Raw genomic sequence first — 72,089 nt, forward strand, 5'->3', positions numbered from 1 at the left:
ACCACCGGCATCTGTGCTTATTTTTGAAATACTTAATAATAGATAAAATACATTTTAATATATAATAATATAAAATATATATTATATAATATAATTTTATTTATATGAATTTTATTGCGTATTTATTTTAAAATATGCAAATATGCCTCAATTATTAGTGACAAAGGACAAGGAAGCCCGGGTCAAAAACATATTCACACGTCGTCCACGATAAACACATTTTAAATTTAAAACAAAACATAGTAATTATTGTAATTTTGAATTGGTATAGGTCACATCTTTAAAATATAAGTTTCCTAATAATTATCTTCTAATGATCATGAATTATTATTAAAATAAAATATACATGTCACATGTCGCCCTGCCAAACTAAACTTTATGAAAGGAGCTTTGCGTTGCGTGTGTAAACTCTCCAGAGTCAGGAGAGTTAGCCTGCTAAACTTTACATTGGAAGAATAGGGATGGAGCTTTGCGTCCGCAAACTCTCCAGAGTCACGAGAGAGTTAGCCTGCTAAACTTTACATTGGGAGAATAGGAAATAGAGCTTTGCGTCCGCAAACTCTCCGGAGTCACGAGAGAGAGTTAGCCTGCTAAACTTTACCGGAAGAAAGGCGATTGTTTCGCCTGAACGGTTTTCTATTCAAAGCATACAGGCAAGCATTGCACTGGTAGGTGGGGGGAAGACAACAGATAGAACAGCATTCGTGTTCTAAGATCTTGGCTCTTTAAGGAAATTAAATATACTTTTCTTACTTTCAAAATACGTTATATTTGATGGATTTTTACAAATCAAGGATAAATTTGTATGTTTTAAATACTTCTAAACACATTTATCTTGTTTAAAGTGATGAAATATGTTTCTGAAAAAAGTTAGGATATGCTGTAAAAACTTGTAGTAGGCCTACACATGTTATCAGGGATGGGTTCAACAGACTGTGAAAGTTCAGTAATAGTAGGTTCAACAATAGGTTCAATAATGGGTTCAATATTAGGTTCAATAATAGGAGTATCATTAGGTAAATCAATAATGGGACTTGGAAGAATCTCGGTATCTTCAAAACAAAGTTGAGAAACAGACACAGGCTCAGGGCAAGGTTGGAGGGATCATGGTGCGGAATCTAAACAAGATTGCGGGATGAGTAGAGGTTCAGAACAAGATTGCGGGATGAGTAGAGGTTCAGCACAAGCCACAGGAGAATCAAGAATAGTGACAGAAAGTTTAGGACTGGGTACAGATGATACTGGGGAGTCAACTACAGCTGGCTCTACATCTGTTGCAACTTCACTTGCTTCTTTAACATCAAACTCACAAAAACTGACGTGACTACAGACTCGATGCTCTCGTCAAAGAACGCATTTACAGGACTACTATCAGTGGAAACATTTCCAGCACTAATATGAGATATATAGCAGGAGTAGTTTCATGGACAAATTCTTGGGCATCTACATTCAGCGGAAAATGGGGTGAAATGGACGAAACTGTAAACGTTTCTACAGGGAGTGTGACTGAGAAGTCTAATGAGACTAGCATTGTAACCTCCTTCTCACTGGATTCACCACTGTCATCATGCTCGCTCTCAGTGACATGAACTTTTGCCTTAGACCGCGTGTAATAGGGCGGTTTATCTTCTGTTTAGTAGGTTTTGCTGGTGGATCTTCTTTGTTTAAATAGTCGATGGGCAGAAGTATGTTTCGATGTAGTGTTCGTAGGCCTACTCGACCACTATTTGATTCTGGCTTCACACGGAGTCCCACTGGTCAGCGAGTTTGTGTTTACCCTGTAGTCCCAGATTTCGAATCAACACTCGATCACCTGGATGAAGATCATTGACTCGTACTTTCAAATCATGTCGAACTTTGTTCTTGCGTGCTGACTTCGCTGCCTCTTCAGATGCCATTTGATAGGCAAGCGATAGTTGGTCTCTCAGATCGTTGACGTACTTTATGGGGTCAGCGTTACCAAATCCATCTGGGCTAATTCCAAGCCGTAAGTCAACAGGAAGTCTCGCCTCTCGTCCGAACATCAGAAAATAAGGTGAGAAACCTGTACTGTCATGCTTCATACAGTTGTAAGCATGAACCAAAGCACTGATATAGCGACTCCAGCTTTCCTTCTTTTCGCCTTCGAGTGTATACCTAACATATTCATTAAAGTTCGATTAAAGCGTTCAGGTTGTGCTAGATTAAACTCACTCACTCTCTTAACTATCTTTTAACTTCCCAGAGACGAGAAGTGTTTACACCTACTTGTTCATTCCTTGCAAGACATGCTTCCTGATGATGTCATCATCATGTCAACCCAATCACGTGTGTCCTCCGCAAGTAAAAACGCACTTGATGAACTAGAAAAGGAAATAACTACAAAACTTAAAATTCTAACCGCTCACAAATTTGATTACAAAGTGGAAAAAGTGAAAGATGATAAAGAAAAAAAAAACAAAATCTGTAGAAGAGTGGAGGAAAGAGTTTAGACAAGACAAGAATATTTCTTACAAAAAACGCTGCTTGCTTATTTTTATTGCTAAGGTCAAGTCTGGGGGGTCACTTCATCAAGCCTAGATACTTATCCTTTTACAAAAAAAAACTTCAATGGACTGTTTTGATAATAATTCAATGATTATCTGACAGTGAATTATAGTACCCATGTAATATCATGGGACTCATAAATACCAGAAATGCTTTGGGATTTGTTATTAGACTCTTTTCCCAGCCGTTTTTTTGGATTCAATACCTATAAATTATAGTCGAGTTTCCATTTTAACAAAAATGTCAAAGTGTAGTATTATACTGCTGCTTGATTTCATCTAATGAATGAGTTATCTCGTATGACGTAGCGGGCTAGAGCAGCAGCGTGAAAAAACTTAAAGAAGTGGAATCTTAATAAAAGTGATTGTTGCAAAAAGTGTTGTATAGAAATAGAAAGTGAAAAACATATGTTGTACACCTGTAACAGCATTCAATCAGATTTGAGGAAGTTCCGTAAACTGATCGGTTAAATGTATTCCGACTAATGAAACATTACGGTCAGGTTTCCCCGAGTGGTAAGACATAATTATAGGAACTCAGAACACGCTTGTTAATGAACTCATCTCTTTATTTACATTTAGTATTTACAAATCTTGCATTATTTATAAAACAAGCAAACGGATTATCACTTGGAATTTATTTAAGATAGAACTATTTAAAAAAATTTAATTAATAAAAGCAATATTATGTTCAAAATGTAAAACTATACAATTTTATAAAAGTACCCAAACAAAACATAATCTTATAATGCAATATACCATTTTATCATATTTATTTATATTATATCGAAACTCTTTTTAATACTGAATATCAATCTTTATATCGTTTTAGCTCTGTAATATAAATTTTCTCTGTATACATGTTTGTTTTATCTAGACTTCAACACAATTTCAAAATATTTTACATAATCTTCCTCTGTCTGCGTAATATCACTTAAATATTCATTGATAAATAGATAGATAGACAGACATATATACTGTAACCTTCACCATATTGTTGTTTATCATTGCAATAAAAGTGGGTTGCCCCCACAAAAGAGAAAAAAAATATATATTGCTGAAATTAAGCCTCAATAAATAATATTGTTGAGAAGAGGAACACATTTATACAGTATATAATTATATCCCATTTTCATGCATAAAGCAATAGTATCTGCCTCTGAAGCACCACCAACAAGATATTATTTTTTTAAAATATATCCCATGTATAAGCAATATTATTATCTATCTGCCTCCGACGTCTCCAAGCACCATGAACAAGCATTTTGGAACATCTTCATCCACGGTGACGCTTGTAATGTCTCCCGCCAATCTTGCGGCATCCATGGCCATTGCCACGTCAAAGTTGTACGCTCTGGATGAGGCATGATCGCCAGATGACGGCCATCTGCGGAGCAAATTGCCGCTACGCCATTGGGTGAGCCATTGGGGTTCAACGGGTATTCAGTTGTCACTTCTCCTTTGTCATCGACAAAGCGCACTGGTGCAAGATTTTCAGACAGAACTGTGTCTTTTGTTTCTTTGTTAGAAAACTTCATGTGCCCTAGAGAGAAACAATTTGAGTTGAGTAAATTTAATAACATTTTTAGTTAAATTAAAATATAAGTTTGTACTAAGCATCCATCATTATCAAGAGGTATCAATATCTAACCTTCTCCATGCTGTGTCCAGACACCAAGCACAGAGCCTTCCATTCCTTTCAGCATTAAAGCAGGGCTTTCATTAATCTTTACAGCAACAAAACGAGACTCAAAACGCTCGGAAAGATTATGAGCAAGATGGACTCCTTGCTGAGCTGATGCTGCGTCTAAAAGACAATAACAAATAATTCATAATAAACAGTCTGTCAACAAATGGATATCAAAAAGTAGTTCATATTTTCTTTTTACTTGTCAAAGAGGCATTACATGCTTTACACCGGTGTCCTACTACCACTACACTACTTACTAAATATACCTCATGATACCTTACCTGTAGTAAGCTCCTTGGTGACATCTGGAGCAACCCAGCCTAGCAGGCCCATTAGTTGGCAGCCATTGCATACACCCAGTGAGAAAGTGTCTTTCCTTGCTCTAAATGCATCAAACTGAGCACGCACAGCTGGGTTGAACAAAATAGTTGCTGCCCAACCTAAAATGATTAATAAACATTATTTAAATAAACTAGAATAAATATTTATTTAGGTTACTATCTGTCTAATACTAGTATAATACTTGGTTACTGCTCCCGCATGTATTTTTGCTATGCTACAAAAAGTGCAATCAGAAAAGTATACCTTTTGCAGAACCACAAACGTCTGCAAAACTGAAGCCACCAACAAAAACTACTCCACGGAATTGATCGAGGGTGACTTTCCCGCAAGCTAAATCTTGCATATTGACGTCCCATGTTTCAAAGCCAGCCATGTGTAGTGTTGAACTCATCTCTCGATCTCCATTACTGCCTTCCTCACGGATCACAGCAACCTTTGGTTTCATTCCATCTATGGAAGGCCAATTATGATTATGTATATGGTAACTAATGAGCCAAATTTAACTCGTATTACTTTAACAAATTAAAATTCAGAACAAGATAATCAATATTCCAAAATTGGTTCTAACCTTTAGAGCATCCCTTTTTAACAGAATTCAAATTTGTTGCAACAGGGTCAAAGGTTAATTTAAATGGTGGTGCTGTTCTATTTGCTAAATTGCGTTGCTCCACTTCAACACACTCTGGATTTGCTTGTAGTTTTTCCAGTTGAAAACTAGTCTCTTCCCACACGTCTCTAAGAACAGTCATCTTTTCATTCAAGACTTCTTTCTCATTTACCGAGATGACAACCTATAATTTACATGTAAAATATTCAGATTCATTCTAAAAACCATCATAAATGATAAATGATCGTAAATAAATGTTCAAATATTGCTTCCATTTAAAAAAAACAAAAACTTACCATTGACCCTTGACCTGATCCACTAGAGTGACCAATTAGAGAACAAAGGACATTATTGTCACTGAACTGTCTACAAATGTCCTCACTAGCATTAGCTGTTACTTCTAACACCAGCCCTACTTCTTCAGCAAACAGAATATCAATTGCAGTTACTGAAAATAAATATATAAAGTCTTACAATGTATTATTGCTTACCAGAGGTTCTGGAACTATATGAAAGATTAAAATGACACTTTACAGATCCATTCGAGGCATTTATAGAGATAGCATAATGCTTACCATCAGGTTCGGAAAGTTTGACGTCAATACCACAATTCCCAGAAAACGCCATTTCTAATAATGTTGTTACAATACCGCCATCACTAATATCATGACCAGCTGATATTTTTCTATCTACAAAAGGATACAAAAGACAAAGTTGAATTCATATCTCTAAAGCTCTGTCTACACTATCAAACTTTATGTGATGTGATATGTCCATATATGGACATGATATCATATCACTACCATTTTTGGGAATTTCACTACCCTATTTAGGCGCATCACATTTTTTTGTCAAACTAGTTTGATAGTGTAGACAGCGCTTTATATTATAACTACAAGTAAATGAATTTATTGTAAACGTCTAATTAATAAGTCTATGAAAATGACTACCTTTGATAAGATTTTGCGTTGTGTTGAAAGCCCTTACAAACGTTTCCGGTTCATCGAGATCAGGCGAGGATTGTCCGAGTTGATTATAGCACTGAGCGAGGGCACTACCACCTAACCGGTTATGCCTTTTACCAAATGAAACCCAGAGCAAAGTCCCTGAAATAGAATATGTAAAGTCTTGTTTATAAATATATTATATTTTTTGTTTGTTTAGGTAGTTAATTTAATTGTACCTAACAAAATGTGCAATGTTATATTCACTTTACCTTTACTGTCTGGACATTTAAGGTCAGGGGTCACAGTTGCAGTAATATCTGGGCATGCCACATACACAGACACAACCAATGCACCTAAAAAATTGTAATTGATATTTCATTATTAGTAAGTAAATGGAGTAAAGAAGTGTATTAGTGTATTCAAGCTTAACTTATTAAAATAATTCACAATATTGTACATCAGACTCTATACTAGTTATTAACAAGCATGAAATGTCTAACCTGGAGCTTTGATCGTTTCAGAGCCTATCCTGGCAGCCATACTCAAAGAGTCCTTCCCACCATCCACAGCAACACCCAACTTGCCCATCACCTCGCACATAGCCTCGCATGCATCATACAATGCAGCACCCTCACCAGGAAGCTTCGCTGGCCACATCCAGTTACCGCTACATTTGACATCTTTAAGATCGGAGACCCTAGCAAACACAAGATTGGTAAGGGCTTCTCCTACAGACATCCTGGCACCACAGCCAGGATCGACTAACCCTTTAATAGGCTGCTCTCCAATGGCTGTAGCTGAGCCTACAGTTTCAAAGTGGGAGAGTGCGATAACAGCAACATCAGCGAGTGGTGTGTGCAGGGGGCCTACACATTGCTGCTGGGCTATCAGGCCCGTGACAGCACGATCAACCTAACAGAAACAATATATCCTGGTTATACACTTTCCATATTCCTTCACACAAATAAATTATGCAATATTAAAGATAAACAGATCTTTACCTTATTAGTCAAAAATCTTTTACTGGCTACTGAAGGTAGACGCAGAACACGGTCGAGTGCACATCGGACAGTCAACCCATCAGGTAGTGTTAACTGCTTAAGTTTTGGTTTACATCGATCATACTTGAAAACCTGAGAGAAAAAAAAATATAATTCTATATAATTTTACAGACAGAAAGAGACACTATTATTATAACACATAATTATTTTCAATGGTTATTTATGATGAAATCTGTGAGATTGAGAAAAGGTGACCTCAGCTGAGATTTGAACCTGGAATCTTCTGCTTGATATGCAGACATACTACCATTACACCACTGATGCATTCATGGTATGGTTCAAACTTATTACCGACACTACTCTACTATCAAGTCTCCATCATACCTTTTGCGGCATCTTCCCAAGAACCCATTCAAGTTGGAGATCAACTGGATAAGTAAGTGCTGTTCTTTTTATGCTTGGAGGTTCTGCATCACCCTTACCAGCTTCCACTTTCTTTTCCACCTCAAGACGAATCTGAAACAAAACAAAATATTTTTGTATTGCAAAACTCTTATGCACTCTATCTGTGCATGAAAAGGCATTCTTCAAAATTAGTAACACTGTAGTATTTAAATGCGTTTTTTCATACTTATCCCACAGTAAGCACAAACTTGCCAATTACAGGATGGATAAAATATTTTATAGTTTATCGTGCTTATAAACTAAGTTTTATTTCAGGCTTAGGGAGTGAAGTTGAAAGAGTCGTGAGTTACAACCCTTGACCTTGATTGAACCCTTGACCTTGGAATTGGAAGGCAAGCATGTTAAACCACCAAGCAACAGCTCCACTAAAAAAATTTAGAATAAAGTAGGTAAAAAAAATCATCCAAATATTACCTTCCCATCACCTGTAATGTCACCAACAAAAACAGCTGGACATTTCTCTCTGTCACAAATATCTTGAAGTTTTTCTTGATCCTCAGATCGTATTAGTATGGCATTGGACTCCTGGTATTCTGCACCCCATAGTTCTAAGGTGTTGATGGTTGGATCACCTAGTTGGAATTCCTTAGCTTTTATTAGAGCACCTGCAGGTTCACATATCTCCTTTAAAACATTACCTGTACACAAAAAAATGATTTAATTGGTCAGATGTTAGCCATAGTTTGACATAAAAATAAGTACATTTGTCTGACAAAGTGTCCCCTTAATAGGGATGTCCCAAATGAGGGGTGCTACTGTACTTAGTAAAATAATAAAAATAAGCACATTGCATGCAAACTCACCATTGCCTCCAGCTCCTTGATCATGTATACTACATATAGGGTTTGTATCAACCATCTCAATGCACGCCCTTATAACTCGGTTTAGTTTCTGTTCCATCTCCGCATCACCGCGCTGCACGGCTTCGAAGTCCAGTTTTTCTGTATTGTCACCTTGAACTTGAATGGAAGATGCAGCGCCCCCACCGACTCCGATGCGATAGATTGGTCCACCAAGTTTTACAATTTTCATTCCTGCATGGTAAAAAATTATTCATCAGTCAATAATTAGTTTTCAATGGAGAAATAAAAACAAAATATTTTATCAGGTTACTATAATATTATTTTATATGACAGACATATAATATCTATGTGGAGACAACAATAATAAGAAGTACAGTATTTTTTATGGTGTTGTATTTAGTTTGTTTAACAAACCTTTTTCTGCTTCGTCTTTAGTCGCATGCATACTCTCAAGCATCCCAATACCCCCGCTGAACATAATGGGCTTGACCCACTCTCTTCTGTCGCTCTCAGTAAGCATCATGCCAAATGAACGAGAGAAACCGGTTAGAACGGGTTCACCAAACTTGTTGCCGTAGTCAGATGCACCGTTGCTGGCCTCTACAGCAACCGACAGAGCAGGCGCCATGTTGCTAGGATAAACCATATTTTTGTCCTCCCATGGAAGGTCATACCCTGTTTAAACAAATGTTCAATCAATGATAATAAATAATTAATTACACTGAATATATAACATTTATAAAAAGCAAAATTATGTAATTAAGCAAGCAATTATGCCTGTTCACTGCATGCGTTACTTAATATCTTTCATCCCATACTCTATTTATACATATAAGTGCCAGTAAATGAATATCTTTTAATTGTTGTTACTTTGCAAATCTTTGATAAGGTTTATCCTTTATATTTGTATATTTGTTATGTTTTATTTTCTGTTATATTTGTATTTATTTTGATTTTTGAGCGAGTAAAGTCTGACATCAATTTTCATAAGGACTACAAAATCTAATTTTTAGATTTATATAATTTACCTGGAATGTTCAAATTTCCAAAACAGTAGCCTGCAGTGCCAGCCACTACATGTGCCCCCTTCCCTGCAGCCTGAACATCACGTATCCTACCCCCAGTACCAGTTGTAGCCCCTGGGAAAGGTGCAACCCCAGTTGGAAAGTTATGGGTCTCTGCTGTGAAGATGATATGCCTGAGTGGTTCAGATTCCTCCATCACACTTGCTGACCCGGGATTGGCTGGTTTGAGAACTTTGACCTTATGGCCTTTGATTGCACTGAAAATCAAGTAAAGTCATCAAAGTGAGAAAAAACAGTATAGGTTCATTGACAACATTTAAAGCTCTGTCTGTCCCCAAATATGGTAGTGATATGACATCATCATATCCATATATGGGCACATCACATTTTTTTACATAAAAGTTGATAGTGTAGACAGAGCTTTAGGCAATACTTTGTGGTTCAACAAAATGTGAATAAATATCATTTACGATGGAAATTATGCCTGTAGTATTTTATGGGCTATTTCATGACACCCTCTAGAACTAATAATTTCAGGTATAATGCCTAATTCTGTCCAGCACAACAAGATTTATACAAGAGTCATAGACACCATTCCAGTGAACTATATCGTGATTCGATTCGGAAAATATGGATATAAATATAAAAGCCACGTAAAATGTTAAGATACCTGCTGTTATCCGAGAATTTAATGACGTTGTTATCATTGCTGGTAGCTTGCGTTGACATCACCATCTTGAATAAAGAATGATCTTTTTCTTCTCCATCGATTACCATCTTACCCTTAAAAAACCAATGACGACTATGCTCACTAGAAAGAAGACAGAAAGCAAGAAAAAACCATTTGTGGGAATATTTTCAGGAATTTCTAAATACAGTAATGAAAGCTGAGAAATGTTGCATAGATGAAAAGAATTTAAGTAAAGAATGGTCTATGTCTTAGGATTATCCATGGTTACAAATACTATTTTACTTTATTTTAGGCTAGAAGGCAAATAGACAATGCCACAATTGTTTTTCACCTGTTTTTTTTTTCAGGTATATATTGAGGCAGATGGTATCTTTGTTCTTTTTGACTGTTTTACTTCATTTACTTTATTTTTACCTCATTTTGATTTAGCTATTTAGCATATTCTATTTATATCTCTATCCAATCACTGATAAACTCACAGCATTGCAATATTGTATTTTCAATAATTTAGGTTTGTATTAAATAAAGATATTACTTTTACAAGACAGTAAAGAATGTAAATAAATATTCATGACCATCATTCACAGATGGTAAAACTTCATGCGACTAAAACTAAAGTGCTTTGTACCTGTTAGACTGAGCCAAGTCAAAGAGTTCAACACTTGTTGGATTCCGTTTAACCTTTTCAATAAACATGTTGGTGTAAAAGTCTATGTCCCACGTATCAAAGGCAAGTCCTGCAGTAAGAATAATACAAAATGTTTATAATGCAATATTAATAATAGAAATCTTCATCAACCATTTATTGGTCATGATAAGCTTTGGTTTATAAATTCAATAACAATGAATTCTTAAATGAACAATGTATCCACAGACCGATTAAATAATTACTGTACAGTAATATTAACTGGTTACTAGAACACACTTAAAAGAATATGAAATCATGTTGGATGTTAAGCTAAATGTAATGTTAAAGACCTATTCCCTACAATTTTTGCCTTGTCTTTTCTGTTTTATGGTAAATTATGATAAAAAGAAAGAAACAATACACATGCACAATGCATGTTATGATTTATAGAAAGTCTCTAAATGATTAGAATCAATTTATTTTTCAAATTTTTAACAGTTTTAAAGACGAAAAAGTTATCGCATACATATTTATTTTTACATTAAATGTAGTTTGTGACCTATAATTAGATCTAAAAACGTAGGAAATGGGACTTTAATCATAATATAATGATATACAGTATCAACACAAAGTTACCTATATTAATTTTAAAGTTAAGTTAATAATAGAAAAAACTGAAATAGAATTAAAAAACACAGGAGTTTAACACAGTTCAAAGTTCATCTATACTTGGGGAACATGATTGAGAGTACTACAATCACCTAATTCTTTGTTTGCCTTTTCCAGAGCAACTTTCCCTTCACCTATAACATCAATTTCAAAGACTTCTTCTGGTTTAGCTTTAATTTCAAAGCTGCTGATTGGTTCGTGGTAGTGACATTCCGTCATACGATCGTGAAGTACGGCTACCAGTAGCTTCTCTTCCTCGGGGCTGATAGACGCAGCAATGCCATGATCGTCGGCTACGTTTATAAGATAGCGAATAGAACGCTCAATACGAGTCACATGGTTGATTCCAGCCGATTGGCAGATTGAGACAGCATTTGTTGACCAGGCCGTAGAGAAGTTCAACCTGTGTGTATAAAAATTAAACTTATTATATCATATACAGTAGATAGTGTAATGTAATGCCCATGATATTAAATATACAGTCAACATATTCTGCCATGCATGTTTATGCCCACCTTTCTTAATTTATGCCTATTACCTTGTTGAACAACAAAAATTATGACTTTTACTTTTTCAGATATTACCTACCGAATAACAAAACATACAGTATTATTTATTAATACTTATTCTCAACTGAAACCGACACTAACACTGTACGACTAGACAAGAAGGGTAATTTGTTAATTAAAAAACATTTTCTGACCTAGGCCCAATTTCAATCAGAAGTCCATCAGGTTCTTGATCATCTTCAACTATGATTGACTTGGTCAGCAGGCTAAATTCTTCAAAAGGGGTACCTAAGATCCATTGTATTTTCTTCTGTTCTTCACCACTGAGGCAATCTATGAAAATAATACACAGTTTAATTGACATTTTCAAAATAATATTAGTTTGGCAAAACAATTTATTAAAATTTAAATTAGAAAGGAAGAGTACCTACCTCCGTTTACTTCCACATTAAAACAAATTTCCGTTTTTAAATCTTGCAATTTAGAATTTTCCAACTGCTTTGCTAATTTCTTCCACAAAACATTTGAAGCCCCTGGGAGTAATGCCGGACTTTTATAAAACCGAGTAATGATAGTCATATTCTTTAAAAAAATAAATTATTAAATATTAGATCTATATTATTTTATATATTATTATTTATTATTATTGATGTTTACACTAAAAAAGTATAACTATAAAGTATATGACTTATAATAATAATAATAATAAGCTTTATTTAATCACGGATACTTAACTTCAACTGAAAGTTGTTTTTCAGTAAGACCGTGTTTAAAGGAAAACACCAACAAAAATAAATGTAAAAAGACCTTAATTACTATCAAAAGAGAAAAAAAAAAAAAAAAACAATTACAATGAAATAAAATGAAACAAGGGTACACTTACTAACTATAAAATTAAATAATACACTACAGTACATTTAAATAAAGCTACATGAAATTAGCAGTTAACAGTTTCTTAAAAAGAGAGACAGTGTTCACATTTTTAATATCTTCATTTAGCTCATTCCAAACAATTACAATGAAATAAAATAAAACAAGCGTACACTTACTAACTATAAAATTAAATAATACACTACATTTAAATAAAGCTACATGAAATTAGCAGTTAACAGTTTCTTAAAAAGAGAGACACTGTTCACATTTTTAATATCTTCATTTAGCTCATTCCTAACCTTGGCACCTCTATATGATAAGCTACGTTTTTGGTTTTGGTACTATTAAATTTGGCTTAGTTCTAATATTATAGTAATTGTTTTTGATATTGAATTTATTTTTATTAAATATGGAGGTGCAAGGTTGTTCATAATCTTAAACATAACAATAGCTTCATTTACATATAATATTTCATCTAAGTTCATCCAATTTAGACTTTGTAGAGCTTGAGTACTAGAGTGATCTGTAATTCGCGTAGCTTCAGAGTCGATGTGGCAAGGTTAGATGGTGGTTGTTGTACGGTATCACCAAGCACATCAAACGTGTTACTTGAGATTGTGCTAATGCCATTTTATTTACAGTATAGAATAGGTTTAGATACAAACTTTTTGGGTATTGCTTTTTTTGTTGTTTGCGCTGTGAAATCAATAATTTTCCCAAAAATTGAAGTTTTTCACCCAAAAAAAAGGAAACTTAAAGGAATTTCAAATTTGTTTTCCCATAAATTGTCTCCTTATATAGTTCTAGTTGTTATCTAATCAATATTAATTGATTTAAAGGAGGTTTGCGCAGCTTTTTTTTTAGGTTTGCGCTGTGAAATCAGTAATTTTCCCAAAAATTGAAGTTTTTTACCCAAAAAAAGGCAAACTTAAAGGAATTTTAAATTTTTTCCCCATAAATTGTCTCCCTATATAGGTCTAGTTGTGTTTTAATCAATATTAATTGATTTAAAGGAGGTTTGCGCAGCTTTTTTTGGAGGTTTGCGCTGTGAAATCAGTAATTTTCCCAAAAATTGAAGTTTTTCACCCAAAAAAAGTCAAACTTAAAGGAATTTTATATTTTTTCCTCATAAATTGTCTCCCTATACAGGTCTAGTTGTGTTTTAATCAATATTAATTTTTTTGTTGTTTGCGCAGTGTTTGCGCAGTTTAGCAATTACCCAACTTTTTAGGTAGTTCAAATCCAGGTTCACTTGCAATATTCTGTAAACTAAGAATTTGTTGCTCAAGAGACCAGTTTCTTTCACTCATTTCTTTAAAAGCTTTACTAAGGTGAACAAAATTTGAATGGATTTCTTGAATTAGTGTAGCTGTTGTTTTAATTCAGAAACTTTCTCATCAGTTTGCTTTATTTTCAGCTTTAGTGATGGGATCTGGTCCCATTATTTAGGTGTTTGAGTTGAACAATCAATTGCTTTCACAAACTCAGAGGATTTACAATTCTGACTGTAATCGTTGAGTGTTATTTCTTCAATTAACGGCGCTGTTCCAATATTTAGCTCGTCTTTTTTTATTTCCTTTCATAATCATAGCTTAATTTTCTGAATAGATCAATATTATCAGGAGTCGATGTTTCAAATGCAAGCCTATCAAAATGACTTCTAAGTTCATCATATGCAAAGCCATAAAAGCTAGAGTTTGTTATATCTAGAATGCTTGGAGCTTTTATATGACCATAGCTAGGCCACTGGTTTTCCATTGTTAGCTTTGTTTGAAATTGGGCGGAAAAAGCTTGTGTACTTACTTGAACAATAGAAAGCTGGTGCATCAATTGTTCTTGCTTGAGCCTAAGATCCTCAACATGAAAAAACACTTAATATCCTGCTTATAATATTGACTTTGACAATAAAAATTACATCTCCATGTTGAGAAAACAACAGTTTAGACAATTTATCAGTCACTAGGTGGTAGAAAGTTGAAAACTATTTTATGGAGAAGATTTTTCAATAGCTTTTTTCAAGAGCTTCTTGGCTTGGCTAAGTCGAAACTGGTTTTAATTAATTAATTTTATCCTAAAAAAGTACAAGATTGCCCATATATTATTAGGCTATCTAGGACCAGGTTCTTTCTATGAATATAGGCTAGGCTATATTTATATGTAACTCGGCGTTTACGCCAAAAAAACATGAGCCTGGTTTTTATTTAGTAGGCCTGGCCTAGTCGACAACATCATTCCCGCACTTTCATCGTTCATTTTATAAGTTGTCCGTCCTAAATAAGGGCCTAGCTAGGCTTACCTAGCCCATTAAGCCTAGCCTAAATTGTAGTCATCAGAAAGAGCACTAATAAAAAAAACAGATGCACAATAAGTAATCACAAACTCAGAGGATTTACAATTCCGACTGTAATCGTTGAGTGTTATTTCTTCAATTAACGGCGCTGTTTCAATATTTAGCTCGTCTTTTTTTATTTCCTTTCATAATCATAGCTTAATTTTCTGAATAGATCAATATTATCAGGAGTCGATGTTTCAAATGCAAGCCTATCAAAATGACTTCTAAGTTCATCATATGCAAAGCCATAAAAGCTAGAGTTTGTTATATCTAGAATGCTTGGAGCTTTTATATGACCATAGCTAGGCCACTGGTTTTCCATTGTTAGCTTTGTTTGAAATTTGGCGGAAAAAGCTTGTGTACTTACTTGAACAATAGAAAGCTGGTGTATCAATTGTTCTTGCTTGAGCCTAAGATCCTCAACATGAAAAAAACACTTAATATCCCGCTTATAATATTGACTTTGACAATAAAAATTACATCTCCATGTTGAGAAAACAACAGTTTAGACAATTTATCAGTCACTAGGTGGTAGAAAGTTGAAAACTAATTTATAGAGAAGATTTTTCAATAGCTTTTTTCAAGAGCTTCTTGGCTTGGCTAAGACTGTCGAAACTGGTTTTAATTAATTAATTTTATCCTAAAAAAGTACAAGATTGCCCATATATTATAGGCTATCTAGGACCAGGTTCTTTCTATAAATATATGCTAGGCTATATTTATATGTAACTCGGCGTTTACGTCAAAAAAACATGAGCCTGGTTTTTATTTAGTAGGCCTAGCCTAGTCGACAACATCATTCCCGCACTTCCATCGTTCATTTTATAAGTAGTCCGTTCTAAATAAAAGGGCCTACCCTAGGCCTAGCTAGCTAGGCTTACCTGCCCATTAGGCCTAGCCTAAATTGTAGTCATCAGAAAGAGCACTAATCAAAAAACAGATACACAACAAGTAATCAATGATATATCAATAATTTAACACACAAACAGAAAATGAAACCAACTTACAGTATGTTTAGAACGGGGCTAAGCTTGCAAACAAATACTGTGTAGGCCTACTACTCTCTCCGCGAGCGTAAACATTATTTAATCCACATGTGTTCGGTCATAGAGAAAAGTTTACTTTCTATTGACTATGGTTCGGTACGGTCTGATGATTTTGAAGAGCGCCACCAATAATTTAGTAAGTGAGTCAAAAGGTTGATACGAAGAATTAATAATGTCATTGAATGATATAATAATTGCATAATAATAAAGTAATACTAATTATAATCGAATGAAGAAATGATACATTTATTCTATAATATCATTCGTAATAAAAAATATTTACACAATTACGATTATTGACTCATTTAAAATCATGAACGACGCGAGTTGCGAACCTTTCAATTGATTTGATTAAAAATGACTATAGGAGGCTCCAAATATCTACGAAATATGTTATCCGAGATACAGAACAAAGAATTTGTAAACCAATTGAATATTTTTAATGACAGTAAATATGAAAATGTGTGTGTTTATTGGAGTGTGCATATCCATTCAACAGTATCGACTGTAAACATCGTGAGGTGGTTTCCACATTCGTATGATCAAACGGTAGCCTACAGGGTATGATCAACTAGCGTTCGTGTTCCCACCTATAATCATCCATTCATAGAAGTACTGATGAAGATATCAATCTGTGGCAACAATAGAATGGACCCGAGACCTGGCTATCTTCGACTTTAAAATAATAGAAAGTTTTGAAAAATTTGTTTCTAGAAATGTACGTTGTATGATGTATAGGCCTATGTTTATTAAAAAATTGTTGTAGTTTTCTAAATTACATTGTACAAGTTGCGAAGAGAAAACTGTTATTTGATCGTAAGTTAACGTGTACATAAAGCAAAACTATCCATCCATAGGGTCATTTATCTTTTGCTAATTAATCTCCTCTTGCTTGATTGCACTCAAGCAACAATACTACAATTGTAATAGCACAATGGAAGATTAAAAGATAAACTAAATCACACAGTACAGTCTAAATACTAAAACAACTAAAACAATTCAATACAAAACTTAATTTAAAGTATTAGATCAGGCATCAAGTCTGCCCAAAATAATGATAAAAGTATGCACATCACTCACCTAAAATAGAGAGCCAATATCCTCATTGAGTGCATGGAGGTATACCACCATGTTGAGTGTAATAAAAATAACTTCAAAACTTTAAGTGTACAAACTGTACAACGTGTAAATATCACAATCTTCTTTAACTTGAATTGTACTTTAAACTTAGTACTCTTTTAGTATACCGTATATAATATATATATATATGTCTTTCAGTACTTTCAAATAGGTTCTCGAACTCAACGTTGTTCGAAATGTAAAAGTATATAAAGTTGAAATTTAATTAAAGTTGGAGTGTCCAGCACGTCCGATGGCAAGAGGCAAAGAGAAAGAAATCTCCCAAAACATACCCTAATGTCATCCAAAATTGTCAAACAAGGTTTACCCCTATTGGTCCATTCTTGTTACTAGGCAAAACTCAAGAGGGGTAAATTGACCGATTGGTCAATTCCCAAATTTAGGACCTCCCATTTAAATAGATAAACATGTAAGAAGATTAAAACAGAACAAAGAGAATTCTTAAAAGGATTAATTAACAAAATGATTAAAACATATGCAGTTCCAAGGAAAAGCAATATAATGCAAACATCTTAATGCTATATTGATAAACAATCTTGCCCACCCACTGCACCCAGCTGCATTACATTGTAGGTACATTGGAAAATAATAAAAAGTAAAGGAAAAGAAAACATGTCTAAAACATGACAGGGTTACATCCTCCCCTAACTTAAATTGCTACCTCCAGGAGCAAAAACACAAAATATCAAACATTACAAGTAGAGTCACCAGTCAAAGTGGAAAAAAAAAGGATTAAAATCGTATCTGTTTAATTTATCTTGGTGAACAGGAAGTGTGATATAAACTCATTCTGCCTGGACACAATTTCAGTAATATTCACAATAACTTTTTCGTTATTAAGTTGATTGCTATAGTCTTGAATTTTTTGAAGAATTATTATAGATTTTTTTGCAACAAAATCTTTCCAGTAGTTCAAAAGTTATGATAAAATATCTAATTTTTCTGAGATATCCTTGTGGCTATTCTAATTATTACACATACCCCACTGCTCAAATGCATGTTGGCTATTCCAAACTTGCTGGCTAGTCTGAAGATAGTACAGTTGGTAGGGATTCTCATAGAGATATTTTCACTATAATATATCTATGGCATTCTCAATGTGTACACATAAGTAATTAAATAATTCCTTGCTGTTGGAAGTTTATTTTTAATATCAATAAAGTAAATAACAAAATAAAGAATTAGCTATAATTATAACACATTTAAAATGAATGCCTTTTATAATTAGTTACCTAAAGTAACTTTACTCCACTTTTTTTTACATATAATATAATAATTTATTTGGAAGCTACACTTTTGAAACAGTGGCACACTTCTTGAATGAAGGTGCATCCAGAGTAAGTAAAATAAATAAATATTATTTAACAATAGGCCTATTAGTACAAGAGTCAACTTATTTGACAAAAGAACGCATTTCAATTAGTCAATTTACATGTTGAAAAATAATCAAAATATTCATTAAGTACCTAAATATAATTAATAATTAATTTCACTTTAATGTGTTTTTATTATTCTGTGCCTGCTAATTTTTTAGATAGACAATATAATGAACAAAGAACAGAATCCAATAAACATTAAAGGAAATGAACTAGGCCTACAGACCTATTGTTAATTGTAGACTCCTATGAAAAGAAATTTGAAGAACAAAAGGCATAATGGGTGGAAACCATTATACAGAATATAATAGATGATATCAGTAATGTGTAAATGTACTGGTGGTGTAAAGAAAGGGTAAAACAAAAAGAGATATCTTTTGATTTGTTAAATCTAGGCCAGTAGGTAGGTAGGTCTGTTACCATGTTTGTTTAAAACAATCGCAGGACAGACGATGGACTCGGACAGCCAGGCCCATAAATAAAATAGGGAGAGGCTTAGGCCATTCCTAGACCTAACCGCAAAATAATCAATTAAACTCTTAAAAATCAATCTAACCCCAATAAACTGAACTTAAATAATCTTTTCTATATCAGTAAAATTGTGCGTGAACTATAGTCAAAACCCGCTAAAAACTGGGGCCTGTCGCGTTGCGCCCAATGTTGGTAGCAGGCTACTTATCCATGTGTGTATTATCGTTGACATTTTCGTTGGAGATTTTCAGTGTAGTTTTGAAAAGAAATGATGTTAGTCTTATACTAATACTAAATTAATTAGATTATTTTACGGAAAATATATTTTTATTAAAATTATAATTTTAATCGCAGAAAATAAATTTTGGAGAGTATAATATAAATAAAAAGCCTGATTGATAACAAAATAATTGCATCACCTTTTATTTTAACCTTGTGAAATGCGATTGTGTTTTGAAACTATAGGGTGGGTGTTTTCCAATGTTATTTTTAGTGCGCATATTTTGCTCACCACCGGCATCTGTGCTTATTTTTGAAATACTTAATAATAGATAAAATACATTTTAATATATAATAATATAAAATATATATTATATAATATAATTTTATTTATATGAATTTTATTGCGTATTTATTTTAAAATATGCAAATATGCCTCAATTATTAGTGACAAAGGACAAGGAAGCCCGGGTCAAAAACATATTCACACGTCGTCCACGATAAACACATTTTAAATTTAAAACAAAACATAGTAATTATTGTAATTTTGAATTGGTATAGGTCACATCTTTAAAATATAAGTTTCCTAATAATTATCTTCTAATGATCATGAATTATTATTAAAATAAAATATACATATGTCACATGTCGCCCTGCCAAACTAAACTTTATGAAAGGAGCTTTGCGCTGCGTGTGTAAACTCTCCAGAGTCAGGAGAGTTAGCCTGCTAATAGTTAACATATGGTAAATCAGTTGCTTATACATATACAAGTTAAGCATAGTACTTACAAAATAAGAACATATCAATAGCTTAAACAAACTCTCAACCAAAACTGTAGTAACATAGCGAGAGCCAACAAAACGAACAAAAAACCCGCTCTGCTTACGCACGGTCTTTTATCACACAGTGTCACCTGTATTCCAATTACAGAATGACTACGCAGCGCCCTCAATACTCAATTCATCACATTTACATTGGAAGAATAGGGATGGAGCTTTGCGTCCGCAAACTCTCCAGAGTCACGAGAGAGTTAGCCTGCTAAACTTTACATTGGGAGAATAGGAAATAGAGCTTTGCGTCCGTAAACTCTCCGGAGTCACGAGAGAGAGTTAGCCTGCTAAACTTTACCGGAAGGCGATTGTTTCGCCTGAACGGTTTTCTATTCAAAGCATACAGGCAAGCATTGCACTGGTAGGTGGGGGAAGACAACAGATAGAACAGCATTCCTGTTCTAAGATCTTGGCTCTTTAAGGAAATTAAATATACTTTTCTAACTTTCAAAATACGTTATATTTGATGGATTTTTACAAATCAAGGATAAATTTGTATGTTTTAAATACTTCTAAACACATTTATCTTGTTTAAAGTGATGAAATATGTTTCTGAAAAAAGTTAGGATATGCTGTAAAAACTTGTAGTAGGCCTACACATGTTATCAGGGATGGGTTCAACAGACTGTGAAAGTTCAGTAATAGTAGGTTCAACAATAGGTTCAATAATAGGTTCAATATTAGGTTCAATAATAGGTTCAATAATAGGAGTATCATTAGGTAAATCAATAATGGGACTTGGAAGAATCTCGGTATCTTCAAAACAAAGTTGAGAAACAGACACAGGCTCAGGGCAAGGTTGGAGGGATCATGGTGCGGAATCTAAACAAGATTGCGGGATGAGTAGAGGTTCAGAACAAGATTGCGGGATGAGTAGAGGTTCAGCACAAGCCACAGGAGAATCAAGGATAGTGACAGAAAGTTTAGGACTGGGTACAGATGATACTGGGGAGTCAACTACAGCTGGCTCTACATCTGTTGCAACTTCACTTGCTTCTTTAACATTACACTCACAAAAACTGGCGTGACTACAGACTCGATGCTCTCGTCAAAGGACGCATTTACAGGACTACTATCAGTGGAAACATTTCCAGCACTAATATGAGATATATAGCAGGAGTAGTTTCATGGACAAATTCTTGGGCATCTACATTCAGCGGAAAATGGGGTGAAATGGAAGAAACTGTAAACGTTTCTACAGGGAGTGTGACTGAGAAGTCTAATGGGACTAGCATTGTAACCTCCTTCTCACTGGATTCACCACTGTCATCATGCTCGCTCTCAGTGACATGAACTTTTGCCTTAGACCGCGTAATAGGGCGGTTTATCTTCTGTTTAGTAGGTTTTGCTGGTGGATCTTCTTTGTTTAAATAGTCGATGGGCAGAAGTATGTTTCGATGTAGTGTTCGTAGGCCTACTCGACCACTATTTGATTCTGGCTTCACACGGAGTCCCACTGGTCAGCGAGTTTGTGTTTACCCTGTAGTCCCAGATTTCGAATCAACACTCGATCACCTGGATGAAGATCATTGACTCGTACTTTCAAATCATGTCGAACTTTGTTCTTGCGTGCTGACTTCGCTGCCTCTTCAGATGCCATTTGATAGGCAAGCGATAGTTGGTTTCTCAGATCGTTGACGTACTTTATGGGGTCAGCGTTACCAAATCCATCTGGGCTAATTCCAAACCGTAAGTCAACAGGAAGTCTCGTCCGAACATCAGAAAATAAGGTGAGAAACCTGTACTGTCATGCTTCATACAGTTGTAAGCATGAACCAAAGCACTGATATAGCGACTCCAGCTTTCCTTCTTCTCGCCTTCGAGTGTATACCTAACATATTCATTAAAGTTCGATTAAAGCGTTCAGGTTGTGCTAGATTAAACTCACTCACTCTCTTAACTATCTTTTAACTTCCCAGAGACGAGAAGTGTTTACACCTACTTGTTCATTCCTTGCAAGACATGCTTCCTGATGATGTCATCATCATGTCAACCCAATCACCTGTGTCCTCTGCAAGTAAAAACGCACTTGATGAACTAGAAAAGGAAATAACTACAAAACTTAAAATTCTAACCGCTCACAAATTTGATGACAAAGTGGAAGAAGTGAAAGATGATAAAGAAAAAAAAAACAAAATCTGTAGAAGAGTGGAGGAAAGAGTTTAGACAAGACAAGAATATTTCTTACAAAAAACGCTGCTTGCTTATTTTTATTGGTAAGGTCAAGTCTGGGGGGTCACTTCATCAAGCCTAGATACTTAGAGTATCCTATTACAAACAAAAACTTCAATGGACTGTTTTGATAATAATTCAATGATTATCTGACAGTGAATTATAGTACCCATGTAATATCATGGGACTCATAAATACCAGAAATGCTTTGGGATTTGTTATTAGACTCTTTTCCCAGCCGTTTTTTGGATTCAATACCTATAAATTATAGTCGAGTTTCCATTTTAACAAAAATGTCAAAGTGTAGTATTATACTGCTGCTTGATTTCATCTAATGAATGAGTTATCTCGTATGACGTAGCGGGCTAGAGCAGCAGCGTGAAAAAACTTAAAGAAGTGGAATCTTAATAAAAGTGATTGTTGCGAAAAGTGTTGTATAGAAATAGAAAGTGAAAAACATATGTTGTACACCTGTAACAGCATTCAATCAGATTTGAGGAAGTTCCGTAAACTGATCGTTAAATGCATTCCGACTAATGAAACATTACGGTCAGGTTTCCCCGAATGGTAAGACATAATTATAGGAACTCAGAACACGCTTGTTAATGAACTCATCTCTTTATTTACATTTAGTATTTACAAATCTTGCATTATTTATAAAACAAGCAAACGGATTATCACTTGGAATTTATTTAAGATAGAACTATTTAAAAAAATTTAATTAATAAAAGCAATATTATGTTCAAAATGTAAAACTATACAATTTTATAAAAGTATCCAAACAAAACATAATCTTATAATGCAATATACCATTTTATCATATTTATTTATATTATATCGAATCTCTTTTTAATACTGAATATCAATCTTTATATCGTTTTAGCTCTGTAATATAAATTTTCTCTGTATACATGTTTGTTTTATCTAGACTTCAACACAATTTCAAAATATTTTACATAATCTTCCTCTGTCTGTGTAATATCACTTAAATATTCATTGATAAATAGATAGATAGACAGACATATATACTGTAACCTTCACCATATTGTTGTTTATCATTGCAATAAAAGTGGGTTGCCCCCACAAAAGAGAAAAAAAATATATATTGCTGAAATTAAGCCTCAATAAATAATATTGTTGAGAAGAGGAACACATTTATACAGTATATAACTATATCCCATTTTCATGCATAAAGCAATAGTATCTGCCTCTGAAGCACCACCATCAAGATATTATTTTTTTTAAATATATCCCATGTATAAGCAATATTATTATCTATCTGCCTCTGACGTCTCCAAGCACCATGAACAAGCATTTTGGAACATTTTCATCCACGGTGACGCTTGTAATGTCTCCCGCCAATCTTGCGGCATCCATGGCCATTGCCACGTCAAAGTTGTACGCTCTGGATGAGGCATGATCGCCAGATGACGGCCATCTGCGGAGCAAATTGCCGCTACGCCATTGGGTGAGCCATTGGGGTTCAACGGGTATTCAGTTGTCACTTCTCCTTTGTCATCGACAAAGCGCACTGGTGCAAGATTTTCAGACAGAACTGTGTCTTTTGTTTCTTTGTTAGAAAACTTCATGTGCCCTAGAGAGAAACAATTTGAGTTGAGTAAATTTAATAACATTTTTAGTTAAATTAAAATATAAGTTTGTACTAAGCATCCATCATTATCAAGAGGTATCAATATCTAACCTTCTCCATGCTGTGTCCAGACACCAAGCACAGAGCCTTCCATTCCTTTCAGCATTAAAGCAGGGCTTTCATTAATCTTTACAGCAACAAAACGAGACTCAAAACGCTCGGAAAGATTATGAGCAAGATGGACTCCTTGCTGAGCTGATGCTGCGTCTAAAAGACAATAACAAATAATTCATAATAAACAGTCTGTCAACAAATGGATATCAAAAAGTAGTTAATATTTTCTTTTTACTTGTCAAAGAGGCATTACCTGCTTTACACCGGTGTCCTACTACCACTAAACTACTTACTAAATATACCTCATGATACCTTACCTGTAGTAAGCTCCTTGGTGACATCTGGAGCAACCCAGCCTAGCAGGCCCATTAGTTGGCAGCCATTGCATACACCCAGTGAGAAAGTGTCTTTCCTTGCTCTAAATGCATCAAACTGAGCACGCACAGCTGGGTTGAACAAAATAGTTGCTGCCCAACCTAAAATGATTAATAAACATTATTTAAATAAACTAGAATAAATATTTATTTAGGTTACTATCTGTCTAATACTAGTATAATACTTGGTTACTGCTCCAGCATGTATTTTTGCTATGCTACAAAAAGTGCAATCAGAAAAATATACCTTTTGCAGAACCACAAACGTCTGCAAAACTGAAGCCACCAACAAAAACTAGTCCACGGAATTGATCGAGGGTGACTTTCCCGCAAGCTAAATCTTGCATATTGACGTCCCATGTTTCAAAGCCAGCCATGTGTAGTGTTGAACTCATCTCTCGATCTCCATTACTGCCTTCCTCACGGATCACAGCAACCTTTGGTTTCATTCCATCTATGGAAGGCCAATTATGATTATGTATATGGTAACTAATGAGCCAAATTTAACTCGTATTACTTTAACAAATTAAAATTCAGAACAAGATAATCAATATTCCAAAATTGGTTCTAACCTTTAGAGCATCCCTTTTTAACAGAATTCAAATTTGTTGCAACGGGGTCAAAGGTTAATTTAAATGGTGGTGCTGTTCTATTTGCTAAATTGCGTTGCTCCACTTCAACACACTCTGGATTTGCTTGTAGTTTTTCCAGTTGAAAACTAGTCTCTTCCCACACGTCTCTAAGAACAGTCATCTTTTCATTCAAGACTTCTTTCTCATTTACCGAGATGACAACCTATAATTTACATGTAAAATATTCAGATTCATTCTAAAAACCATCATAAATGATAAATGATCGTAAATAAATGTTCAAATATTGCTTCCATTTAAAAAAAAAAAAACTTACCATTGACCCTTGACCTGATCCACTAGAGTGACCAATTAGAGAACAAGGGACATTATTGTCACTGAACTGTCTACAAATGTCCTCACTAGCATTAGCTGTTACTTCTAACACCAGCCCTACTTCTTCAGCAAACAGAATATCAATTGCAGTTACTGAAAATAAATATATAAAGTCTTACAATGTATTATTGCTTACCACAGGTTCTGGAACCATATGAAAGATTAAAATGACACTTTACAGATCCATTCGAGGCATTTATAGAGATAGCATAATGCTTACCATCAGGTTCGGAAAGTTTGACGTCAATACCACAATTCCCAGAAAACGCCATTTCTAATAATGTTGTTACAATACCGCCATCACTAATATCATGACCAGCTGATATTTTTCTATCTACAAAAGGATACAAAAGACAAAGTTGAATTCATATCTCTAAAGCTCTGTCTACACTATCAAACTTTATGTGATGTGATATGCCCATATATGGACATGATATCATATCACTACCATTTTTGGGCATTTCACTACCCTATTTAGGCGCATCACATTTTTTTGTCAAACTAGTTTCATAGTGTAGACAGCGCTTTATATTATAACTACAAGTAAATGAATTTATTGTAAACGTCTAATTAATAAGTCTATGAAAATGACTACCTTTGATAAGATTTTGCGTTGTGTTGAAAGCCCTTACAAACGTTTCCGGTTCATCGAGATCAGGCGAGGATTGTCCGAGTTGATTATAGCACTGAGCGAGGGCACTACCACCTAACCGGTTATGCCTTTTACCAAATGAAACCCAGAGCAAAGTCCCTGAAATAGAATATGTAAAGTCTTGTTTATAAATATATTATATTTTTTGTTTGTTTAGGTAGTTAATTTAATTGTACCTAACAAAATGTGCAATGTTATATTCACTTTACCTTTACTGTCTGGACATTTAAGGTCAGGGGTCACAGTTGCAGTAATATCTGGGCATGCCACATACACAGACACAACCAATGCACCTAAAAAATTGTAATTGATATTTCATTATTAGTAAGTAAATGGAGTAAAGAAGTGTATTAGTGTATTCAAGCTTAACTTATTAAAATAATTCACAAGATTGTACATCAGACACTATACTAGTTATTAACAAGCATGAAATGTCTAACCTGGAGCTTTGATCGTTTCAGAGCCTATCCTGGCAGCCATACTCAAAGAGTCCTTCCCACCATCCACAGCAACACCCAACTTGCCCATCACCTCGCACGCATCATACAATGCAGCACCCTCACCAGGAAGCTTCGCTGGCCACATCCAGTTACCGCTACATTTGACATCTTTAAGATCGGAGACCCTAGCAAACACAAGATTGGTAAGGGCTTCTCCTACAGACATCCTGGCACCACAGCCAGGATCGACTAACCCTTTAATAGGCTGCTCTCCAATGGCTGTAGCTGAGCCTACAGTTTCAAAGTGGGAGAGTGCGATAACAGCAACATCAGCGAGTGGTGTGTGCAGGGGGCCTACACATTGCTGCTGGGCTATCAGGCCCGTGACAGCACGATCAACCTAACAGAAACAATATATCCTGGTTATACACTTTCCATATTCCTTCACACAAATAAATTATGCAATATTAAAGATAAACAGATCTTTACCTTATTAGTCAAAAATCTTTTACTGGCTACTGAAGGTAGACGCAGAACACGGTCGAGTGCACATCGGACAGTCAACCCATCAGGTAGTGTTAACTGCTTAAGTTTTGGTTTACATCGATCATACTTGAAAACCTGAGAGAAAAAAAAATATAATTCTATATAATTTTACAGACAGAAAGAGACACTATTATTATAACACATAATTATTTTCAATGGTTATTTATGATGAAATCTGTGAGATTGAGAAAAAGTGACCTCAGCTGAGATTTGAACCTGGAATCTTCTGCTTGATATGCAGACATCCTACCATTACACCACTGATGCATTCATGGTATGGTTCAAACTTATTACCGACACTACTCTACTATCAAGTCTCCATCATACCTTTTGCGGCATCTTCCCAAGAACCCATTCAAGTTGGAGATCAACTGGATAAGTAAGTGCTGTTCTTTTTATGCTTGGAGGTTCTGCATCACCCTTACCAGCTTCCACTTTCTTTTCCACCTCAAGACGAATCTGAAACAAAACAAAATATTTTTGTATTGCAAAACTCTTATGCACTCTATCTGTGCATGAAAAGGCATTCTTCAAAATTAGTAACACTGTAGTATTTAAATGTGTTTTTTCATACTTATCCCACAGTAAGCACAAACTTGCCAATTACAGGATGGATAAAATATTTTATAGTTTATCGTGCTTATAAACTAAGTTTTATTTCAGGCTTAGGGAGTGAAGTTGAAAGAGTCGTGAGTTACAAACCTTGACCTTGGAATTGGAAGGCAAGCATGTTAAACCACCAAGCAACAGCTCCACTAAAAAAATTTAGAATAAAGTAGGTAAAAAAAATCATCCAAATATTACCTTCCCATCACCTGTAATGTCACCAACAAAAACAGCTGGACATTTCTCTCTGTCACAAATATCTTGAAGTTTTTCTTGATCCTCAGATCGTATTAGTATGGCATTGGACTCCTGGTATTCTGCACCCCATAGTTCTAAGGTGTTGATGGTTGGATCACCTAGTTGGAATTCCTTAGCTTTTATTAGAGCACCTGCAGGTTCACATATCTCCTTTAAAACATTACCTGTACACAAAAAAATGATTTAATTGGTCAGATGTTAGCCATAGTTTGACATAAAAATAAGTACATTTGTCTGACAAAGTGTCCCCTTAATAGGGATGTCCCAAATGAGGGGTGCTACTGTACTTAGTAAAATAATAAAAATAAGCACATTGCATGCAAACTCACCATTGCCTCCAGCTCCTTGATCATGTATACTACATATAGGGTTTGTATCAACCATCTCAATGCACGCCCTTATAACTCGGTTTAGTTTCTGTTCCATCTCCGCATCACCGCGCTGCACGGCTTCGAAGTCCAGTTTTTCTGTATTGTCACCTTGAACTTGAATGGAAGATGCAGCGCCCCCACCGACTCCGATGCGATAGATTGGTCCACCAAGTTTTACAATTTTCATTCCTGCATGGTAAACAATTATTCATCAGTCAATAATTAGTTTTCAATGGAGAAATAAAAACAAAATATTTTATCAGGTTACTATAATCTTATTTTATATGACAGACATATAATATCTATGTGGAGACAACAATAATAAGAAGTACAGTATTTTTTATGGTGTTGTATTTAGTTTGTTTAACAAACCTTTTTCTGCTTCGTCTTTAGTCGCATGCATACTCTCAAGCATCCCAATACCCCCGCTGAACATAATGGGCTTGACCCACTCTCTTCTGTCGCTCTCAGAAAGCATCATGCCAAATGAACGAGAGAAACCGGTTAGAACGGGTTCACCAAACTTGTTGCCGTAGTCAGATGCACCGTTGCTGGCCTCTACAGCAACCGACAGAGCAGGCGCCATGTTGCTAGGATAAACCATATTTTTGTCCTCCCATGGAAGGTCATACCCTGTTTAAACAAATGTTCAATCAATGATAATAAATAATTAATTACACTGAATATATAACATTTATAAAAAGCAAAATTATGTAATTAAGCAAGCAATTATGCCTGTTCACTGCATGCGTTACTTAATATCTTTCATCCCATACTCTATTTATACATATAAGTGCCAGTAAATGAATATCTTTTAATTGTTGTTACTTTGCAAATCTTTGATAAGGTTTATCCTTTATATTTGTTATGTTTTATTTTCTGTTATATTTGTATTTATTTTGATTTTTGAGCGAGTAAAGTCTGACATCAATTTTCATAAGGACTACAAAATCTAATTTTTAGATTTATATAATTTACCTGGAATGTTCAAATTTCCAAAACAGTAGCCTGCAGTGCCAGCCACTACATGTGCCCCCTTCCCTGCAGCCTGAACATCACGTATCCTACCCCCAGTACCAGTTGTAGCCCCTGGGAAAGGTGCAACCCCAGTTGGAAAGTTATGGGTCTCTGCTGTGAAGATGATATGCCTGAGTGGTTCAGATTCCTCCATCACACTTGCTGACCCGGGATTGGCTGGTTTGAGAACTTTGACCTTATGGCCTTTGATTGCACTGAAAATCAAGTAAAGTCATCAAAGTGAGAAAAAACAGACAACATTTAAAGCTCCTACTGTCCCCAAATATGGTAGTGATATGACATCATCATATCCATATATGGGCACATCACATTTTTTTACATAAAAGTTGATAGTGTAGACAGAGCTTTAGGCAATACTTTGTGGTTCAACAAAATGTGAATAAATATCATTTACGATGGAAATTATGCCTGTAGTATTTTATGGGCTATTTCATGACACCTTCTAGAACTAATAATTTCAGGTATAATGCCTAATTCTGTCCAGCACAACAAGATTTATACAAGAGTCATAGACACCATTCCAGTGAACTATATCGTGATTCGATTCGGAAAATATGGATATAAATATAAAAGCCACGTAAAATGTTAAGATACCTGCTGTTATCCGAGAATTTAATGACGTTGTTATCATTGCTGGTAGCTTGCGTTGACATCACCATCTTGAATAAAGAATGATCTTTTTCTTCTCCATCGATTACCATCTTACCCTTAAAAAACCAATGACGACTATGCTCACTAGAAAGAAGACAGAAAGCAAGAAAAAACCATTTGTAGGAATATTTTCAGGAATTTCTAAATACAGTAATGAAAGCTGAGAAATGTTGCATAGATGAAAAGAATTTAAGTAAAGAATGGTCTATGTCTTAGGATTATCCATGGTTACAAATACTATTTTACTTTATTTTAGGCTAGAAGGCAAATAGACAATGCCACAATTGTTTTTCACCTGTTTTTTTTTTCAGGTATATATTGAGGCAGATGGTATCTTTGTTCTTTTTGACTGTTTTACTTCATTTACTTTATTTTTACCTCATTTTGATTTAGCTATTTAGCATATTCTATTTATATCTCTATCCAATCACTGATAAACTCACAGCATTGCAATACTGTATTTTCAATAATTTAGGTTTGTATTAAAATTAAATAAAGATATTACTTTTAAAAGACAGTAAAGAATGTAAATAAATATTCATGACCATCATTCACAGATGGTAAAACTTCATGCGACTAAAACTAAAGTGCTTTGTACCTGTTAGACTGAGCCAAGTCAAAGAGTTCAACACTTGTTGGATTCCGTTTAACCTTTTCAATAAACATGTTGGTGTAAAAGTCTATGTCCCACGTATCAAAGGCAAGTCCTGCAGTAAAGAATAATACAAAATGTTTATAATGCAATATTAATAATAGAAATCTTCATAAACCATTTATTGGTCATGATAAGCTTTGGTTTATAAATTCAATAACAATGAATTCTTAAATGAACAATGTATCCACAGACCGATTAAATAATTACTGTACAGTAATATTAACTGGTTACTAGAACACACTTAAAAGAATATGAAATCATGTTGGATGTTAAGCTAAATGTAATGTTAAAGACCTATTCCCTACAATTTTTGCCTTGTCTTTTCTGTTTTATGGTAAATTATGATAAAAAGAATGAAACAATACACATGCACAATGCATGTTATGATTTATAGAAAGTCTCTAAATGATTAGAATCAACTAATTTTTTAAATTTTTAACAGTTTTAAAGACGAAAAAGTTATCGCATACATATTTATTTTTACATTAAATGTAGTTTGTGACCTATAATTAGATCTAAAAACGTAGGAAATGGGACTTTAATCATAATATAATGATATACAGTATCAACACAAAGTTACCTATATTAATTTTAAAGTTAAGTTAATAATAGAAAAAACTGAAATAGAATTAAAAAACACAGGAGTTTAACACAGTTCAAAGTTCATCTATACTTGGGGAACATGATTGAGAGTACTACAATCACCTAATTCTTTGTTTGCCTTTTCCAGAGCAACTTTCCCTTCACCTATAACATCAATTTCAAAGACTTCTTCTGGTTTAGCTTTAATTTCAAAGCTGCTGATTGGTTCGTGGTAGCGACATTCCGTCATACGATCGTGAAGTACGGCTACCAGTAGATTCTCTTCCTCGGGGCTGATAGACGCAGCAATGCCATGATCGTCGGCTACGTTTATAAGATAGCAAATAGAACGCTCAATACGAGTCACATGGTTGATTCCAGCTGATTGGCAGATTGAGACGGCATTTGTTGACCAGGCCGTAGAGAATTTCAACCTGTGTGTATAAAAATTAAACTTATTATATCATATACAGTAGATAGTGTAATGTCCATGATATTAAATATACAGTCAACATATTCTGCCATGCATGTTTATGCCCACCTTTCTTAATTTATGCCTATTACCTTGTTGAACAACAAAAATTATGACTTTTACTTTTTCAGATATTACCTACCGAATAACAAAACATACAGTATTATTTATTAATACTTATTCTCAACTGAAACCGACACTAATACTGTACGACTAGAAAAGAAGGGTATTTTGTTAATTAAAAAACATTTTCTGACCTAGGCCCAATTTCAATCAGAAGTCCATCAGGTTCTTGATCATCTTCAACTATGATTGACTTGGTCAGCAGGCTAAATTCTTCAAAAGGGGTACCTAAGATCCATTGTATTTTCTTCTGTTCTTCACCACTGAGGCAATCTATGAAAATAATACACAGTTTAATTGACATTTTCAAAATAATATTAGTTTGGCAAAACAATTTATTAAAATTTAAATTAGAAAGGAAGAGTACCTACCTCCGTTTACTTCCACATTAAAACAAATTTCCGTTTTTAAATCTTGCAATTTAGAATTTTCCAACTGCTTTGCTAATTTCTTCCACAAAACATTTGAAGCCCCTGGGAGTAATGCCGGACTTTTATAAAACCGAGTAATGATAGTCATATTCTTTAAAAAAATAAATTATTAAATATTAGATCTATATTATTTTATATATTATTATTTATTATTATTGATGTTTACACTAAAAAAGTATAACTATAAAGTATATGACTTATAATAATAATAATAAGCTTTATTTAATCACGGATACTTAACTTCAACTGAAAGTTGTTTTTCAGTAAGACCGTGTTTAAAGGAAAACACCAACAAAAATAAATGTAAAAAGACCTTAATTACTATCAAAAGAGATAAAAAAAAAAAAACCAATTACAATGAAATAAAATGAAACAAGGGTACACTTACTAACTATAAAATTAAATAATACACTACAGTACATTTAAATAAAGCTACATGAAATTAGCAGTTAACAGTTTCTTAAAAAGAGAGACACTGTTCACATTTTTAATATCTTCATTTAGCTCATTCCTAACCTTGGCACCTCTATATGATAAGCTACGTTTTTGGTTTTGGTACTATTAAATTTGGCTTAGTTCTAATATTATAGTAATTGTTTTTGATATTGAATTTATTTTTATTAAATATGGAGGTGCAAGGTTGTTCATAATCTTAAACATAACAAAAGCTTCATTTACATATAATATTTCATCTAAGTTCATCCAATTTAGACTTTGTAGAGCTTGAGTACTAGAGTGATCTGTAATTCGCGTAGCTTCAGAGTCGATGTGGCAAGGTTAGATGGTGGTTGTTGTACGGTATCACCAAGCACATCAAACGTGTTACTTGAGATTGTGCTAATGCCATTTTGTTTACAGTATAGATTAGGTTTAGATACAAACTTTTTGGGTATTGCTAAACTGCGCAAACACTGCGCAAACAACAACAAAAGCTGCGCAAACCTCCTTCAAAACAATTATTATTGATTAGAACACAACTAGAACTATATAGGGAGACAATTTATGGGAAAAAGAATTTAAAATTCCTTTAAGTTTGCCTTTTTTTGGGTGAAAAACTTCAATTTTTGGGAAAATTACTGATTTAACAGCGCAAAGAACAAAAAAAGCTGCGCAAACCTCTTTCAAAACAATTAATATTGATAGAACACAACTAGAACTATATAGTGAGACAATTTATGGGGAAAAAAATTGAAATTCCTTTAAGTTTGCCTTTTTTTGGGTGAAAAACTTCAATTTTTGGGAAAATTACTGATTTCACAGCGCAAACAACAAAAAAAGCTGCGCAAACCTCCTTTAAATCAATTAATATTGATTAGATAACAACTAGAACTATATAGGGAGACAATTTATAGGAAAACAAATTTGAATTTCCTTTGAGTTTGCCTTTTTTTGGGTGAAAAACTTCAATTTTTGGGAAAATTACCGATTTCACAGCGCAAACCCCCAAAAAAGCTGCGCAAACCTCCTTCAAAACAATTAATATTTATAGAACACAACTAGAACTATATAAGGAGACAATTTATGGGGAAAAAATTTGAAATTCCTTTAAGTTTGCCTTTTTTTGGGTGAAAAACTTCAATTTTTGGGAAAATTACTGATTTCACAGCACAATTTGCCTTTTTTTGGGTTAAAAACTATTAATGTTAAGTAAACTTAAAGGAATTTCAAATTTGTCTTCCCATAAATTGTCTCCCTATATAGTTTAGTTGTTATCTATCAATATTAATTGATTTAAAGGAGGTTTGCGTAGCTTTTTTTGTTGTTTGCGCTGTGAAATCAATAATTTTCCCAAAAATTGAAGTTTTTCACCCAAAAAAAAGAAAACTTAAAGGAGTTTCAAATTTGTTTTCCCATAAATTGTCTCCTTATATAGTTCTAGTTGTTATCTAATCAATATTAATTGATTTAAAGGAGGTTTGCGCAGCTTTTTTTTTTGGTTTGCGCTGTGAAATCAGTAATTTTCCCAAAAATTGAAGTTTTTTACCCAAAAAAAGGCAAACTTAAAGGAATTTTAAATTTTTTCCCCATAAATTGTCTCCCTATATAGGTCTAGTTGTGTTTTAATCAATATTAATTGATTTAAAGGAGGTTTGCGCAGCTTTTTTTGGAGGTTTGCGCTGTGAAATCAGTAATTTTCCCAAAAATTGAAGTTTTTACCCAAAAAAAGGCAAACTTAAAGGAATTTTAAATTTTTTCCCCATAAATTGTCTCCCTATATAGGTCTAGTTGTGTTTTAATCAATATTAATTGATTTAAAGGAGGTTTGCGCAGCTTTTTTTGGAGGTTTGCGCTGTGAAATCAGTAATTTTCCCAAAAATTGAAGTTTTTCACCCAAAAAAAAGAAAACTTAAAGGAATTTCAAATTTGTTTTCCCATAAATTGTCTCCTTATATAGTTCTAGTTGTTATCTAATCAATATTAATTGATTTAAAGGAGGTTTGCGCAGCTTTTTTTTTAGGTTTGCGCTGTGAAATCAGTAATTTTCCCAAAAATTGAAGTTTTTTACCCAAAAAAAGGCAAACTTAAAGGAATTTTAAATTTTTTCCCCATAAATTGTCTCCCTATATAGGTCTAGTTGTGTTTTAATTAATATTAATTGATTTAAAGGAGGTTTGCGCAGCTTTTTTTGGAGGTTTGCTCTGTGAAATCAGTAATTTTCCCAAAAATTGAAGTTTTTCACCCAAAAAAAGTCAAACTTAAAGGAATTTTATATTTTTTCCTCATAAATTGTCTCCCTATATAGGTCTAGTTGTGTTTTAATCAATATTAATTTTTTTTTTTTTTGCGCAGTGTTTGCGCAGTTTAGCAATACCCAACTTTTTAGGTAGTTCAAATTCAGGTTCACTTGCAATATTCTGTAAACTAAGAATTTGTTGCTCAAGAGACCAGTTTCTTTCACTCATTTCTTTAAAAGCTTTACTAAGGTGAACAAAATTTGAATGGATTTCTTGAATTAGTGTAGCTGTTGTTTTAATTCAGAAACTTTCTCATCAGTTTGCTTTATTTTCAGCTTTAGTGATGGGATATGGTCCCATTATTTAGGTGTTTGAGTTGAACAATCAATTGCTTTCACAAACTCAGAGGATTTACAATTCTGACTGTATTCGTTGAGTGTTATTTCTTCAATTAACGGCGCTGTTCCAATATTTAGCTCGTCTTTTTTTATTTCCTTTCATAATCATAGCTTAATTTTCTGAATAGATCAATATTATCAGGAGTCGATGTTTCAAATGCAAGCCTATCAAAATGACTTCTAAGTTCATCATATGCAAAGCCATAAAAGCTAGAGTTTGTTATATCTAGAATGCTTGGAGCTTTTATATGACCATAGCTAGGCCACTAGTTTTCCATTGTTAGCTTTATTTGAAATTGGGCGGAAAAAGCTTGTGTACTTACTTGAACAATAGAAAGCTGGTGCATCAATTGTTCTTGCTTGAGCCTAAGATCCTCAACATGAAAAAACACTTAATATCCTGCTTATAATATTGACTTTGACAATAAAAATTACATCTCCATGTTGAGAAAACAACAGTTTAGACAATTTATCAGTCACTAGCTGGTAGAAAGTTGAAAACTAATTTATAGAGAAGATTTTTCAATAGCTTTTTTCAAGAGCTTCTTGGCTTGGCTAAGACTGTCGAAACTGGTTTTAATTAAAGATGTATTGTCCCTTTGACTAATTCCAAAAAAATAAAAAATAAAAGATTTCAAAAAAAGGTGGGTCATTTTGAAGTATCATAATAGTTATTAACTATCACCAAAAATGTTTCGAAAAAAAAAAATTTTTAACTGAAATACAGACGTTTTTTTGTTAAAAAAATAACTTTGACTTCCAGTCAAAGTTTTCAATCAAAACATATCCCATAATGAAACGCGTTTGTTTGGCTACTCTGTATGCATAATCATAAAACTTCCTCATGATCTGTGTGAAAATACCTTCTTAACCGTGACGAGTTGTAAACAATCCTAATTTAGCATATGCATAATGCGTACTCATGGTTTGAAATCTTTGTTTACTTTCGCTCGTGACGATTTTCCAGATGAAATGTAATCAAACTAATTTACCTGTTAATTACGTAAACTTGTTGTTTTTGGCTCAAATTTTCGACTTAAAGTGAATAACTTTAATATTACTTTGATATGGCCACTTTAAATTTAGAATATTTTGACCTTCATTTTTTTGTGTTTCAAGGGACAATACATCTTTAATTAATTTTATCCTAAAAAAGTACAAGATTGCCCATATATTATAGGCTATCTAGGACCAGGTTCTTTCTATAAATATATGCTAGGCTATATTTATATGTAACTCGGCGTTTACGTCAAAAAAACATGAGCCTGGTTTTTATTTAGTAGGCCTAGCCTAGTCGACAACATCATTCCCGCACTTCCATCGTTCATTTTATAAGTAGTCCGTTCTAAATAAAAGGGCCTACCCTAGGCCTAGCTAGCTAGGCTTACCTGCCCATTAGGCCTAGCCTAAATTGTAGTCATCAGAAAGAGCACTAATCAAAAAACAGATACACAACAAGTAATCAATGATATATCAATAATTTAACACACAAACAGAAAATGAAACCAACTTACAGTATGTTTAGAACGGGGCTAAGCTTGCAAACAAATACTGTGTAGGCCTACTACTCTCTCCGCGAGCGTAAACATTATTTAATCCACATGTGTTCGGTCATAGAGAAAAGTTTACTTTCTATTGACTATGGTTCGGTACGGTCTGATGATTTTGAAGAGCGCCACCAATAATTTAGTAAGTGAGTCAAAAGGTTGATACGAAGAATTAATAATGTCATTGAATGATATAATAATTGCATAATAATAAAGTAATACTAATTATAATCGAATGAAGAAATGATACATTTATTCTATAATATCATTCGTAATAAAAAATATTTACACAATTACGATTATTGACTCATTTAAAATCATGAACGACGCGAGTTGCGAACCTTTCAATTGATTTGATTAAAAATGACTATAGGAGGCTCCAAATATCTACGAAATATGTTATCCGAGATACAGAACAAAGAATTTGTAACTTCCAATTGAATATTTTTAATGACAGTAAATATGAAAATGTGTTTGTTTATTGGAGTGTGCATATCCATTCAACAGTATCGACTGTAAACATCGTGAGGTGGTTTCCACATTCGTATGATCAAACGGTAGCCTACAGGGTATGATCAACTAGCGTTCGTGTTCCCACCTATAATCATCCATTCATAGAAGTACTGATCATAGATATCAATCTGTGGCAACAATAGAATGGACCCGAGACCTGGCTATCTTCGACTTTAAAATAATAGAAAGTTTTGAAAAATTTGTTTCTAGAAATGTACGTTGTATGATGTATAGGCCTATGTTTATTAAAAAATTGTTGTAGTTTTCTAAATTACATTGTACAAGTTGCGAAGAGAAAACTGTTATTTGATCGTAAGTTAACGTGTACATAAAGCAAAACTATCCATCCATAGGGTCATTTATCTTTTGCTAATTAATCTCCTCTTGCTTGATTGCACTCAAGCAACAATACTACAATTGTAATAGCACAATGGAAGATTAAAAGATAAACTAAATCACACAGTACAGTCTAAATACTAAAACAACTAAAACAATTCAATACAAAACTTAATTTAAAGTATTAGATCAGGCATCAAGTCTGCCCAAAATAATGATAAAAGTATGCACATCACTCACCTAAAATAGAGAGCCAATATCCTCATTGAGTGCATGGAGGTATACCACCATGTTGAGTGTAATAAAAATAACTTCAAAACTTTAAGTGTACAAACTGTACAACGTGTAAATATCACAATCTTCTTTAACTTGAATTGTACTTTAAACTTAGTACTCTTTTAGTATACCGTATATAATATATATATATATGTCTTTCAGTACTTTCAAATAGGTTCTCGAACTCAACGTTGTTCGAAATGTAAAAGTATATAAAGTTGAAATTTAATTAAAGTTGGAGTGTCCAGCACGTCCGATGGCAAGAGGCAAAGAGAAAGAAATCTCCCAAACATACCCTAATGTCATCCAAAATTGTCAAACAAGGTTTACCCCTATTGGTCCATTCTTGTTACTAGGCAAAACTCAAGAGGGGTAAATTGACCGATTGGTCAATTCCCAAATTTAGGACCTCCCATTTAAATAGATAAACATGTAAGAAGATTAAAACAGAACAAAGAGAATTCTTAAAAGGATTAATTAACAAAATGATTAAAACATATGCAGTTCCAAGGAAAAGCAATATAATGCAAACATCTTAATGCTATATTGATAAACAATCTTGCCCACCCACTGCACCCAGCTGCATTACATTGTAGGTACATTGGAAAATAATAACATGACAGGGTTACATCCTCCCCTAACTTAAATTGCTACCCCCGGGAGCAAAAACACAAAATATCAAACATTACAAGTAGAGTCACCAGTCAAAGTGGAAAAAAAAAGGATTAAAATCGTTTCTGTTTAATTTATCTTGGTGAACAGGAAGTGTGATATAAACTCATTCTGCCTGGACACAATTTCAGTAATATTCACAATAACTTTTTCGTTATTAAGTTGATTGCTATAGTCTTGAATTTTTTGAAGAATTATTATAGATTTTTTTGCAACAAAATCTTTCCAGTAGTTCAAAAGTTATGATAAAATATCTAATTTTTCTGAGATATCCTTGTGGCTATTCTAATTATTACACATACCCCACTGCTCAAATGCATGTTGGCTATTCCAAACTTGCTGGCTAGTCTGAAGATAGTACAGTTGGTAGGGATTCTCATAGAGATATTTTCACTATAATATATCTATGGCATTCTCAATGTGTACACATAAGTAATTAAATAATTCCTTGCTGTTGGAAGTTTATTTTTAATATCAATAAAGTAAATAACAAAATAAAGAATTAGCTATAATTATAACACATTTAAAATGAATGCCTTTTATAATTAGTTACCTAAAGTAACTTTACTCCACTTTTTTTTACATATAATATAATAATTTATTTGGAAGCTACACTTTTGAAACAGTGGCACACTTCTTGAATGAAGGTGCATCCAGAGTAAGTAAAATAAATAAATATTATTTAACAATAGGCCTATTAGTACAAGAGTCAACTTATTTGACAAAAGAACGCATTTCAATTAGTCAATTTACATGTTGAAAAATAATCAAAATATTCATTAAGTACCTAAATATAATTAATAATTAATTTCACTTTAATGTGTTTTTATTATTCTGTGCCTGCTAATTTTTTAGATAGACAATATAATGAACAAAGAACAGAATCCAATAAACATTAAAGGAAATGAACTAGGCCTACAGACCTATTGTTAATTGTAGACTCCTATGAAAAGAAATTTGAAGAACAAAAGGCATAATGGGTGGAAACCATTATACAGAATATAATAGATGATATCAGTAATGTGTAAATGTACTGGTGGTGTAAAGAAAGGGTAAAACAAAAAGAGATATCTTTTGATTTGTTAAATCTAGGCCAGTAGGTAGGTAGGTCTGTTACCATGTTTGTTTAAAACAATCAGGACAGACGATGGACTCGGACAGCCAGGCCCATAAATAAAATAGGGAGAGGCTTAGGCCATTCCTAGACCTAACCGCAAAATAATCAATTAAACTCTTAAAAATCAATCTAACCCCAATAAACTGAACTTAAATAATCTTTTCTATATCAGTAAAATTGTGCGTGAACTATAGTCAAAACCCGCTAAAAACTGGGGCCTGTCGCGTTGGGCCCAATGTGTTGGTAGCAGGCTACTTATCCATGTGTGTATTATCGTTGACATTTTCGTTGGAGATTTTCAGTGTAGTTTTGAAAAGAAATGATGTTAGTCTTATACTAATACTAAATTAATTAGATTATTTTACGGAAAATATATTTTTATTAAAATTATAATTTTAATCGCAGAAAATAGATTTTGGAGAGTATAATATAAATAAAAAGCCTGATTGATAACAAAATAATTGCATCACCTTTTATTTTAACCTTGTGAAATGCGATTGTGTTTTGAAACTATAGGGTGGGTGTTTTCCAATGTTATTTTTAGTGCGCATATTTTGCTCACCACCGGCATCTGTGCTTATTTTTGAAATACTTAATAATAGATAAAATACATTTTAATATATAATAATATAAAATATATATTATATAATATAATTTTATTTATATGAATTTTATTGCGTATTTATTTTAAAATATGCAAATATGCCTCAATTATTAGTGACAAAGGACAAGGAAGCCCGGGTCAAAAACATATTCACACGTCGTCCACGATAAACACATTTTAAATTTAAAACAAAACATAGTAATTATTGTAATTTTGAATTGGTATAGGTCACATCTTTAAAATATAAGTTTCCTAATAATTATCTTCTAATGATCATGAATTATTATTAAAATAAAATATACATATGTCACATGTCGCCCTGCCAAACTAAACTTTATGAAAGGAGCTTTGCGCTGCGTGTGTAAACTCTCCAGAGTCAGGAGAGTTAGCCTGCTAAACTTTACATTGGAAGAATAGGGATGGAGCTTTGCGTCCGCAAACTCTCTAGAGTCACGAGAGAGTTAGCCTGCTAAACTTTACATTGGGAGAATAGGAAATAGAGCTTTGCGTCCGTAAACTCTCCGGAGTCACGAGAGAGAGTTAGCCTGCTAAACTTTACCGGAAGGCGATTGTTTCGCCTGAACGGTTTTCTATTCAAAGCATACAGGCAAGCATTGCACTGGTAGGTGGGGGGAAGACAACAGATAGAACAGCATTCGTGTTCTAAGATCTTGGCTCTTTAAGGAAATTAAATATACTTTTCTAACTTTCAAAATACGTTATATTTGATGGATTTTTACAAATCAAGGATAAATTTGTATGTTTTAAATACTTCTAAACACATTTATCTTGTTTAAAGTGATGAAATATGTTTCTGAAAAAAGTTAGGATATGCTGTAAAAACTTGTAGTAGGCCTACACATGTTATCAGGGATGGGTTCAACAGACTGTGAAAGTTCAGTAATAGTAGGTTCAACAATAGGTTCAATAATAGGTTCAATATTAGGTTCAATAATAGGTTCAATAATAGGAGTATCATTAGGTAAATCAATAATGGGACTTGGAAGAATCTCGGTATCTTCAAAACAAAGTTGAGAAACAGACACAGGCTCAGGGCAAGGTTGGAGGGATCATGGTGCGGAATCTAAACAAGATTGCGGGATGAGTAGAGGTTCAGAACAAGATTGCGGGATGAGTAGAGGTTCAGCACAAGCCACAGGAGAATCAAGGATAGTGACAGAAAGTTTAGGACTGGGTACAGATGATACTGGGGAGTCAACTACAGCTGGCTCTACATCTGTTGCAACTTCACTTGCTTCTTTAACATTACACTCACAAAAACTGGCGTGACTACAGACTCGATGCTCTCGTCAAAGGACGCATTTACAGGACTACTATCAGTGGAAACATTTCCAGCACTAATATGAGATATATAGCAGGAGTAGTTTCATGGACAAATTCTTGGGCATCTACATTCAGCGGAAAATGGGGTGAAATGGAAGAAACTGTAAACGTTTCTACAGGGAGTGTGACTGAGAAGTCTAATGGGACTAGCATTGTAACCTCCTTCTCACTGGATTCACCACTGTCATCATGCTCGCTCTCAGTGACATGAACTTTTGCCTTAGACCGCGTAATAGGGCGGTTTATCTTCTGTTTAGTAGGTTTTGCTGGTGGATCTTCTTTGTTTAAATAGTCGATGGGCAGAAGTATGTTTCGATGTAGTGTTCGTAGGCCTACTCGACCACTATTTGATTCTGGCTTCACACGGAGTCCCACTGGTCAGCGAGTTTGTGTTTACCCTGTAGTCCCAGATTTCGAATCAACACTCGATCACCTGGATGAAGATCATTGACTCGTACTTTCAAATCATGTCGAACTTTGTTCTTGCGTGCTGACTTCGCTGCCTCTTCAGATGCCATTTGATAGGCAAGCGATAGTTGGTTTCTCAGATCGTTGACGTACTTTATGGGGTCAGCGTTACCAAATCCATCTGGGCTAATTCCAAACCGTAAGTCAACAGGAAGTCTCGTCCGAACATCAGAAAATAAGGTGAGAAACCTGTACTGTCATGCTTCATACAGTTGTAAGCATGAACCAAAGCACTGATATAGCGACTCCAGCTTTCCTTCTTCTCGCCTTCGAGTGTATACCTAACATATTCATTAAAGTTCGATTAAAGCGTTCAGGTTGTGCTAGATTAAACTCACTCACTCTCTTAACTATCTTTTAACTTCCCAGAGACGAGAAGTGTTTACACCTACTTGTTCATTCCTTGCAAGACATGCTTCCTGATGATGTCATCATCATGTCAACCCAATCACCTGTGTCCTCTGCAAGTAAAAACGCACTTGATGAACTAGAAAAGGAAATAACTACAAAACTTAAAATTCTAACCGCTCACAAATTTGATGACAAAGTGGAAGAAGTGAAAGATGATAAAGAAAAAAAAAACAAAATCTGTAGAAGAGTGGAGGAAAGAGTTTAGACAAGACAAGAATATTTCTTACAAAAAACGCTGCTTGCTTATTTTTATTGGTAAGGTCAAGTCTGGGGGGTCACTTCATCAAGCCTAGATACTTAGAGTATCCTATTACAAACAAAAACTTCAATGGACTGTTTTGATAATAATTCAATGATTATCTGACAGTGAATTATAGTACCCATGTAATATCATGGGACTCATAAATACCAGAAATGCTTTGGGATTTGTTATTAGACTCTTTTCCCAGCCGTTTTTTGGATTCAATACCTATAAATTATAGTCGAGTTTCCATTTTAACAAAAATGTCAAAGTGTAGTATTATACTGCTGCTTGATTTCATCTAATGAATGAGTTATCTCGTATGACGTAGCGGGCTAGAGCAGCAGCGTGAAAAAACTTAAAGAAGTGGAATCTTAATAAAAGTGATTGTTGCGAAAAGTGTTGTATAGAAATAGAAAGTGAAAAACATATGTTGTACACCTGTAACAGCATTCAATCAGATTTGAGGAAGTTCCGTAAACTGATCGTTAAATGCATTCCGACTAATGAAACATTACGGTCAGGTTTCCCCGAATGGTAAGACATAATTATAGGAACTCAGAACACGCTTGTTAATGAACTCATCTCTTTATTTACATTTAGTATTTACAAATCTTGCATTATTTATAAAACAAGCAAACGGATTATCACTTGGAATTTATTTAAGATAGAACTATTTAAAAAAATTTAATTAATAAAAGCAATATTATGTTCAAAATGTAAAACTATACAATTTTATAAAAGTATCCAAACAAAACATAATCTTATAATGCAATATACCATTTTATCATATTTATTTATATTATATCGAATCTCTTTTTAATACTGAATATCAATCTTTATATCGTTTTAGCTCTGTAATATAAATTTTCTCTGTATACATGTTTGTTTTATCTAGACTTCAACACAATTTCAAAATATTTTACATAATCTTCCTCTGTCTGTGTAATATCACTTAAATATTCATTGATAAATAGATAGATAGACAGACATATATACTGTAACCTTCACCATATTGTTGTTTATCATTGCAATAAAAGTGGGTTGCCCCCACAAAAGAGAAAAAAAATATATATTGCTGAAATTAAGCCTCAATAAATAATATTGTTGAGAAGAGGAACACATTTATACAGTATATAACTATATCCCATTTTCATGCATAAAGCAATAGTATCTGCCTCTGAAGCACCACCATCAAGATATTATTTTTTTTAAATATATCCCATGTATAAGCAATATTATTATCTATCTGCCTCTGACGTCTCCAAGCACCATGAACAAGCATTTTGGAACATTTTCATCCACGGTGACGCTTGTAATGTCTCCCGCCAATCTTGCGGCATCCATGGCCATTGCCACGTCAAAGTTGTACGCTCTGGATGAGGCATGATCGCCAGATGACGGCCATCTGCGGAGCAAATTGCCGCTACGCCATTGGGTGAGCCATTGGGGTTCAACGGGTATTCAGTTGTCACTTCTCCTTTGTCATCGACAAAGCGCACTGGTGCAAGATTTTCAGACAGAACTGTGTCTTTTGTTTCTTTGTTAGAAAACTTCATGTGCCCTAGAGAGAAACAATTTGAGTTGAGTAAATTTAATAACATTTTTAGTTAAATTAAAATATAAGTTTGTACTAAGCATCCATCATTATCAAGAGGTATCAATATCTAACCTTCTCCATGCTGTGTCCAGACACCAAGCACAGAGCCTTCCATTCCTTTCAGCATTAAAGCAGGGCTTTCATTAATCTTTACAGCAACAAAACGAGACTCAAAACGCTCGGAAAGATTATGAGCAAGATGGACTCCTTGCTGAGCTGATGCTGCGTCTAAAAGACAATAACAAATAATTCATAATAAACAGTCTGTCAACAAATGGATATCAAAAAGTAGTTCATATTTTCTTTTTATTTGTCAAAGAGGCATTACCTGCTTTACACCGGTGTCCTACTACCACTAAACTACTTACTAAATATACCTCATGATACCTTACCTGTAGTAAGCTCCTTGGTGACATCTGGAGCAACCCAGCCTAGCAGGCCCATTAGTTGGCAGCCATTGCATACACCCAGTGAGAAAGTGTCTTTCCTTGCTCTAAATGCATCAAACTGAGCACGCACAGCTGGGTTGAACAAAATAGTTGCTGCCCAACCTAAAATGATTAATAAACATTATTTAAATAAACTAGAATAAATATTTATTTAGGTTACTATCTGTCTAATACTAGTATAATACTTGGTTACTGCTCCAGCATGTATTTTTGCTATGCTACAAAAAGTGCAATCAGAAAAATATACCTTTTGCAGAACCACAAACGTCTGCAAAACTGAAGCCACCAACAAAAACTAGTCCACGGAATTGATCGAGGGTGACTTTCCCGCAAGCTAAATCTTGCATATTGACGTCCCATGTTTCAAAGCCAGCCATGTGTAGTGTTGAACTCATCTCTCGATCTCCATTACTGCCTTCCTCACGGATCACAGCAACCTTTGGTTTCATTCCATCTATGGAAGGCCAATTATGATTATGTATATGGTAACTAATGAGCCAAATTTAACTCGTATTACTTTAACAAATTAAAATTCAGAACAAGATAATCAATATTCCAAAATTGGTTCTAACCTTTAGAGCATCCCTTTTTAACAGAATTCAAATTTGTTGCAACGGGGTCAAAGGTTAATTTAAATGGTGGTGCTGTTCTATTTGCTAAATTGCGTTGCTCCACTTCAACACACTCTGGATTTGCTTGTAGTTTTTCCAGTTGAAAACTAGTCTCTTCCCACACGTCTCTAAGAACAGTCATCTTTTCATTCAAGACTTCTTTCTCATTTACCGAGATGACAACCTATAATTTACATGTAAAATATTCAGATTCATTCTAAAAACCATCATAAATGATAAATGATCGTAAATAAATGTTCAAATATTGCTTCCATTTAAAAAAAAAAAAACTTACCATTGACCCTTGACCTGATCCACTAGAGTGACCAATTAGAGAACTCACTAGCATTAGCTGTTACTTCTAACACCAGCCCTACTTCTTCAGCAAACAGAATATCAATTGCAGTTACTGAAAATAAATATATAAAGTCTTACAATGTATTATTGCTTACCACAGGTTCTGGAACCATATGAAAGATTAAAATGACACTTTACAGATCCATTCGAGGCATTTATAGAGATAGCATAATGCTTACCATCAGGTTCGGAAAGTTTGACGTCAATACCACAATTCCCAGAAAACGCCATTTCTAATAATGTTGTTACAATACCGCCATCACTAATATCATGACCAGCTGATATTTTTCTATCTACAAAAGGATACAAAAGACAAAGTTGAATTCATATCTCTAAAGCTCTGTCTACACTATCAAACTTTATGTGATGTGATATGCCCATATATGGACATGATATCATATCACTACCATTTTTGGGCATTTCACTACCCTATTTAGGCGCATCACATTTTTTTGTCAAACTAGTTTCATAGTGTAGACAGCGCTTTATATTATAACTACAAGTAAATGAATTTATTGTAAACGTCTAATTAATAAGTCTATGAAAATGACTACCTTTGATAAGATTTTGCGTTGTGTTGAAAGCCCTTACAAACGTTTCCGGTTCATCGAGATCAGGCGAGGATTGTCCGAGTTGATTATAGCACTGAGCGAGGGCACTACCACCTAACCGGTTATGCCTTTTACCAAATGAAACCCAGAGCAAAGTCCCTGAAATAGAATATGTAAAGTCTTGTTTATAAATATATTATATTTTTTGTTTGTTTAGGTAGTTAATTTAATTGTACCTAACAAAATGTGCAATGTTATATTCACTTTACCTTTACTGTCTGGACATTTAAGGTCAGGGGTCACAGTTGCAGTAATATCTGGGCATGCCACATACACAGACACAACCAATGCACCTAAAAAATTGTAATTGATATTTCATTATTAGTAAGTAAATGGAGTAAAGAAGTGTATTAGTGTATTCAAGCTTAACTTATTAAAATAATTCACAAGATTGTACATCAGACACTATACTAGTTATTAACAAGCATGAAATGTCTAACCTGGAGCTTTGATCGTTTCAGAGCCTATCCTGGCAGCCATACTCAAAGAGTCCTTCCCACCATCCACAGCAACACCCAACTTGCCCATCACCTCGCACGCATCATACAATGCAGCACCCTCACCAGGAAGCTTCGCTGGCCACATCCAGTTACCGCTACATTTGACATCTTTAAGATCGGAGACCCTAGCAAACACAAGATTGGTAAGGGCTTCTCCTACAGACATCCTGGCACCACAGCCAGGATCGACTAACCCTTTAATAGGCTGCTCTCCAATGGCTGTAGCTGAGCCTACAGTTTCAAAGTGGGAGAGTGCGATAACAGCAACATCAGCGAGTGGTGTGTGCAGGGGGCCTACACATTGCTGCTGGGCTATCAGGCCCGTGACAGCACGATCAACCTAACAGAAACAATATATCCTGGTTATACACTTTCCATATTCCTTCACACAAATAAATTATGCAATATTAAAGATAAACAGATCTTTACCTTATTAGTCAAAAATCTTTTACTGGCTACTGAAGGTAGACGCAGAACACGGTCGAGTGCACATCGGACAGTCAACCCATCAGGTAGTGTTAACTGCTTAAGTTTTGGTTTACATCGATCATACTTGAAAACCTGAGAGAAAAAAAAATATAATTCTATATAATTTTACAGACAGAAAGAGACACTATTATTATAACACATAATTATTTTCAATGGTTATTTATGATGAAATCTGTGAGATTGAGAAAAAGTGACCTCAGCTGAGATTTGAACCTGGAATCTTCTGCTTGATATGCAGACATCCTACCATTACACCACTGATGCATTCATGGTATGGTTCAAACTTATTACCGACACTACTCTACTATCAAGTCTCCATCATACCTTTTGCGGCATCTTCCCAAGAACCCATTCAAGTTGGAGATCAACTGGATAAGTAAGTGCTGTTCTTTTTATGCTTGGAGGTTCTGCATCACCCTTACCAGCTTCCACTTTCTTTTCCACCTCAAGACGAATCTGAAACAAAACAAAATATTTTTGTATTGCAAAACTCTTATGCACTCTATCTGTGCATGAAAAGGCATTCTTCAAAATTAGTAACACTGTAGTATTTAAATGTGTTTTTTCATACTTATCCCACAGTAAGCACAAACTTGCCAATTACAGGATGGATAAAATATTTTATAGTTTATCGTGCTTATAAACTAAGTTTTATTTCAGGCTTAGGGAGTGAAGTTGAAAGAGTCGTGAGTTACAAACCTTGACCTTGGAATTGGAAGGCAAGCATGTTAAACCACCAAGCAACAGCTCCACTAAAAAAATTTAGAATAAAGTAGGTAAAAAAAATCATCCAAATATTACCTTCCCATCACCTGTAATGTCACCAACAAAAACAGCTGGACATTTCTCTCTGTCACAAATATCTTGAAGTTTTTCTTGATCCTCAGATCGTATTAGTATGGCATTGGACTCCTGGTATTCTGCACCCCATAGTTCTAAGGTGTTGATGGTTGGATCACCTAGTTGGAATTCCTTAGCTTTTATTAGAGCACCTGCAGGTTCACATATCTCCTTTAAAACATTACCTGTACACAAAAAAATGATTTAATTGGTCAGATGTTAGCCATAGTTTGACATAAAAATAAGTACATTTGTCTGACAAAGTGTCCCCTTAATAGGGATGTCCCAAATGAGGGGTGCTACTGTACTTAGTAAAATAATAAAAATAAGCACATTGCATGCAAACTCACCATTGCCTCCAGCTCCTTGATCATGTATACTACATATAGGGTTTGTATCAACCATCTCAATGCACGCCCTTATAACTCGGTTTAGTTTCTGTTCCATCTCCGCATCACCGCGCTGCACGGCTTCGAAGTCCAGTTTTTCTGTATTGTCACCTTGAACTTGAATGGAAGATGCAGCGCCCCCACCGACTCCGATGCGATAGATTGGTCCACCAAGTTTTACAATTTTCATTCCTGCATGGTAAACAATTATTCATCAGTCAATAATTAGTTTTCAATGGAGAAATAAAAACAAAATATTTTATCAGGTTACTATAATCTTATTTTATATGACAGACATATAATATCTATGTGGAGACAACAATAATAAGAAGTACAGTATTTTTTATGGTGTTGTATTTAGTTTGTTTAACAAACCTTTTTCTGCTTCGTCTTTAGTCGCATGCATACTCTCAAGCATCCCAATACCCCCGCTGAACATAATGGGCTTGACCCACTCTCTTCTGTCGCTCTCAGAAAGCATCATGCCAAATGAACGAGAGAAACCGGTTAGAACGGGTTCACCAAACTTGTTGCCGTAGTCAGATGCACCGTTGCTGGCCTCTACAGCAACCGACAGAGCAGGCGCCATGTTGCTAGGATAAACCATATTTTTGTCCTCCCATGGAAGGTCATACCCTGTTTAAACAAATGTTCAATCAATGATAATAAATAATTAATTACACTGAATATATAACATTTATAAAAAGCAAAATTATGTAATTAAGCAAGCAATTATGCCTGTTCACTGCATGCGTTACTTAATATCTTTCATCCCATACTCTATTTATACATATAAGTGCCAGTAAATGAATATCTTTTAATTGTTGTTACTTTGCAAATCTTTGATAAGGTTTATCCTTTATATTTGTTATGTTTTATTTTCTGTTATATTTGTATTTATTTTGATTTTTGAGCGAGTAAAGTCTGACATCAATTTTCATAAGGACTACAAAATCTAATTTTTAGATTTATATAATTTACCTGGAATGTTCAAATTTCCAAAACAGTAGCCTGCAGTGCCAGCCACTACATGTGCCCCCTTCCCTGCAGCCTGAACATCACGTATCCTACCCCCAGTACCAGTTGTAGCCCCTGGGAAAGGTGCAACCCCAGTTGGAAAGTTATGGGTCTCTGCTGTGAAGATGATATGCCTGAGTGGTTCAGATTCCTCCATCACACTTGCTGACCCGGGATTGGCTGGTTTGAGAACTTTGACCTTATGGCCTTTGATTGCACTGAAAATCAAGTAAAGTCATCAAAGTGAGAAAAAACAGACAACATTTAAAGCTCCTACTGTCCCCAAATATGGTAGTGATATGACATCATCATATCCATATATGGGCACATCACATTTTTTTACATAAAAGTTGATAGTGTAGACAGAGCTTTAGGCAATACTTTGTGGTTCAACAAAATGTGAATAAATATCATTTACGATGGAAATTATGCCTGTAGTATTTTATGGGCTATTTCATGACACCTTCTAGAACTAATAATTTCAGGTATAATGCCTAATTCTGTCCAGCACAACAAGATTTATACAAGAGTCATAGACACCATTCCAGTGAACTATATCGTGATTCGATTCGGAAAATATGGATATAAATATAAAAGCCACGTAAAATGTTAAGATACCTGCTGTTATCCGAGAATTTAATGACGTTGTTATCATTGCTGGTAGCTTGCGTTGACATCACCATCTTGAATAAAGAATGATCTTTTTCTTCTCCATCGATTACCATCTTACCCTTAAAAAACCAATGACGACTATGCTCACTAGAAAGAAGACAGAAAGCAAGAAAAAACCATTTGTAGGAATATTTTCAGGAATTTCTAAATACAGTAATGAAAGCTGAGAAATGTTGCATAGATGAAAAGAATTTAAGTAAAGAATGGTCTATGTCTTAGGATTATCCATGGTTACAAATACTATTTTACTTTATTTTAGGCTAGAAGGCAAATAGACAATGCCACAATTGTTTTTCACCTGTTTTTTTTTTCAGGTATATATTGAGGCAGATGGTATCTTTGTTCTTTTTGACTGTTTTACTTCATTTACTTTATTTTTACCTCATTTTGATTTAGCTATTTAGCATATTCTATTTATATCTCTATCCAATCACTGATAAACTCACAGCATTGCAATACTGTATTTTCAATAATTTAGGTTTGTATTAAAATTAAATAAAGATATTACTTTTAAAAGACAGTAAAGAATGTAAATAAATATTCATGACCATCATTCACAGATGGTAAAACTTCATGCGACTAAAACTAAAGTGCTTTGTACCTGTTAGACTGAGCCAAGTCAAAGAGTTCAACACTTGTTGGATTCCGTTTAACCTTTTCAATAAACATGTTGGTGTAAAAGTCTATGTCCCACGTATCAAAGGCAAGTCCTGCAGTAAAGAATAATACAAAATGTTTATAATGCAATATTAATAATAGAAATCTTCATAAACCATTTATTGGTCATGATAAGCTTTGGTTTATAAATTCAATAACAATGAATTCTTAAATGAACAATGTATCCACAGACCGATTAAATAATTACTGTACAGTAATATTAACTGGTTACTAGAACACACTTAAAAGAATATGAAATCATGTTGGATGTTAAGCTAAATGTAATGTTAAAGACCTATTCCCTACAATTTTTGCCTTGTCTTTTCTGTTTTATGGTAAATTATGATAAAAAGAATGAAACAATACACATGCACAATGCATGTTATGATTTATAGAAAGTCTCTAAATGATTAGAATCAACTAATTTTTTAAATTTTTAACAGTTTTAAAGACGAAAAAGTTATCGCATACATATTTATTTTTACATTAAATGTAGTTTGTGACCTATAATTAGATCTAAAAACGTAGGAAATGGGACTTTAATCATAATATAATGATATACAGTATCAACACAAAGTTACCTATATTAATTTTAAAGTTAAGTTAATAATAGAAAAAACTGAAATAGAATTAAAAAACACAGGAGTTTAACACAGTTCAAAGTTCATCTATACTTGGGGAACATGATTGAGAGTACTACAATCACCTAATTCTTTGTTTGCCTTTTCCAGAGCAACTTTCCCTTCACCTATAACATCAATTTCAAAGACTTCTTCTGGTTTAGCTTTAATTTCAAAGCTGCTGATTGGTTCGTGGTAGCGACATTCCGTCATACGATCGTGAAGTACGGCTACCAGTAGATTCTCTTCCTCGGGGCTGATAGACGCAGCAATGCCATGATCGTCGGCTACGTTTATAAGATAGCAAATAGAACGCTCAATACGAGTCACATGGTTGATTCCAGCTGATTGGCAGATTGAGACGGCATTTGTTGACCAGGCCGTAGAGAATTTCAACCTGTGTGTATAAAAATTAAACTTATTATATCATATACAGTAGATAGTGTAATGTCCATGATATTAAATATACAGTCAACATATTCTGCCATGCATGTTTATGCCCACCTTTCTTAATTTATGCCTATTACCTTGTTGAACAACAAAAATTATGACTTTTACTTTTTCAGATATTACCTACCGAATAACAAAACATACAGTATTATTTATTAATACTTATTCTCAACTGAAACCGACACTAATACTGTACGACTAGAAAAGAAGGGTATTTTGTTAATTAAAAAACATTTTCTGACCTAGGCCCAATTTCAATCAGAAGTCCATCAGGTTCTTGATCATCTTCAACTATGATTGACTTGGTCAGCAGGCTAAATTCTTCAAAAGGGGTACCTAAGATCCATTGTATTTTCTTCTGTTCTTCACCACTGAGGCAATCTATGAAAATAATACACAGTTTAATTGACATTTTCAAAATAATATTAGTTTGGCAAAACAATTTATTAAAATTTAAATTAGAAAGGAAGAGTACCTACCTCCGTTTACTTCCACATTAAAACAAATTTCCGTTTTTAAATCTTGCAATTTAGAATTTTCCAACTGCTTTGCTAATTTCTTCCACAAAACATTTGAAGCCCCTGGGAGTAATGCCGGACTTTTATAAAACCGAGTAATGATAGTCATATTCTTTAAAAAAATAAATTATTAAATATTAGATCTATATTATTTTATATATTATTATTTATTATTATTGATGTTTACACTAAAAAAGTATAACTATAAAGTATATGACTTATAATAATAATAATAAGCTTTATTTAATCACGGATACTTAACTTCAACTGAAAGTTGTTTTTCAGTAAGACCGTGTTTAAAGGAAAACACCAACAAAAATAAATGTAAAAAGACCTTAATTACTATCAAAAGAGATAAAAAAAAAAAAACCAATTACAATGAAATAAAATGAAACAAGGGTACACTTACTAACTATAAAATTAAATAATACACTACAGTACATTTAAATAAAGCTACATGAAATTAGCAGTTAACAGTTTCTTAAAAAGAGAGACACTGTTCACATTTTTAATATCTTCATTTAGCTCATTCCTAACCTTGGCACCTCTATATGATAAGCTACGTTTTTGGTTTTGGTACTATTAAATTTGGCTTAGTTCTAATATTATAGTAATTGTTTTTGATATTGAATTTATTTTTATTAAATATGGAGGTGCAAGGTTGTTCATAATCTTAAACATAACAAAAGCTTCATTTACATATAATATTTCATCTAAGTTCATCCAATTTAGACTTTGTAGAGCTTGAGTACTAGAGTGATCTGTAATTCGCGTAGCTTCAGAGTCGATGTGGCAAGGTTAGATGGTGGTTGTTGTACGGTATCACCAAGCACATCAAACGTGTTACTTGAGATTGTGCTAATGCCATTTTGTTTACAGTATAGATTAGGTTTAGATACAAACTTTTTGGGTATTGCTAAACTGCGCAAACACTGCGCAAACAACAACAAAAGCTGCGCAAACCTCCTTCAAAACAATTATTATTGATTAGAACACAACTAGAACTATATAGGGAGACAATTTATGGGAAAAAGAATTTAAAATTCCTTTAAGTTTGCCTTTTTTTGGGTGAAAAACTTCAATTTTTGGGAAAATTACTGATTTAACAGCGCAAAGAACAAAAAAAGCTGCGCAAACCTCTTTCAAAACAATTAATATTGATAGAACACAACTAGAACTATATAGTGAGACAATTTATGGGGAAAAAAATTGAAATTCCTTTAAGTTTGCCTTTTTTTGGGTGAAAAACTTCAATTTTTGGGAAAATTACTGATTTCACAGCGCAAACAACAAAAAAAGCTGCGCAAACCTCCTTTAAATCAATTAATATTGATTAGATAACAACTAGAACTATATAGGGAGACAATTTATAGGAAAACAAATTTGAATTTCCTTTGAGTTTGCCTTTTTTTGGGTGAAAAACTTCAATTTTTGGGAAAATTACCGATTTCACAGCGCAAACCCCCAAAAAAGCTGCGCAAACCTCCTTCAAAACAATTAATATTTATAGAACACAACTAGAACTATATAAGGAGACAATTTATGGGGAAAAAATTTGAAATTCCTTTAAGTTTGCCTTTTTTTGGGTGAAAAACTTCAATTTTTGGGAAAATTACTGATTTCACAGCACAATTTGCCTTTTTTTGGGTTAAAAACTATTAATGTTAAGTAAACTTAAAGGAATTTCAAATTTGTCTTCCCATAAATTGTCTCCCTATATAGTTTAGTTGTTATCTATCAATATTAATTGATTTAAAGGAGGTTTGCGTAGCTTTTTTTGTTGTTTGCGCTGTGAAATCAATAATTTTCCCAAAAATTGAAGTTTTTCACCCAAAAAAAAGAAAACTTAAAGGAGTTTCAAATTTGTTTTCCCATAAATTGTCTCCTTATATAGTTCTAGTTGTTATCTAATCAATATTAATTGATTTAAAGGAGGTTTGCGCAGCTTTTTTTTTTGGTTTGCGCTGTGAAATCAGTAATTTTCCCAAAAATTGAAGTTTTTTACCCAAAAAAAGGCAAACTTAAAGGAATTTTAAATTTTTTCCCCATAAATTGTCTCCCTATATAGGTCTAGTTGTGTTTTAATCAATATTAATTGATTTAAAGGAGGTTTGCGCAGCTTTTTTTGGAGGTTTGCGCTGTGAAATCAGTAATTTTCCCAAAAATTGAAGTTTTTACCCAAAAAAAGGCAAACTTAAAGGAATTTTAAATTTTTTCCCCATAAATTGTCTCCCTATATAGGTCTAGTTGTGTTTTAATCAATATTAATTGATTTAAAGGAGGTTTGCGCAGCTTTTTTTGGAGGTTTGCGCTGTGAAATCAGTAATTTTCCCAAAAATTGAAGTTTTTCACCCAAAAAAAAGAAAACTTAAAGGAATTTCAAATTTGTTTTCCCATAAATTGTCTCCTTATATAGTTCTAGTTGTTATCTAATCAATATTAATTGATTTAAAGGAGGTTTGCGCAGCTTTTTTTTTAGGTTTGCGCTGTGAAATCAGTAATTTTCCCAAAAATTGAAGTTTTTTACCCAAAAAAAGGCAAACTTAAAGGAATTTTAAATTTTTTCCCCATAAATTGTCTCCCTATATAGGTCTAGTTGTGTTTTAATTAATATTAATTGATTTAAAGGAGGTTTGCGCAGCTTTTTTTGGAGGTTTGCTCTGTGAAATCAGTAATTTTCCCAAAAATTGAAGTTTTTCACCCAAAAAAAGTCAAACTTAAAGGAATTTTATATTTTTTCCTCATAAATTGTCTCCCTATATAGGTCTAGTTGTGTTTTAATCAATATTAATTTTTTTTTTTTTTGCGCAGTGTTTGCGCAGTTTAGCAATACCCAACTTTTTAGGTAGTTCAAATTCAGGTTCACTTGCAATATTCTGTAAACTAAGAATTTGTTGCTCAAGAGACCAGTTTCTTTCACTCATTTCTTTAAAAGCTTTACTAAGGTGAACAAAATTTGAATGGATTTCTTGAATTAGTGTAGCTGTTGTTTTAATTCAGAAACTTTCTCATCAGTTTGCTTTATTTTCAGCTTTAGTGATGGGATATGGTCCCATTATTTAGGTGTTTGAGTTGAACAATCAATTGCTTTCACAAACTCAGAGGATTTACAATTCTGACTGTATTCGTTGAGTGTTATTTCTTCAATTAACGGCGCTGTTCCAATATTTAGCTCGTCTTTTTTTATTTCCTTTCATAATCATAGCTTAATTTTCTGAATAGATCAATATTATCAGGAGTCGATGTTTCAAATGCAAGCCTATCAAAATGACTTCTAAGTTCATCATATGCAAAGCCATAAAAGCTAGAGTTTGTTATATCTAGAATGCTTGGAGCTTTTATATGACCATAGCTAGGCCACTAGTTTTCCATTGTTAGCTTTATTTGAAATTGGGCGGAAAAAGCTTGTGTACTTACTTGAACAATAGAAAGCTGGTGCATCAATTGTTCTTGCTTGAGCCTAAGATCCTCAACATGAAAAAACACTTAATATCCTGCTTATAATATTGACTTTGACAATAAAAATTACATCTCCATGTTGAGAAAACAACAGTTTAGACAATTTATCAGTCACTAGCTGGTAGAAAGTTGAAAACTAATTTATAGAGAAGATTTTTCAATAGCTTTTTTCAAGAGCTTCTTGGCTTGGCTAAGACTGTCGAAACTGGTTTTAATTAAAGATGTATTGTCCCTTTGACTAATTCCAAAAAAATAAAAAATAAAAGATTTCAAAAAAAGGTGGGTCATTTTGAAGTATCATAATAGTTATTAACTATCACCAAAAATGTTTCGAAAAAAAAAAATTTTTAACTGAAATACAGACGTTTTTTTGTTAAAAAAATAACTTTGACTTCCAGTCAAAGTTTTCAATCAAAACATATCCCATAATGAAACGCGTTTGTTTGGCTACTCTGTATGCATAATCATAAAACTTCCTCATGATCTGTGTGAAAATACCTTCTTAACCGTGACGAGTTGTAAACAATCCTAATTTAGCATATGCATAATGCGTACTCATGGTTTGAAATCTTTGTTTACTTTCGCTCGTGACGATTTTCCAGATGAAATGTAATCAAACTAATTTACCTGTTAATTACGTAAACTTGTTGTTTTTGGCTCAAATTTTCGACTTAAAGTGAATAACTTTAATATTACTTTGATATGGCCACTTTAAATTTAGAATATTTTGACCTTCATTTTTTTGTGTTTCAAGGGACAATACATCTTTAATTAATTTTATCCTAAAAAAGTACAAGATTGCCCATATATTATAGGCTATCTAGGACCAGGTTCTTTCTATAAATATATGCTAGGCTATATTTATATGTAACTCGGCGTTTACGTCAAAAAAACATGAGCCTGGTTTTTATTTAGTAGGCCTAGCCTAGTCGACAACATCATTCCCGCACTTCCATCGTTCATTTTATAAGTAGTCCGTTCTAAATAAAAGGGCCTACCCTAGGCCTAGCTAGCTAGGCTTACCTGCCCATTAGGCCTAGCCTAAATTGTAGTCATCAGAAAGAGCACTAATCAAAAAACAGATACACAACAAGTAATCAATGATATATCAATAATTTAACACACAAACAGAAAATGAAACCAACTTACAGTATGTTTAGAACGGGGCTAAGCTTGCAAACAAATACTGTGTAGGCCTACTACTCTCTCCGCGAGCGTAAACATTATTTAATCCACATGTGTTCGGTCATAGAGAAAAGTTTACTTTCTATTGACTATGGTTCGGTACGGTCTGATGATTTTGAAGAGCGCCACCAATAATTTAGTAAGTGAGTCAAAAGGTTGATACGAAGAATTAATAATGTCATTGAATGATATAATAATTGCATAATAATAAAGTAATACTAATTATAATCGAATGAAGAAATGATACATTTATTCTATAATATCATTCGTAATAAAAAATATTTACACAATTACGATTATTGACTCATTTAAAATCATGAACGACGCGAGTTGCGAACCTTTCAATTGATTTGATTAAAAATGACTATAGGAGGCTCCAAATATCTACGAAATATGTTATCCGAGATACAGAACAAAGAATTTGTAACTTCCAATTGAATATTTTTAATGACAGTAAATATGAAAATGTGTGTGTTTATTGGAGTGTGCATATCCATTCAACAGTATCGACTGTAAACATCGTGAGGTGGTTTCCACATTCGTATGATCAAACGGTAGCCTACAGGGTATGATCAACTAGCGTTCGTGTTCCCACCTATAATCATCCATTCATAGAAGTACTGATCATTAGGCGCAGGAGCCCCGGATAGCGTTACGAAGTCGTTAACTCTGTCAGCCCATGGTCAACCCAACTAATGTGTTTTTCCCAAGGACAACTTATCAATAACTAAACTTTGTCACCACCCATAAGTGTGCTGTTCATTTTCTATTGACCAATGAACACCAATGTAACTGGACCTGAGTTTCTTGCTATTCGACCTTGGGTGCAAATTATACAATTAATTGATGTTAAGGCCACTGACTACTCTTTTCTGTATAGAAACACTGAATTGACTGAATAATAAGAAAACCCTACAATAATTTCTACTACTACTTGATATGGTGTTATACAAGAACTATATTAAAAGAATTGAATGTATGGAGAATGAAAAGTTAAACGTTATAACTTATATGTAAAACATCACTTAGATGATATCTATCAGATATATCATTTTCTAAAAATTGTTTCATTAGTTAGAATAGATCACGGAAAACCAATACTGATCTGGACTCGGAAATTCAAAATGTAGCAGACAACGTTTCACCAATGACAACTTTCAAGACAAATAAAGTATCATAATTATCATGATATCCATTTTTATTTAATAACGATAAATGGATATAAATATTTCGTCTTTTTTGTTATTTTGTGATGGAAAATATATTGAGTGAACATTGGCACTAAGCTTAAATGTTCCCCGTCCCCTTAATGTCCGCTTTATAGGAGTGTCCCCTCAGTAAGGATTTGCTGTTTTTCCCCTTAATAATAAATTATGATGTCCATCTTATCCTCTCAATTTTAATGTGCTACACCCGATAATAGAATACACATCTAGCTCGTGTGTACTTTAAAGAACCTAGTACATCTTTCGAGACGAGTGGGGGGGGGGGGGGGTTACCCCGGTGTATTAGTACATCACAGCCACTGATCACCAACTGGGCCCTCTGGGAGACCAGTCTTTGACTGAAGAGGTTACCCAGTATAAATATATATTTCAATTCAATTCAATAGAATAACTGTACAGTAGGCTCCCATTTGATGCAATGTGTTACCCAATGTGCTCAATTTGATTGTGCTACCCAAATTCATGCTATCCATTTGAAATGATTTGCTATCCATTTGAAAGAATGTGCTACCCGATAATCCGTATAGAATAATGTACAGTACAATTATATCCATTTGATTGTGCTACCTAATGTGCTATCCATTTGAAATAATGTGCTATCCATTTGAAAAAATTTGCTATCCATTTGAAAGAATGTGCTACCCGATAATCCGTATAGAATTGTACAGTACAGTACTATATCCATTTGATTGTGCTACCCAATGTGCTATCCATTTGAAAGAATGTACTATCCATTTGAAAGAATGTGCTACCCGATAATCCGTATAGAATAATGTACAGTACTATATCCATTTGATTGTGCTACCTAATGTGCTATCCATTTGAAAGAATGTGCTACCCGATAATCCTTATAGAATATGTACAGTACTATATCCATTTGACTGTGCTACCTTATGTGCTATCCATTTGAAAGAATGTGCTACCCGATAATCCGTATAGAATAATGTACAGTACTATATCCATTTGACTGTGCTACCTAATGTGCTATCCATTTGAAAGAATGTGCTACCCGATAATCCTTATAGAATAATGTACAGTACTATATCCATTTGATTGTGCTACCCAATGTGCTATCCATTTGAAAGAATGTGCTACCCGATAATCCTTATAGAATAATGTACAGTACTATATCCATTTGGCTGTGCTACCTAATGTGCTATCCATTTGAAAGAATGTGCTACCCGATAATCCGTAGGCTATAGAATAATGTACAGTACAATTATATCCATTTGATTGTGCTACCTAATGTGCTATCCATTTGAAATAATGTGCTACCCGATAATCCTTATAGAATAATGTACAGTACTATATCCATTTGATTGTGCTACCCAATGTGCTATCCATTTGAAATAATGTGCTATTTGAAAGAATATGCTACCCGATAATCCGTATAGAATAATGTACAGTACAATTACATCCATTTGATTGTGCTACCTAATGTGCTATCCATTTGAAATAATGTGCTATCCATTTGAATGAATGTGCTATCCATTTGAAATAATTTTCTATCCATTTGAAAGAATATGCTACCCGATAATCCGTATAGAATAATGTACAGTAGGCCTACTATATCCATTTGACTGTGCTACCTAATGTGCTATCCATTTGAAATAATGTGCTACCCGATAATCCTTATAGAATAATGTACAGTACTATATCTATTTGATTGTGCTACCCAATGTGCTATCCATTTGAAATAATGTGCTATCCATTTTAAATAATGTGATATCCATTTGAAAGAATGTGCTATCCATTTGAAATAGGCCTAATGTGCTATCCATTTGAAAGAATGTGCTACCCGATAATCATAGAATAATGTACAGTACTATATCCATTTGATTGTGCTACCTAATGTGCTATCCATTTGAAATAATGTGCTATCCATTTGAAAGAATGTGCTATCCATTTGAAAGAATGTGCTATCCATTTGAAAGAATGTGCTACCCGATAATCCGTATAGAATGCACAGTACAGTTATATCATAGTTATATCCATTTGATTGAGCTATCTATTGTGCTATCCGTTTGAACTAATGTGCTGTCTGTTTGAAATAATTCAGGTTTTTTTTAAATATGTTTTGCTATCCATTTTAAACGTGCTAAACAAGTTACATATTTGTTGATATAAATTTGGGGTACACCACGTAGGCCTATATTAGTTCTGAAAAGAACTGTTGAGTTGCTTGACGTTTCGATTTAGGCCTACTCCAAAGTCAAAGTCTCCAAAGCTATTCCATCATGTCGTATTCGGGGAATCGCCCACAAGTGTTTTCTCAGAGAAGGGTATGTTCTGTATGGGGTTCTGTATGCTATTTGTTAATAATGTACAAAAAATGAAATGAAAAATCATATTAATTATCGGTATGTACGGAGGAAGCTCGAACAAGACGAAGCGCGAAACAAATAAAAGCGCAGCGCGAAACATCTGAAATGATATACAATTTCTCAAAACATGAAAACACAGAATATATTATATAATAATATAACTTTTTAATATTTCCAAAGGCTCGGACAAGGAAGAAGGGCCTTAAAAAACTGAATTGCTATATGTTAGACCACATTTCCATAACTTTTCAAAACTCATCGAACCCTCTGCTAGTAGGCCTAATTAATATAGGAGCGTATCGACAAATCATTAGAGAAAAAAAAACATGGCATGAAGATGTAATTAATCAAACAACGGCCAAAGAATACCAACAATTTTAATTTAGTTTTCGATTCGTAATTACTAATGTGGTGGACTAAGCCTAGTTTGAAACTATAGTGACCATTTATTTTAGAAAGAAAGATAGACAAATTTGTTTCCATCTCCATGTTATTGGTAATACCAAGGCACTTTTCAATTAAAAATTCTGGCCTAGTATTCTTGCAAGGTCGTCACAGCTCCAGTTACAAAGGTCGTCACAGCTCCAGTTACAAACGGTGATACAAAGTGTCAATCATTTGACCAGTGAACAGCCCACTGGTAGGATAGTCCTTGAAACCATGAAACCGTCCGTAAAACACATTAATCACTCACATCAGTCATGCCGCTAATGGTTGAAAACCTCACTTTTTGGGGTTTTCAAACGTAACGCTATCCGGGGCTCCTGCGCCTAATGGAAGATATCAATCTGTGGCAACAATAGAATGGACCCGAGACCTGGCTATCTTCGACTTTAAAATAATAGAAAGTTTTGAAAAATTTGTTTCTAGAAATGTACGTTGTATGATGTATAGGCCTATGTTTATTAAAAAATTGTTGTAGTTTTCTAAATTACATTGTACAAGTTGCGAAGAGAAAACTGTTATTTGATCGTAAGTTAACGTGTACATAAAGCAAAACTATCCATCCATAGGGTCATTTATCTTTTGCTAATTAATCTCCTCTTGCTTGATTGCACTCAAGCAACAATACTACAATTGTAATAGCACAATGGAAGATTAAAAGATAAACTAAATCACACAGTACAGTCTAAATACTAAAACAACTAAAACAATTCAATACAAAACTTAATTTAAAGTATTAGATCAGGCATCAAGTCTGCCCAAAATAATGATAAAAGTATGCACATCACTCACCTAAAATAGAGAGCCAATATCCTCATTGAGTGCATGGAGGTATACCACCATGTTGAGTGTAATAAAAATAACTTCAAAACTTTAAGTGTACAAACTGTACAACGTGTAAATATCACAATCTTCTTTAACTTGAATTGTACTTTAAACTTAGTACTCTTTTAGTATACCGTATATAATATATATATATATGTCTTTCAGTACTTTCAAATAGGTTCTCGAACTCAACGTTGTTCGAAATGTAAAAGTATATAAAGTTGAAATTTAATTAAAGTTGGAGTGTCCAGCACGTCCGATGGCAAGAGGCAAAGAGAAAGAAATCTCCCAAACATACCCTAATGTCATCCAAAATTGTCAAACAAGGTTTACCCCTATTGGTCCATTCTTGTTACTAGGCAAAACTCAAGAGGGGTAAATTGACCGATTGGTCAATTCCCAAATTTAGGACCTCCCATTTAAATAGATAAACATGTAAGAAGATTAAAACAGAACAAAGAGAATTCTTAAAAGGATTAATTAACAAAATGATTAAAACATATGCAGTTCCAAGGAAAAGCAATATAATGCAAACATCTTAATGCTATATTGATAAACAATCTTGCCCACCCACTGCACCCAGCTGCATTACATTGTAGGTACATTGGAAAATAATAACATGACAGGGTTACATCCTCCCCTAACTTAAATTGCTACCCCCGGGAGCAAAAACACAAAATATCAAACATTACAAGTAGAGTCACCAGTCAAAGTGGAAAAAAAAAGGATTAAAATCGTTTCTGTTTAATTTATCTTGGTGAACAGGAAGTGTGATATAAACTCATTCTGCCTGGACACAATTTCAGTAATATTCACAATAACTTTTTCGTTATTAAGTTGATTGCTATAGTCTTGAATTTTTTGAAGAATTATTATAGATTTTTTTGCAACAAAATCTTTCCAGTAGTTCAAAAGTTATGATAAAATATCTAATTTTTCTGAGATATCCTTGTGGCTATTCTAATTATTACACATACCCCACTGCTCAAATGCATGTTGGCTATTCCAAACTTGCTGGCTAGTCTGAAGATAGTACAGTTGGTAGGGATTCTCATAGAGATATTTTCACTATAATATATCTATGGCATTCTCAATGTGTACACATAAGTAATTAAATAATTCCTTGCTGTTGGAAGTTTATTTTTAATATCAATAAAGTAAATAACAAAATAAAGAATTAGCTATAATTATAACACATTTAAAATGAATGCCTTTTATAATTAGTTACCTAAAGTAACTTTACTCCACTTTTTTTTACATATAATATAATAATTTATTTGGAAGCTACACTTTTGAAACAGTGGCACACTTCTTGAATGAAGGTGCATCCAGAGTAAGTAAAATAAATAAATATTATTTAACAATAGGCCTATTAGTACAAGAGTCAACTTATTTGACAAAAGAACGCATTTCAATTAGTCAATTTACATGTTGAAAAATAATCAAAATATTCATTAAGTACCTAAATATAATTAATAATTAATTTCACTTTAATGTGTTTTTATTATTCTGTGCCTGCTAATTTTTTAGATAGACAATATAATGAACAAAGAACAGAATCCAATAAACATTAAAGGAAATGAACTAGGCCTACAGACCTATTGTTAATTGTAGACTCCTATGAAAAGAAATTTGAAGAACAAAAGGCATAATGGGTGGAAACCATTATACAGAATATAATAGATGATATCAGTAATGTGTAAATGTACTGGTGGTGTAAAGAAAGGGTAAAACAAAAAGAGATATCTTTTGATTTGTTAAATCTAGGCCAGTAGGTAGGTAGGTCTGTTACCATGTTTGTTTAAAACAATCAGGACAGACGATGGACTCGGACAGCCAGGCCCATAAATAAAATAGGGAGAGGCTTAGGCCATTCCTAGACCTAACCGCAAAATAATCAATTAAACTCTTAAAAATCAATCTAACCCCAATAAACTGAACTTAAATAATCTTTTCTATATCAGTAAAATTGTGCGTGAACTATAGTCAAAACCCGCTAAAAACTGGGGCCTGTCGCGTTGGGCCCAATGTGTTGGTAGCAGGCTACTTATCCATGTGTGTATTATCGTTGACATTTTCGTTGGAGATTTTCAGTGTAGTTTTGAAAAGAAATGATGTTAGTCTTATACTAATACTAAATTAATTAGATTATTTTACGGAAAATATATTTTTATTAAAATTATAATTTTAATCGCAGAAAATAGATTTTGGAGAGTATAATATAAATAAAAAGCCTGATTGATAACAAAATAATTGCATCACCTTTTATTTTAACCTTGTGAAATGCGATTGTGTTTTGAAACTATAGGGTGGGTGTTTTCCAATGTTATTTTTAGTGCGCATATTTTGCTCACCACCGGCATCTGTGCTTATTTTTGAAATACTTAATAATAGATAAAATACATTTTAATATATAATAATATAAAATATATATTATATAATATAATTTTATTTATATGAATTTTATTGCGTATTTATTTTAAAATATGCAAATATGCCTCAATTATTAGTGACAAAGGACAAGGAAGCCCGGGTCAAAAACATATTCACACGTCGTCCACGATAAACACATTTTAAATTTAAAACAAAACATAGTAATTATTGTAATTTTGAATTGGTATAGGTCACATCTTTAAAATATAAGTTTCCTAATAATTATCTTCTAATGATCATGAATTATTATTAAAATAAAATATACATATGTCACATGTCGCCCTGCCAAACTAAACTTTATGAAAGGAGCTTTGCGCTGCGTGTGTAAACTCTCCAGAGTCAGGAGAGTTAGCCTGCTAAACTTTACATTGGAAGAATAGGGATGGAGCTTTGCGTCCGCAAACTCTCTAGAGTCACGAGAGAGTTAGCCTGCTAAACTTTACATTGGGAGAATAGGAAATAGAGCTTTGCGTCCGTAAACTCTCCGGAGTCACGAGAGAGAGTTAGCCTGCTAAACTTTACCGGAAGGCGATTGTTTCGCCTGAACGGTTTTCTATTCAAAGCATACAGGCAAGCATTGCACTGGTAGGTGGGGGGAAGACAACAGATAGAACAGCATTCGTGTTCTAAGATCTTGGCTCTTTAAGGAAATTAAATATACTTTTCTAACTTTCAAAATACGTTATATTTGATGGATTTTTACAAATCAAGGATAAATTTGTATGTTTTAAATACTTCTAAACACATTTATCTTGTTTAAAGTGATGAAATATGTTTCTGAAAAAAGTTAGGATATGCTGTAAAAACTTGTAGTAGGCCTACACATGTTATCAGGGATGGGTTCAACAGACTGTGAAAGTTCAGTAATAGTAGGTTCAACAATAGGTTCAATAATAGGTTCAATATTAGGTTCAATAATAGGTTCAATAATAGGAGTATCATTAGGTAAATCAATAATGGGACTTGGAAGAATCTCGGTATCTTCAAAACAAAGTTGAGAAACAGACACAGGCTCAGGGCAAGGTTGGAGGGATCATGGTGCGGAATCTAAACAAGATTGCGGGATGAGTAGAGGTTCAGAACAAGATTGCGGGATGAGTAGAGGTTCAGCACAAGCCACAGGAGAATCAAGGATAGTGACAGAAAGTTTAGGACTGGGTACAGATGATACTGGGGAGTCAACTACAGCTGGCTCTACATCTGTTGCAACTTCACTTGCTTCTTTAACATTACACTCACAAAAACTGGCGTGACTACAGACTCGATGCTCTCGTCAAAGGACGCATTTACAGGACTACTATCAGTGGAAACATTTCCAGCACTAATATGAGATATATAGCAGGAGTAGTTTCATGGACAAATTCTTGGGCATCTACATTCAGCGGAAAATGGGGTGAAATGGAAGAAACTGTAAACGTTTCTACAGGGAGTGTGACTGAGAAGTCTAATGGGACTAGCATTGTAACCTCCTTCTCACTGGATTCACCACTGTCATCATGCTCGCTCTCAGTGACATGAACTTTTGCCTTAGACCGCGTAATAGGGCGGTTTATCTTCTGTTTAGTAGGTTTTGCTGGTGGATCTTCTTTGTTTAAATAGTCGATGGGCAGAAGTATGTTTCGATGTAGTGTTCGTAGGCCTACTCGACCACTATTTGATTCTGGCTTCACACGGAGTCCCACTGGTCAGCGAGTTTGTGTTTACCCTGTAGTCCCAGATTTCGAATCAACACTCGATCACCTGGATGAAGATCATTGACTCGTACTTTCAAATCATGTCGAACTTTGTTCTTGCGTGCTGACTTCGCTGCCTCTTCAGATGCCATTTGATAGGCAAGCGATAGTTGGTTTCTCAGATCGTTGACGTACTTTATGGGGTCAGCGTTACCAAATCCATCTGGGCTAATTCCAAACCGTAAGTCAACAGGAAGTCTCGTCCGAACATCAGAAAATAAGGTGAGAAACCTGTACTGTCATGCTTCATACAGTTGTAAGCATGAACCAAAGCACTGATATAGCGACTCCAGCTTTCCTTCTTCTCGCCTTCGAGTGTATACCTAACATATTCATTAAAGTTCGATTAAAGCGTTCAGGTTGTGCTAGATTAAACTCACTCACTCTCTTAACTATCTTTTAACTTCCCAGAGACGAGAAGTGTTTACACCTACTTGTTCATTCCTTGCAAGACATGCTTCCTGATGATGTCATCATCATGTCAACCCAATCACCTGTGTCCTCTGCAAGTAAAAACGCACTTGATGAACTAGAAAAGGAAATAACTACAAAACTTAAAATTCTAACCGCTCACAAATTTGATGACAAAGTGGAAGAAGTGAAAGATGATAAAGAAAAAAAAAACAAAATCTGTAGAAGAGTGGAGGAAAGAGTTTAGACAAGACAAGAATATTTCTTACAAAAAACGCTGCTTGCTTATTTTTATTGGTAAGGTCAAGTCTGGGGGGTCACTTCATCAAGCCTAGATACTTAGAGTATCCTATTACAAACAAAAACTTCAATGGACTGTTTTGATAATAATTCAATGATTATCTGACAGTGAATTATAGTACCCATGTAATATCATGGGACTCATAAATACCAGAAATGCTTTGGGATTTGTTATTAGACTCTTTTCCCAGCCGTTTTTTGGATTCAATACCTATAAATTATAGTCGAGTTTCCATTTTAACAAAAATGTCAAAGTGTAGTATTATACTGCTGCTTGATTTCATCTAATGAATGAGTTATCTCGTATGACGTAGCGGGCTAGAGCAGCAGCGTGAAAAAACTTAAAGAAGTGGAATCTTAATAAAAGTGATTGTTGCGAAAAGTGTTGTATAGAAATAGAAAGTGAAAAACATATGTTGTACACCTGTAACAGCATTCAATCAGATTTGAGGAAGTTCCGTAAACTGATCGTTAAATGCATTCCGACTAATGAAACATTACGGTCAGGTTTCCCCGAATGGTAAGACATAATTATAGGAACTCAGAACACGCTTGTTAATGAACTCATCTCTTTATTTACATTTAGTATTTACAAATCTTGCATTATTTATAAAACAAGCAAACGGATTATCACTTGGAATTTATTTAAGATAGAACTATTTAAAAAAATTTAATTAATAAAAGCAATATTATGTTCAAAATGTAAAACTATACAATTTTATAAAAGTATCCAAACAAAACATAATCTTATAATGCAATATACCATTTTATCATATTTATTTATATTATATCGAATCTCTTTTTAATACTGAATATCAATCTTTATATCGTTTTAGCTCTGTAATATAAATTTTCTCTGTATACATGTTTGTTTTATCTAGACTTCAACACAATTTCAAAATATTTTACATAATCTTCCTCTGTCTGTGTAATATCACTTAAATATTCATTGATAAATAGATAGATAGACAGACATATATACTGTAACCTTCACCATATTGTTGTTTATCATTGCAATAAAAGTGGGTTGCCCCCACAAAAGAGAAAAAAAATATATATTGCTGAAATTAAGCCTCAATAAATAATATTGTTGAGAAGAGGAACACATTTATACAGTATATAACTATATCCCATTTTCATGCATAAAGCAATAGTATCTGCCTCTGAAGCACCACCATCAAGATATTATTTTTTTTAAATATATCCCATGTATAAGCAATATTATTATCTATCTGCCTCTGACGTCTCCAAGCACCATGAACAAGCATTTTGGAACATTTTCATCCACGGTGACGCTTGTAATGTCTCCCGCCAATCTTGCGGCATCCATGGCCATTGCCACGTCAAAGTTGTACGCTCTGGATGAGGCATGATCGCCAGATGACGGCCATCTGCGGAGCAAATTGCCGCTACGCCATTGGGTGAGCCATTGGGGTTCAACGGGTATTCAGTTGTCACTTCTCCTTTGTCATCGACAAAGCGCACTGGTGCAAGATTTTCAGACAGAACTGTGTCTTTTGTTTCTTTGTTAGAAAACTTCATGTGCCCTAGAGAGAAACAATTTGAGTTGAGTAAATTTAATAACATTTTTAGTTAAATTAAAATATAAGTTTGTACTAAGCATCCATCATTATCAAGAGGTATCAATATCTAACCTTCTCCATGCTGTGTCCAGACACCAAGCACAGAGCCTTCCATTCCTTTCAGCATTAAAGCAGGGCTTTCATTAATCTTTACAGCAACAAAACGAGACTCAAAACGCTCGGAAAGATTATGAGCAAGATGGACTCCTTGCTGAGCTGATGCTGCGTCTAAAAGACAATAACAAATAATTCATAATAAACAGTCTGTCAACAAATGGATATCAAAAAGTAGTTCATATTTTCTTTTTATTTGTCAAAGAGGCATTACCTGCTTTACACCGGTGTCCTACTACCACTAAACTACTTACTAAATATACCTCATGATACCTTACCTGTAGTAAGCTCCTTGGTGACATCTGGAGCAACCCAGCCTAGCAGGCCCATTAGTTGGCAGCCATTGCATACACCCAGTGAGAAAGTGTCTTTCCTTGCTCTAAATGCATCAAACTGAGCACGCACAGCTGGGTTGAACAAAATAGTTGCTGCCCAACCTAAAATGATTAATAAACATTATTTAAATAAACTAGAATAAATATTTATTTAGGTTACTATCTGTCTAATACTAGTATAATACTTGGTTACTGCTCCAGCATGTATTTTTGCTATGCTACAAAAAGTGCAATCAGAAAAATATACCTTTTGCAGAACCACAAACGTCTGCAAAACTGAAGCCACCAACAAAAACTACTCCACGGAATTGATCGAGGGTGACTTTCCCGCAAGCTAAATCTTGCATATTGACGTCCCATGTTTCAAAGCCAGCCATGTGTAGTGTTGAACTCATCTCTCGATCTCCATTACTGCCTTCCTCACGGATCACAGCAACCTTTGGTTTCATTCCATCTATGGAAGGCCAATTATGATTATGTATATGGTAACTAATGAGCCAAATTTAACTCGTATTACTTTAACAAATTAAAATTCAGAACAAGATAATCAATATTCCAAAATTGGTTCTAACCTTTAGAGCATCCCTTTTTAACAGAATTCAAATTTGTTGCAACGGGGTCAAAGGTTAATTTAAATGGTGGTGCTGTTCTATTTGCTAAATTGCGTTGCTCCACTTCAACACACTCTGGATTTGCTTGTAGTTTTTCCAGTTGAAAACTAGTCTCTTCCCACACGTCTCTAAGAACAGTCATCTTTTCATTCAAGACTTCTTTCTCATTTACCGAGATGACAACCTATAATTTACATGTAAAATATTCAGATTCATTCTAAAAACCATCATAAATGATAAATGATCGTAAATAAATGTTCAAATATTGCTTCCATTTAAAAAAAAAAAAACTTACCATTGACCCTTGACCTGATCCACTAGAGTGACCAATTAGAGAACAAGGGACATTATTGTCACTGAACTGTCTACAAATGTCCTCACTAGCATTAGCTGTTACTTCTAACACCAGCCCTACTTCTTCAGCAAACAGAATATCAATTGCAGTTACTGAAAATAAATATATAAAGTCTTACAATGTATTATTGCTTACCAGAGGTTCTGGAACCATATGAAAGATTAAAATGACACTTTACAGATCCATTCGAGGCATTTATAGAGATAGCATAATGCTTACCATCAGGTTCGGAAAGTTTGACGTCAATACCACAATTCCCAGAAAACGCCATTTCTAATAATGTTGTTACAATACCGCCATCACTAATATCATGACCAGCTGATATTTTTCTATCCACAAAAGGATACAAAAGACAAAGTTGAATTCATATCTCTAAAGCTCTGTCTACACTATCAAACTTTATGTGATGTGATATGCCCATATATGGACATGATATCATATCACTACCATTTTTGGGCATTTCACTAGCCTATTTAGGCGCATCACATTTTTTTGTCAAACTAGTTTCATAGTGTAGACAGCGCTTTATATTATAACTACAAGTAAATGAATTTATTGTAAACGTCTAATTAATAAGTCTATGAAAATGACTACCTTTGATAAGATTTTGCGTTGTGTTGAAAGCCCTTACAAACGTTTCCGGTTCATCGAGATCAGGCGAGGATTGTCCGAGTTGATTATAGCACTGAGCGAGAGCACTACCACCTAACCGGTTATGCCTTTTACCAAATGAAACCCAGAGCAAAGTCCCTGAAATAGAATATGTAAAGTCTTGTTTATAAATATATTATATTTTTTGTTTGTTTAGGTAGTTAATTTAATTGTACCTAACAAAATGTGCAATGTTATATTCACTTTACCTTTACTGTCTGGACATTTAAGGTCAGGGGTCACAGTTGCAGTAATATCTGGGCATGCCACATACACAGACACAACCAATGCACCTAAAAAATTGTAATTGATATTTCATTATTAGTAAGTAAATGGGAAAAAAAAGTGTATTAGTGTATTCAAGCTTAACTTATTAAAATAATTCACAAGATTGTACATCAGACACTATACTAGTTATTAACAAGCATGAAATGTCTAACCTGGAGCTTTGATCGTTTCAGAGCCTATCCTGGCAGCCATACTCAAAGAGTCCTTCCCACCATCCACAGCAACACCCAACTTGCCCATCACCTCGCATGCATCATACAATGCAGCACCCTCACCAGGAAGCTTCGCTGGCCACATCCAGTTACCGCTACATTTGACATCTTTAAGATCGGAGACCCTAGCAAACACAAGATTGGTAAGGGCTTCTCCTACAGACATCCTGGCACCACAGCCAGGATCGACTAACCCTTTAATAGGCTGCTCTCCAATGGCTGTAGCTGAGCCTACAGTTTCAAAGTGGGAGAGTGCGATAACAGCAACATCAGCGAGTGGTGTGTGCAGGGGGCCTACACATTGCTGCTGGGCTATCAGGCCCGTGACAGCACGATCAACCTAACAGAAACAATATATCCTGGTTATACACTTTCCATATTCCTTCACACAAATAAATTATGCAATATTAAAGATAAACAGATCTTTACCTTATTAGTCAAAAATCTTTTACTGGCTACTGAAGGTAGACGCAGAACACGGTCGAGTGCACATCGGACAGTCAACCCATCAGGTAGTGTTAACTGCTTAAGTTTTGGTTTACATCGATCATACTTGAAAACCTGAGAGAAAAAAAAATATAATTCTATATAATTTTACAGACAGAAAGAGACACTATTATTATAACACATAATTATTTTCAATGGTTATTTATGATGAAATCTGTGAGATTGAGAAAAAGTGACCTCAGCTGAGATTTGAACCTGGAATCTTCTGCTTGATATGCAGACATCCTACCATTACACCACTGATGCATTCATGGTATGGTTCAAACTTATTACCGACACTACTCTACTATCAAGTCTCCATCATACCTTTTGCGGCATCTTCCCAAGAACCCATTCAAGTTGGAGATCAACTGGATAAGTAAGTGCTGTTCTTTTTATGCTTGGAGGTTCTGCATCACCCTTACCAGCTTCCACTTTCTTTTCCACCTCAAGACGAATCTGAAACAAAACAAAATATTTTTGTATTGCAAAACTCTTATG

The 72,089-nt window shown here is 34.0% G+C and overlaps 2 protein-coding genes and 2 pseudogenes across 2 annotated transcripts; all 4 read right to left on the minus strand.

The window, feature by feature from the left end:
• Positions 1-3,455: 3,455 nt before the first annotated feature.
• LOC140055725 (phosphoribosylformylglycinamidine synthase-like) lies at positions 3,456-12,514 on the minus strand. Its single transcript, XM_072101105.1, has 21 exons — positions 12,334-12,514; positions 12,097-12,235; positions 11,486-11,796; positions 10,725-10,833; positions 10,076-10,216; positions 9,409-9,662; positions 8,795-9,055; positions 8,381-8,611; positions 7,992-8,215; positions 7,497-7,628; positions 7,113-7,244; positions 6,612-7,023; positions 6,381-6,464; positions 6,115-6,270; positions 5,740-5,853; positions 5,461-5,612; positions 5,126-5,348; positions 4,801-5,007; positions 4,497-4,655; positions 4,177-4,332; positions 3,456-4,068 (listed from the first exon to the last, which is right to left on the minus strand). Exons 1-21 carry the CDS (start codon positions 12,479-12,481, stop codon positions 3,746-3,748), a joined length of 4,068 nt encoding a protein of 1,355 aa, XP_071957206.1. The 5' UTR covers positions 12,482-12,514; the 3' UTR covers positions 3,456-3,745.
• A 10,469-nt stretch (positions 12,515-22,983) lies between these two features.
• On the minus strand, positions 22,984-32,352 carry LOC140055693 (phosphoribosylformylglycinamidine synthase-like). The gene is made up of 21 exons (XM_072101062.1): positions 32,172-32,352; positions 31,935-32,073; positions 31,329-31,639; positions 30,567-30,675; positions 29,912-30,052; positions 29,258-29,511; positions 28,652-28,912; positions 28,238-28,468; positions 27,849-28,072; positions 27,372-27,503; positions 26,988-27,119; positions 26,499-26,898; positions 26,268-26,351; positions 26,002-26,157; positions 25,627-25,740; positions 25,348-25,499; positions 25,014-25,236; positions 24,689-24,895; positions 24,385-24,543; positions 24,065-24,220; positions 22,984-23,956 (listed from the first exon to the last, which is right to left on the minus strand). The coding sequence occupies exons 1-21, from the start codon at positions 32,317-32,319 to the stop codon at positions 23,634-23,636; spliced, it is 4,056 nt and encodes a 1,351-aa protein (XP_071957163.1). The 5' UTR covers positions 32,320-32,352; the 3' UTR covers positions 22,984-23,633.
• Positions 32,353-43,424: 11,072 nt separating this feature from the next.
• Positions 43,425-52,755, minus strand: LOC140055680 (phosphoribosylformylglycinamidine synthase-like; annotated as a pseudogene).
• Positions 52,756-67,527: 14,772 nt separating this feature from the next.
• The window catches only part of LOC140055681 (phosphoribosylformylglycinamidine synthase-like), a 9,378-nt pseudogene continuing 4,816 nt past the window's right edge, over positions 67,528-72,089 (minus strand).

The sequence above is a fragment of the Antedon mediterranea genome, chromosome 7, assembly GCF_964355755.1.
Source record: "Antedon mediterranea chromosome 7, ecAntMedi1.1, whole genome shotgun sequence".
Taxonomy (NCBI): Eukaryota; Metazoa; Echinodermata; class Crinoidea; order Comatulida; family Antedonidae; genus Antedon; species Antedon mediterranea.

Bases quoted from the DNA above. Each gene is read 5' to 3' on its own strand.
- LOC140055725 (XM_072101105.1), bottom strand. From the start codon at position 12,481: ATGACTATCATTACTCGGTTTTATAAAAGTCCGGCATTACTCCCAGGG. The intron at 6,271-6,380 runs GTAAAGTGAATA...ATTCTATTTCAG, and splicing joins TAAATGTCCAGACAGTAAAG to GGACTTTGCTCTGGGTTTCA. The intron at 4,333-4,496 runs GTAAGGTATCAT...ATTGTCTTTTAG, and splicing joins CACCAAGGAGCTTACTACAG to ACGCAGCATCAGCTCAGCAA.
- LOC140055693 (XM_072101062.1), bottom strand. From the start codon at position 32,319: ATGACTATCATTACTCGGTTTTATAAAAGTCCGGCATTACTCCCAGGG. The intron at 25,741-26,001 runs GTAGTCATTTTC...ATCCTTTTGTAG, and splicing joins AACGCAAAATCTTATCAAAG to ATAGAAAAATATCAGCTGGT. The intron at 25,237-25,347 runs GTAAGTTTTTTT...TGTAAATTATAG, and splicing joins GATCAGGTCAAGGGTCAATG to GTTGTCATCTCGGTAAATGA.